The sequence below is a fragment of the Bubalus bubalis genome, chromosome 8 (assembly GCF_019923935.1).
Source record: "Bubalus bubalis isolate 160015118507 breed Murrah chromosome 8, NDDB_SH_1, whole genome shotgun sequence".
Taxonomy (NCBI): domain Eukaryota; kingdom Metazoa; phylum Chordata; class Mammalia; order Artiodactyla; family Bovidae; genus Bubalus; species Bubalus bubalis.
In genome coordinates, this window is record NC_059164.1 from 51,486,551 (window position 1) to 51,558,639 (window position 72,089).

General features: G+C 40.3%; 2 protein-coding genes and 1 pseudogene across 6 annotated transcripts; 1 reads left to right on the forward strand and 2 right to left on the reverse strand.

Annotated features, from left to right (window-relative positions):
- Positions 1-6,435: 6,435 nt before the first annotated feature.
- CAV1 (caveolin 1) lies at positions 6,436-43,254 on the reverse strand. 4 transcript variants are annotated; one of them, XM_006069684.4, is made up of 3 exons: positions 43,101-43,254; positions 41,492-41,656; positions 6,436-8,630 (listed from the first exon to the last, which is right to left on the reverse strand). In XM_006069684.4, the coding sequence occupies exons 1-3, from the start codon at positions 43,128-43,130 to the stop codon at positions 8,289-8,291; spliced, it is 537 nt and encodes a 178-aa protein (XP_006069746.1). In that variant the 5' UTR covers positions 43,131-43,254; the 3' UTR covers positions 6,436-8,288. The 4 variants fall into 4 exon arrangements, with proteins under 4 accessions (XP_006069746.1, XP_006069749.1, XP_006069747.1 ...); XM_006069687.4 differs by lacking the exon at positions 43,101-43,254 and adding an exon at positions 42,397-42,552; XM_006069685.4 differs by lacking the exon at positions 43,101-43,254 and adding an exon at positions 42,375-42,527.
- A 120-nt stretch (positions 43,255-43,374) lies between these two features.
- Positions 43,375-57,143, forward strand: LOC102394837 (annotated as a pseudogene).
- A 5,995-nt stretch (positions 57,144-63,138) lies between these two features.
- On the reverse strand, positions 63,139-70,631 carry CAV2 (caveolin 2). Of its 2 annotated transcripts, XM_006069683.4 has the most exons (3): positions 70,308-70,589; positions 69,809-69,996; positions 63,139-65,377 (listed from the first exon to the last, which is right to left on the reverse strand). In XM_006069683.4, exons 1-3 carry the CDS (start codon positions 70,452-70,454, stop codon positions 65,227-65,229), a joined length of 486 nt encoding a protein of 161 aa, XP_006069745.1. In that variant the 5' UTR covers positions 70,455-70,589; the 3' UTR covers positions 63,139-65,226. The 2 variants fall into 2 exon arrangements, with proteins under 2 accessions (XP_006069745.1, XP_025146936.1); XM_025291151.3 differs by lacking the exon at positions 69,809-69,996 and having other exon boundaries at positions 70,308-70,631.
- Positions 70,632-72,089: the final 1,458 nt, after the last annotated feature.

Below are 72,089 nucleotides of genomic sequence, written 5' to 3' on the forward strand. Positions count from 1 at the left end.
ATCAACCTAGAAGGTTGGGATGGGGTGGAAGATGGGAGGGAGGTTCAAAAGGGAAGGGATATATGTATACCTATGGCTGATTCACGTTGAGGTTTGACAGAAAACAACAAAATTCTGTAAAGCAATTATCCTTCAATAAAAACATAAATTCAAAAGAAAAAAAAGTCCCAACTGAGCCAGGCTAATGTTTAGATAATTAAATGCTCCCAGTACTCTGGTAGGCTGCAGTCCATGGGGTCGCTAAGAGCTGGGGATGACTGAGCGACTTCACTTTCACTTCTCACTTTCATGCATTGGAGAAGGAAATGGCAACCCACTCCAGTGTTCTTGCCTGGAGAATCCCAGGGAGGGGGGGAAGTCTGGTGGGCTGCCGTCTATGGGGTTGTACGGAGTCGGACACGACTGAAGCGACTTAGCAGCAGCAGCACTCTGTAGCTGCCAGCTGTTTGGAGGGATGTGGTCTTAGGAAGGATAGGTATGTCATTCATTCATTCAGGAACATTTGAATAGTAACTACCATGTGCAATGCATCGTACTAGGCTCCAGTGCTGCTCCGTCCAACGTAATAGCTGTGAATCACAAGTGGCGACTTAAATTTAAATTAATTAATTACAATTTAAAAATTCAGTTTCTAGTCACACTAGCCACATTTCAAATGCTCAAGAGTCACATGTGGCTAGTGGTTACTATTGAACAGTGCAAATAAAGCTTTTTAGAGGAAAAACTTTCCTTTTGTTGCTCTCCATTTTTTATATTGGAAATAAAGCATTTCTCTACTCGAATAAAGTTCATTGGATAGCACTGCTCCAAAGTGACAGAGATGTAAAGGGATCAGACTGAGGCCTACCATTTAAAAAACTTATTATTATTGTTTGCCTATGGCTGAACAGAGTACATTGTGGTAAGTTCAATCACAGAGTGTCAGTTTAACAGATATTTATTATCAGTCCTTTTGCTGAGCTCTATGGCCATACTGATGGCTAAAAATTGGTCTCTGCCCCATAGTAGCTTACAGTTCAGTGGAGATACGAATAAAATGTCCCAAAGCCTTGAGGGCAGAGCAACTTTCTCTGCCTGGGAAAGTTACAAGAGGAAAACAATTATGTCCATTTTCTTTCGGCTTCTCTATCCATGTATATGCCCCATTTTCTGAGCAACACAGAAAGTACTTTAATAACTGTATTATGTAATAAGCAATTATTATAATTTTGCATTGGCATTCTCAAAGCACTGGCCTCCCTTTGCTTTATTTTACAAATAATCCTGGACTATAGGGTGGGAACCGTGACAACTCCCAAATTGGCCTGGCGACATTATTCATAAGGCACCCAATTAGACCTCAGGACAGTGACGCTTCTCTTTGTACTCTGCTGCTTAAAGCTGAGAGAACTTCCTCCCATCTTCTCTTCCCACTGCGAGTCAGGTGCAGAAGGCATTTATGTGTAACATGGTCCCAGTGTTCTAAGAGTGGCCAGCGGTGATTTTTTATTGAAATTTCTGAGAGCTGCTATTTTGTGTCTCTTCTCCTTTTTTCATGTGTTATTTAAATTTGCACAAATAATGAAATCATTATATCTTTTAGAGTAAGATAAATCCTCATTTAATTTGAGGGTAGTGGCCAAAAATTAACTTTTAACATTTTAATACTGCCAAATGAAGCTCCACTTTAGCATTTTCTCCCAAGATCATAGTGAGTTTCTCTATAAAGAAAAGCTTTGGAACTAATAGTTATGGGTGTTAAAGTGTTTGGGTAACCTTGAGCATTTAACTATTTAATCCATCTGAGCTTCTGTTTTCTATCTCTAAAACAGAGCAGTGGCAACCACTTGACCTAAAGAAGGTCCCATAAGCCATAGGGATGTTGTTAGGAATATTTATAAAATGCTTAGCATACTGCCTTGTGTGTGGCGGTGGTTTAGTCACTCAGTGGTGTCTGTCTCTTTGTGATCCCGTGAACTGCAGCCCACCAGGATCCTCTGTCCATCAAGTTTTCCAGACAAAATACTGGAGTGGGTTGCCATTTCTTTCTCCATCATGTGTGGTATATGCTCAATAAAGGAAAGGCAACGAGCAAAAGGACAAAATCACAGTGAAAATGCAAAGTCAGTCTCAAGCCAAATTATATCCATCAGTGTGAATATTGTGTTGTGCATTTCACAGAGTGCTTACTTGTGTTATGCAGTTGATAGAAATTTATTTTAGAGTTGACAGGTAATGAAATCTCACCTTTTCCAAGAGGTTGTGTAATGTGATAAAGAGTTTAAGAAATGTCCTCTCAAGAAGGACTTTGACTGATACCTGGGACAGTTACTATTTTGTTAATATTTGGCATGATAATAATACAAATGAAGTAGAGGAGTAGATTTCTTTGCTGCCCATTCATAGAGTGGCTCAGACTAGCAGCTGTTGCCTTTTTAAATGACCACCTTCTTCCTGCTGAAAGTACTCTCCCTACTTTTTATGCTAGTTTCCACATGTTTTCAGTTGTTCTATTAAAGTACTGGGTAGATTATAGTTTTTTCCTTTTGACATATAAATTACTTAATTTTCTTTTAAAGTTTATTTTTTAATTGAAGGATAATTGCTTTACAGAATTTTGCTGTTTTCTGCCAAATATCATCAATCAGTCATAGGTATACATATGTCCCCTAATTACTTAGTTTTCTATAGCATCAAGTCCTCATTTTTGTTGATTTTGTTCACTTTCCCCATGTCTAACTCTTCCCACTCCTCTCTGATCACAATAAGAAATCCTCTTTCTTGCACATAACTTTCTAGCTCTGTGGAAGTTTGAGTGACTCATCACATAGTGGAATTGATGAAGTCAACAGCTGCTGGCAAATTATCTTTTTTCTTAATAACTGTATCAACATGTGTTTTCCATTATTTAAGTAAGAAAAAGTGTATATCAAATATCCATGGTAGTCCTCATTAGAATTTTCACTTGGGAAACTCATGTTTTGATATATCAAAGTGTTCAAATGGGTACAATAGAGAAAGTTTCAATGGAGGAAAATCATGGAGGAAAAAAAATGAAGTTGGGGAATAAAAACAAATGGCAAGTGTGTTTTGATAATGCTGTACTTTACTTCAGAATGGATTAGAAGACCATCTTTAAGACACTATTAGTGGTAAAGCAGAAACATGGCACTTCATGCCTTCATAGTCTCCCTTTCTGTAGACCGCCCTTTCTACCCATCCATCCATCAATCCATTCATTTACCAAATACTAATTGAATGTCTATTATGATAAAATCTTTGCTTCATGGAGTTTATATTCTAAGGAAGACGAAGACAAAATATTGTAAACAGACAAAATAGTTTCCTAATATGGCACATGCAGTGAAGAAAGTAGGCAAGAGGCTAAGATAGTGACCAAGACAGGAGGACTTGCTTCAGACATGGAAGACCACTCTGAGCAGTAATATTGAGGCTGAGACTTAAAGGAGGAGCAGGTAGCAAAGTAGAGAGGAAGGTGTAAGAGCATTCCAGTCAGAGTGAACAGCTGTGCAAAGTCTTGTGACCAGATAGGACTTCCCATGCCCTTGGGAATGGAAGATCAGTGTATCTAGAGCACAGATAGTAAGAGGAGGTGGTAGTATGAGCTAAGATGTAAGATATAATTAGGGTCTAGGTCATGTAAGACTTTGTGGGTCTTAGATTTTATACTGAATACAGGAAGCTACTGGAGGTTTTTAAGCTGTTTGTATGTATGTGTGTATGACAGTTGTGTTTCTGTATCACAAAATGACCAAATGAGTTAGATTAAGGGGCAAGAGTAAAAACAGAAAAACTAGCTAGGATAGTTCAGGATTTAAATAATGGTTGCTTACACTGAGGTAGTGATAGTGAAAATGAAGCAGGAGTTCAAAAGCAAGATAATAGTGAAGATGGAACTGACAGAATCCAATGAATTAATGATAAAAGGGAAACCATTCTAAAGAAAAAATTGCTCATGATATATAAATGATATATGATATTTGTCTTTCTCTGTCTGACTTAGCTCACTTAGTATGATATTCTCTAGGTCCACCCATGTGGCCGCAAATGGGATTATTTCATTCTCTTTTTTTTTCAGACACAGCAGTGAATTAATTTATTTAAAGAAATTTTATTTTATATGGGAGTATAGTTGATTAACAATGTTTTGTTAGTTTCAAGTGTACAGCAAAGTGATTCAGTTATACACATGTGTGTGTGTGTTAGTCACTCAGTCGTGTACAACTCTTTGCGACCCCATGGACTGTAGCCAGCTAGGCTCTCCTGTCCATAGAAATCTCCAGGCATGAATACTGGAGTGGGTAGCCATTCCCTTCTCCAGGGGATCTTCCCAACCCAGGGGTCAAACTTAGGTCTTCTGCATGCCAGGCAGATTCTTTACTGTCTGAGCCACCAGGGAAACACAGTTATACATATGCCAGTATCTGTTCTTTTTCAAATCTTTTTCCCATTTAGATTTTTAAAGAATATTGAGCATAATTCCCTGTGATATACAGGGAATTGTTGGCTATCTGTTTTAAATATAACAAAGTGTACATATCAGTATGGCTTTCATTGTGTGTGTGTATATGTCTTCTTTTTTCCTTTATCCATTTTTTTCTGTTGATGGACATTTAGGTAGCTTTCACATCTCGGCAATTGTAAATAATGTTGCTATGAACATTGGGATGTGTGTATATTTCCAAGTTAGTGTTTTTGTTTTTCTTGGATGTTTACGCAATAGTGGAATTGCTAGATCATATGGTAGTTCTCTTTTTAATTTTTTGTGAAACCTTCATATTATTTTCCACAGTGGTTGTACCAATTTCCCACCAACAGTGAAGGCGGGTTCCCTTTTCTTCATATCTTCTCTGACATTTGTTATTTGTGTACATTTTGATAATAGCCATTCTGACAGATAGGAGGTAATATCTCATTATGGCTTTGATTTGCATTTCCCTAATGATTAGTGATGTCGAGCATCTTCATATGTCTGTTGGCCATCTGCATTTCCTCTTCAGAAAAATATTTATTCAAATCTTCTATGTATTTTTCAATTGAGTTATTTTTTTGATGTTGTTGTATATTTTGAATATTAACTTATCAGTCATATCATTTGCAAATATTTTCTTCCCTTCAGTTGGCTTTTTATTTAGTCGATGGTTCCTTTGTTGTGCAAAAGCTTTTCTTTAAAGTCACTTCATTGATTTTGCTTGAATTGGTGAATAACTTTGGCCAAGTAATGACATCCTGCCATGGTCAAAAGCAGGTGTTCACACTGCGTACTAGAAATGGATTTGCTGGATAAACACAAATACCAGGCTGCATTACTAAATAATGAGCTTCAGTGCATGCTTGAGAGCCAAGCAAGAGGGACTCTGTAAACCACATGAAAGGAGTTTCAGGGCAAAGAAGTTAGAAGATTCCTTTACAAAATTTTATTTGGAAGTTGTAATGGTTAATTTTATGTGTCAAATTGACTGGAGCATCCAGATATTTGGTCAAACTTTATTCTGGGTGTTTTCATGAGGATAATTCTTGGATGGAATTAACATTTAAATTGGTAGCCTGAGTAAAGCAGATTGCCCTCTCTAACATGGGTGGGCCTCAGCCAATCAGTTGAAGGACCAAACAGAACCAAAGAGCTGATCTTCTTCTGAGTAGGACAGAATTGCTCCTGCCTGACTTCCTTTGAACTGGAACACTGGATTTGTCCTGCCTTTGAACTCAAACTGAAACATAGGCTTTTCGTGGGTTTCAACCTGCCAGCTTTTGGACTGGAACTATCCCATCAGTTTTCCTGTAGCTTGTTGACTCACCTGCAGACCTTGAGACTTTTTAGCCTTAACTTGTGTGAACCAATTTCTTACTCCTCTTTCTCCCTGTACTTTCCTTATATATTCACATGGGTATATTTCATATATATATATGTATGTGTGTGTGTGTGTGTGTGTGTGTGTGTATCCTATTGGCTTCTCTGGAGAACCCTGACTAATACAGAATATCTTAATGTAAACTTAGCCAAGGCCAAAATAAATTACTTCTGAAATGTACATCTTAAAAAATTCCAGTTAAGAAATGGCAATGAGTCAAAGCATAACTGCCTCCCTGAATGTGTCAAATACCCAATAGAGAAAGTTACCAATCACATAAAGTTGTTAGTGGCTCAAATTAGGTGACAAGTAACAAAATATTGATTAAACTGCTAAACAAATATTTATTAATTATAACTTTTATCTGAAGTAACTCATGAATGGTGATGACCTTAGAAGAAAGATCTCAACTAAATGACTTTTTAATAGTTGAAAAGTGGAAGACCACCACCCCCTAAAACATACTACAATAATGTACAGACTCTATGTACATGCACTTTATACACACACACACACACACACACCACACTACAGAAATCAACACGTGCAGGCCTGTTTTGGGGAAAAACAATAAATCTGACTATTTAACTGTTAAACATTTTTTATTGTGTAGACTTATTACAGGACATGCAATATAAAAAAAAGTGTAAAATATCAGTAAGCATATAAAAATTTCAGCAGTCTTTTGGACCAGCACTTGATTTGCACAAGAGACTAAGCATCTATATAGAACAGACATGTCTTGGGATACGCAGTTTACAGATTGAATCACAAAACGATTTCCCAAGTGATTTTCCTCATATAAAGATAAAAAAATCTTTTCACTTAAAAATTATTCAGTATAGTACATTTTCAGTTATGTACACAGTTTAAAAGTAAAACTATGTCCATGCCAGTGTCTGTTTTAATGCAGAAAACCTAAATAGGTAACAGGTTGACGATTAAAGTGCCAGGAAAACTGGAAGAGGCAAAAAAAGAAACCAAGCCGAATTCCAACAGGTGTGTGGAAATAAAAGCATAACTGAAGGTTAAAAATAAAGTCCCCCAGGGAAGAATCTTACTATGAGCAGGAGGAATAAAAAGCTTTTGGATGTACCAGGCAGCTTTCTGTATGACTCAGGTTTACAGGTAAAATTCCTCAGTTTGAATTCAGAAGAATTTGAATTTATTCCAGCAAAATTACCTCCATCTTTTATTACTGCCTCCTCCCCCATCTTCTCTCTGAGCAAAGGGATGCTTGGCTTAAGTCCAAAGCTCGTGGCAGGGGGAGGGGCCATGTGTCACAGCATAACAGACAGTTGCAAGTGCTTTAATTTGAAGGGGTCACATTTGCAACAACTCTGACAGTCTCACACAATGGCCTCCATTTTATGAGCCCTTCCCCGGAGGCCCACTGATCAGCTGAAAAGGGAACACAATGTTCAGCCACTAAACCACCCCGGTGATGGATTAGTTTGGAGTCAGGAAAGCGTGATTATTCTTGAAAATAAACGAAGCTGAATAGACATGCTGACCTCATTCAGCTAGTGAGAGGCAGGGAAAGTTGGCTTCCACTTCTGCCAGCCCAGAGGGCTTGGCCCCATTTATTCACCTTAATTCATTTAATGGGGCTGATGTGGACCATACTCAATATGGATAAAGATGTTGTGTGATCAAGTACAGACATGAACTTCATCTGATCCCATATCTTGGAGTCAGAAATAAGTGTGAAGAACTAGGTAATGGATTTTTCTAATTTTGGTCTTCAGGAAGGCTGCTGACCTAATGAAAGTTGATGAGGTGGACCCTATTTTAAAAGGAAAACCTGGAGAACAGGAAGGCACTTAGGTGTCATCATCTATGTAACAAATATCCAGGCATACAAGTATCTATCACAGGTTAAAACTTCAAGAAAGTAAGGCAATAGATCATGTGCAGATTATGTTTTCTAACTTGATGAAGATCACTAGATCCCATTGAATCATTACAGTGAATGGCAGCAATTCACTAAACACTTGGGAGGGAAGAGTTTGCTTAAAACTGCCCACATATCTGTACACTCAGTGACAATAGCCTGGAATACTTCCCTTACCATGAAATGATCGACATTTTAGAACAGGCAGTTGAGGTTGTTAGTTCTTTTTTTCCTCCTCAGTTCTTCGTATTTCTCTCAAGTTATCTTTTAACAATAGGTTCATATCTCAGCCAATAGAACAATGATCCAAATGAAAGAAAAATATTTTAAATGGGTTTTAAAAGTTCAGACAACCCCCAACACAGACAACCCAATAGCTCAGAGGAGAAAAATAATAGTTCTGAAGACTGAGAGAGTGATTTCTTTGTTCTGAACCAGGAAATTCATTCATACGTTGTTGCTATACTAGCAACTTGAAATTGGCACTGAGAAAATTAAAAGGAAAGAAAGAATCATATATACTTCTATCCTTGAAATGTCATTTATATTTCTTTCTGCATGTTGATGCGCATATTGCTGAATATTTTGCCAATAGCCTCAAACAGCGGGTCACAGAAGGTGTGGACGTAGATGGAATAGACACGGCTGATGCACTGAATCTCAATCAGGAAACTCTTAATGCATGGTACAACTGCCCAGATGTGCAGGAAAGAGAGAATGGCAAAGTAAATGCCCCAGATGAGTGCCATTGGGATGCCAAAGAGGGCAGACAGCAAACGGTAAAACCAGTACTTTGTCACAGTGAAGGTGGTGAAGCTGGCCTTCCAGATGCCGTCGAAACTGTGTGTTCCTTCTGGTTCTGCAATCACATCTTCAAAATCAATCTGAAAAGAAGAAGTGACAGAACATGAGCTTGAAAAAGAAGAAACAAGAAAAAACCCATTTCTGAGTATGCATAAATATATATTTGCTTTTATGTACAGGTTTGTGTTAAATGCTTAAAGGCACCCAGCAGCATCAGCCTCACTCGGAATTTGTGGGAAATGCAGATTTGGGCTCCATCCAGACCTCTAAGGGTAGTGTCAAGGTGGATTTCTAACATGTTCTCTGGGTGTTTCTTTGCTATGTGAAAGGTTGAGAGCTGCTGCTCCAGGGAAAACTAAAGGGATATGATAAAAGTCTTGCCTTCAAGTAAAGCCCAGCTATATGGATAAGTATACTAGGCATTCAGTAAAATGTAAATAACATGACCTAAGTTAACTGCTGGAAAATCCCATGGATGGAGGAGCCATAGGCTGCAGTCCATGGGGTCAGTAAGGGTCGGACACGACTGAGCAACTTCACTTGCACTTTTCACTTTCATGCATTAGAGAAGGGAATGGCAACCCACTCCAGTGTTCTTGCCTGGAGAATCCCAGGGACGGGGGAGCCTGGTGGGCTGCCGTCTATGGGGTCGCACAGAGTCGGACACGACTGAAGCAACTTAGCAAGTTAACTGCATTCCAAGACAACTACACACACAATGTTAAGAGGTAGTTAGTTCATATGTGCTAAATCACTTCAGTCGTATCTGAGTCTTTGCGACCCTATGGGCTGTAGCCCACGAGGCTCCTCTGTCCATGGGTTTCTCCAGGCAAGAAAATGAGTGGGTTGCCATGACCTTCTCCAGGGGATCTTCTTGACCCAGGGATCGAACCTACATCTTACATCTTCTGCATTGGCAGATGGGGTCTTTACCACTAGCCCCACCCAGGAAGCAGTTCATGACTGATTATCAACTCTCCAACACTCAGCTGGTAGAATATCTTCAGGAAATTAGATCATTGTGGGCTCTGAGGATTCAAGAAATCTTCATTGTGTGACAGGATTTGAGCAGGGATTGGAAAATGGAGTATGACTTGGAAAGGAAGGAAGAAGGGATCTGGAAAACGCTGTGATCAAGGCCCCAGGATAAGGAAGGATGATGCAGTGAGCGTCACAGGCAGATAGACCTGTGTGGCCATGGCCAAAAAGAAAGGTTGAGGCCAGACTCAGTTTTACTTTATATAAAGTGGTGATGGGGGCAGTGGGGGCTGAGGGGGCGGTGTCTGTTGAAGATGTTGGAGCAGAGGAATGCAGCCACAATCCAATTCAGTCATTTACCAACATGAATTTGATAGCAGTGTCTAGGCTGGGGGAAAAGGAAAAGAGACTCAAGGAAGAAAGATTCTTGCAGTATCCCAAGTTTGAGATGGCAGGGCCAAAACTGTAATAGTGACCATGAAAAAAGAAAAGAATGAATTTCAGGGATGTTAAAGGAAGAGTCCCCAGGACTTGGTTACTTCAAGGATAAGGAGAGAGAAAAGCCTAAGATGAACTTTGAGCTTCAGGTTTGCCTGCTAGAGAGAGTTGGGCATGCATGCCAAGTTGCTTCAGTTGAGTCCGTCTCTTTGCACCCCTATGGATCATAGCCCGCCAGGCTCTTCTGTCCATGGGATTCTCCAGGCAAGAGTACTGGAGCTTGTCTGGACTGCTGCTTAATCTTGAGCTTTAAGGATTAAAGCCATGCCCTCTTTCAGGGGATCTTCCTGACCCAGGGATCAAATCTGCGTCTCATATCTCCTGCATTGATAGGCAGATTCTTTACCACTAGCACCACCTGCAAGGCCCATTACAGGTTGAATTTGTCTTTATTCAAAACTTTTACTGTTTCTTCAATTTAAAAACTAAGTTCTCTCTTAACATTTTCTTAACTGCCTTCCTAATTTTCTCCTTGCTGTTAATGTCACTTCTGCTCTCTCTAGGGGCTTCCCAGGTGGTGCTAGTGATAAAGAACCATTTGCCAGTGTAGAAGACATAAGAGATGTGGGTTCAGTCCCTGGGTCAGGAAGATCCACTGAAGGAACTCATGGCAACCCACTCCAGTACTCTTGCCTGGAGAATCTCATAGACAGAGGAGCCTGGCAGGCAATGGTCCATAGGGTTGCAAGGAGTTGGACACCACTGAAGCAACTTAGCAGCAGAAGCAACACCTGTACTAGTCCCTTTTGGTGGCCACTAGAAAATAATCAAATTAGTTTGTAGTCATGTAGCAGTTAACTGTTACTAAATGTTTCTACATGTATTGTCTCCATGTGATCTAGGGTTTCAAACCAATCTGGGAAGGTAAGTTGTCATTTTACAAAAGAAGATACATAGATTCGAAGACATAATGGTGGCTTGCTAAAGTCAAACACAGCAGAGGTGGGGACAGGATGCAAGCCTGGCCCCTTTCGCAATAGCATTCTTTCCCACAGAATTAATTTGCAGGAGCTTTTATGCATCTGGAAGGATTATATAGACTAAAGCATGGGGTAACAAAATTACCACCAGAAGTGTAGGACAGAGCCAGTTTAACTGCGGAGTGGTGGCAGCTATATGAAGGATATATTTATATATCCTTATATATAAATATATAAATCATATATATTATGTGGTTTGAAATATAAACACGTTAATGACTGCCAGCAGCAATCCAATGGCACCCCACTCCAGTACTCTTGCCTGGAAAATCCCATGGACGGAGGAGCCTGGAAGGCTGCAGTCCATGGGGTTGCTGAGGGTTGGACACGACCAAGCGACTTCACTCTCACTTTTCACTTTCATGCATTGGAGAAGGAAATGGCAACCCACTTCAGTGTTCTTGCCTGGAGAATCCCAGGGATGGGGGAGCCTGGTGGGCTGCCATCTATGGGTTGCACAGAGTTGGACACAACTGACACAATTTAGCAGCAGCAGCAGCAATCCAGGCAAACTCAGGATTAAGGAATGAGGACTTATGTGACTCCATGGAGCCTCTCAGTGCCAAGGAGCCACTTTTGGTTAAACACAATCGACTTCTTTTGGAAAAAATACATGATGCTTACCAATAGTTAATGTTTATTTTCTAAAACATTCTGTTTCTTGATCTGTTGTCCAATGTCCTAAGAATATGTAATATATAAAAAAGGTATGTCCATAATTATCTAAAGGAAGTTAAATAAATTTGTTGTTGTTCTAATGTTTTCTTTCCCTGTTTAGATCTAGACTCAGAAGTAAACATTTGTGTGTTTTAAAAGATTGTTGTAAATGTGTGGCAAGTCAGATCAATCTTTCAATGAAGTTTCTGTGCAGATACTTGTTTACTATAGGGTTTTGCTCTGGTACTGGATTTTCCCAAAGCTGTTAAAAATAAAGGTCTGTGCTTTTCCTTTGAAAGGTCCCCAAAGAATTTTATTTTTAAAAGATGACTTTATTTTGTAAGAGGCTTTGGTGAAGTCAAAATGAATGCACTAGAGCAAGGTATTTTTAATCTGAATCAAAGGTTGGGCAATGTGGTCCATGAATGCCCTGAAGGGATAGTCTATTGCCAAAGGAGGCTGGTAAGGACTTTACAGGAACCAAGGATTCCTGTCTCTTTATAGAACAGAATTTAAGCATGTTTGCCTACAGATTCTTTTCCAAGGGAATGGATAGTTACTAACATTTGTTGACTGGCTATCATGATCAAACGCTGTTCTCATTTAACTCACAGCAACTCTGTAATTTATTATTGCCATTTAATAGAAAAATGTAAAGCTTAATAAATTGTCCAGGTAAATAAGAGGTAGATTTGAATTTCCAATCTAGTTTGAAAGATATTGATTGTTTCTTTTAATACCACATTGCTTAAAAACTATTTTTCAAATTTTCTCTAAGGCAATTCGTATTTCATAATTAAAAGGCACATTGACCAAACAAAAAAAAAAAGAGAGAAAGAGAGAGATTATTGAGTTTAACCCTCTGGTAACTGTACGAATTCCCATAGCCTAGTCTCTGAGAACAGTGTTAGGATGAGGTCATACACTTATATACATGATTGGTCCTTAGTGAAGATCTATAAACATGTGCCATCTATGTAAGATTTCTTACTGATAATTTAATTTTTCTAAACATAAATATAAATGCTTTTTTCAGTGAACATTTTGGAAATTCTTAAGTTTTAAGTTGCTTAAAAAATTTGAGTGGCTACTTTTTTAATGCTTTCCAAAACTGCAGTGAGTATGATTTATCTTCAAATATCCAAGTGAATTTAGAGCAAGTCTCCAGGGGTGGAAAGCAACATGACAAAAATAACATGTTATATAAATATATTCCTTAGTTAGTTGCTGCTTTAGTCTTAAGAATGTAACGTGGCTTAAAATAAAAGTCAATTAGATGCAGTTCAAGAGAGAAAAGGCAGGTTAAAGAAACACAGTGAAGCCAGAAATAATCTTTAGTTTCTCTCTACCTCCATTTCTGCAACAGTAATAGTAATATTGATAGGTGTTTGTGAGGAGGACATGAGAAAATTTATGCAAAGTGCTTGGCATGGGGATAGATCATTGCAATATAGTAAATGCTCAATAAACAGCATTAAAATTTACTTGTTGTGGGTGACTACATTTTTAAATAGGCAATTGAAATAAGAGAAACTATCAGTTGCAAAGTACATGGTGGCTGTAAATTCAAACCTCATCAGTGCTTCAAAAGAGCTAACTTCCATCTGTAATCATCTTTACCACAACCTCTGAGGTATGTATCATTATTCTCATTTTACATAATGAGGCTACTGTTGGAGGTTAAGAAATTACCCAAGGTCATATGGATGATAAGGGGCAAAACTTGAACTTGTCCTTCTTTAAGTCTAACTTCCTTTTGCTTTTGTATCCCTGGGACTATAAGCTCTTCTAATTAGACCTGTTTGCTTAATTTTCACCCAGAATGATATGCTTCCTAAAACATGCACATTTTGATTATTAAAGAAATTACTCTTGTTAATGTTTCTATTTTAAGTTAGGACATCTAGTGACTAGGATGTTTTGCCTTTTTGGTACTGACTGAATTTCCATGGCCCTGCACATCATGTTCTCACAATCCTGGGCACCTAGCCAAGAACTCTCTCTCTAATTGGCAGATAAGGAAACTGAGGCACAATTTAAATGGACCAGATTTCTCAAGGTCCTAAGTGAATCAGTGAAATTAGAACTCTAATTTCCTGATTCCCAGGCCTAGGTCCACCCCTACCCTCCACACTATTTCCCTATGAATGTACATCTTTCTCCTTATGTCCCTTCTCTGCCTACCCCATTCCTAACTCTAGGTCTCCTGTAAGTCTCTCATTGTCTTCTAAGACATAGACTTGAAATACATCACTGTGTGAGGTTAGGAGAAATGTCCTTTTCTCAGCATGAATATAGACATTTCTGTATACCTATTTAGGGTGAATAGGTGAAAACCAGAAGGAATATTTTGAAAAATATCCTCATTATACATTTTGAAACATTCATAATCGATTGAACCCAACAAAATTCTGTTAGTAATCAGTCATTCCATTTAAAGGCAGTTCACAATTCCATCCAAGCATAGTTGCCTTAGCAGATTCATAGATATATAAAGCTGAAGGGATTCTTAAAGAAAAGGAGATCCACTTGAGACAGAGAAATTGATGGACAAAGCTATCAGATGGATGACCAGATCAAGAATGCTGCTGCTGCTGCTAATTCGCTTCAGTCGTGTCCGACTCTGTGCGACCCCATAGACGGCAGCCCACCAGCCTCCCCCATCCCTGGGATTCTCCAGGCAAGAACACTGGAGTGGGTTGCCATTTCCTTCTCCAATGCATGAGAGTGAAAATTGAAAGTGAAGTCGCTCAGTCGTGTGTGACTTCCAGCGACCCCATGGACTGCAGCCCACCAGGCTCCTCCGCCCATGGGATTCTCCAGAATACTTTCCCACTTAATGGCAGGCACAGGCTTGGAATTCAGGCTTAGAAACTTTCCTGGGCTTTTCCACTACTGTCTGCTTATCACCGCACACCCTCCATCATCTGGATGCTACATTCCATAGCCAATGGAAAAGGCAACTAGGCTTGAATGTGAATTTGAACATCATTGAATGAAAAGTGGTGCCTTTTTCTGATTATCTCTAGTGTGCTCATTGTTCATATCATCAATGCATCATCAGTTTGATTTATCCCTCATCAAAGCTGTCACTCTGGAGTCCCATTCCTCAGGGACATGACCCTCTTACCCCTCTAGAGGAAGTCTCAGAGCAGGTGTTACTCAGAGCGAACTGTATTTGCTCACATAAATTTGGAGCAGAGCAAGAATTAGAGGTTTCCTTTTGGACAAACACAAAAGCCAAGACATGCAGGTGCCATTTAGTTTCTTAGAATGGGGATGCTTCAGATGAGGTTGAGCTGCTCCTCCAATGAGCTGATTTTCTGTTCTGTAAACTATGGAACAAGTTGCCCTTCTGGCAAGAATCAGACTTCAAAATCAAAGGCATAAATAAACTTCAGTATTTGTATGTCTTAATAGATGCTTTATAAAGAGTCAAGAGTTTATGTTATTAGATTTTTATAAATGACATTAAATACTTTTGTACAACATTGATGTATGATGCTATAATTTTTGAAACATAAATTAGCAAAAATCTAGCAGCAGATGTCAAGAAAAGCAATCTGTCTCATTGTGTTTTAATAATAGTTGTTGGCTAGTTAAATGTATGTGATGGAAATATTAAAAAAGAATTTTCCATGTACTCAGGATTAAAAAACATGGGCTCATTTTTTTTGTCTCAAAATTTGGACATTTTATTTCTGGATAAAGAATTTCCAAGAAGGAAACTTTAAGTACCTTTGGGATTTAATAAGCAAAGATGCTTGCCTATTCTGTTTCCATGAGAAAATATCATTTTAGATTTTTGTGAAAATTGTGATAAAATTATGAAACTGTGATTATACTGGATATATGGAACACATAAATAATAACAAACAAGATGTTTATAGAAGATGTGTGTTGTCTGCCTGACACCCACAGTCCCACTTTTCTGCCAGTGAAGCTTCATTTGTTCAGGTCATGGAAATAATTCTTTTATCTTAGAGATAAATTATAGATGGTTTAGACTTGCCATGGTAATCTTAGTCTCCTTGTCAAGTGGTCAGTTTAGAGTAGACATGTGACCCTGTTCTAGCCAATGAGATTAAGTGGAAGTCTGCTGGGCTAGACTTCCGGAAAGCTTTATCTTTCTTATGAAAAGAAACAGAGGCATTTGGTATGGCCCTTTGCCCTTTTCTTCCTACTTATAAAATGATGTATTGCCTTAATGTAGAGAAGTCATCTTTTGACCATGAGGTGACATATATAATTAAAAGACCAAGAGAATAGAAGAAGATGCTGCTTTTGTGCTACCAATCTACTGAAACAATTCAGTAGCTATCTGCCTCTAGACTTCTCCTTATGCTTTTATTTTTAAGCCACAGCTATTCAGATTTTCAGTTACCTATATCAGAAAGCATTCTGAAGTGATATAGTAACTAACTCTTTCCTTTTGGTTAGCATAGTAGGTGTACAACTCCTCATTTATAAACCTAAGTTCAATTAGTAACTTCAGAATCCTTTCAGCACTACTATACTCTACCCCCAGAATACACTCCCTAACCTGTATCAGAAAAGTTTGTTTTAGCAAACCATAAGTAGGATGATAAATTGACAATAAAAAAAGCAAATTCATGTGTTCTGTGATAGACAACATCTAAGATGGCGCCCAATGATCCCTCCTCCTCAACTTCTTGGTATTTACGCCTTTGTGTAACGTTCCCCCCACTTTCGAGTGGGCTGGATTTGTTGATTTGCTTCTAAATAATAAAATGTGGCAAAAATGATGGGGTAGTCACTTCCATGATCAGGTTACAAAAGACCATGGTATCATCTTCCTTCCTTTCTTGTTCTCTTGCTTGCTTGCTCTGCGGGAAGCCAGGTGCTGAGTTGTGAGCTGCCTTTTGGAGAGGTGTGTGAGGAAGTTAAATGAGGCAGAACTATAGCCAATAGCCACTGAGGAACTAAGTCCTCAAACCAGAAGCTTGGGAGGAACTAAATCCTACCAGTGGCCATGTGAGTGAGCTTGGAAGTGGGTCTTTCCCCAGTTGGGCCTTGAGACGAACTCGAGCCCTGCCACGTGCATTAAAGCCTGTGAGAGGCCCTGTACAGAACCATTCAGTTAAGTCACATTTGGATTTCAGATACACTGTTAGATTATTTAAATAGTTGCTATACAAAGCCACTGACTTTTGAGACCATTGGTTATGCAGCTATAGATGACTAATATAATTCTAAAACAAACCACCTTTGATGATCATATTTTATTTTTCATTATATTATTCTTTTTCTGTTATATAATTCCATTTTCATGCTTATAGAAAAACGCAGTCAGTCAGTTCAGTTCAGTTGCTCAGTCGTGTCCGACTCTTTGTGACCCCATGAATTGCAGCACACCAGGCCTCCCTGTCCATCACCAACTCCCGGAGTTCACCCAAACTCATATCCATCCAGTCGGTGATGCCATCCAGCCATCTCATCCTCTGTCGTCCCCTTTTCCTCCTGCTCCCAATCCCTCCCAGCATCAGGGTCTTTTCCAATGAGTCAACTCTTCGCATGAGGTGGCCAAAAGTATTGGAGTTTCAGCTTTAGCATCAGTCCTTCCAAAGAACACCCAGGACTGATCTCCTTTAGAATGGACTGGTTGGATCTCCTTGCAGTTCAAGGGACTCTCAAGAGTCTTCTCCAAGTGATGTGATGCTTCAACCACAGTTCAAAAGCATCGATTCTTCAGCGCTCAGCTTTCTTCACAGTCCAACTCTCACATCCATACATGACCACTGGAAAAACCATAGCCTTGACTAGAAGCACCTTTGTTGGCAAAGTAATGTCTCTGCTTTTGAATATGCTATCTAGGTTGGTCATAACTTTCCTTCCAAGGAGTAAGTATCTTTTAATTTCATGGCTGCAATCACCATCTGCAGTGATTTTGGAGCCCAAAAAATAGTCAGCCACTGTTTCCACTGTTTCCCCATCTATTTGCCATGAAGTGATGGGACCGGATGCCATGATCTTAGTTTTCTGAATATTGAGCTTTAAACCAACTTTTTAACTCTCCTCTTTCAACAAGAGGCTTTTTAGTTCCTCTTCACTTTCTGCCATAAGGGTGGTGTCATCTGCATATCTGAGGTTATTGATATTTCTCCCGGAAATCTTGATTCCAGCTTGTGCTTCTTCCAGCCCAGTGTTTCTCATGATGTACTCTGCATAGAAGTTAAATAAGCAGGGTGACAACATACAGCCTTGACGTACTCCTTTTCCTATTTGGAACCAGTCTGTTGTTCCATGTCCAGTTCTAACTGTTGCTTCCTGACCTGCATATAGGTTTCTCAAGAGGCAGATCAGGTGGTCTGGTATTCCCATCTCTTTCAGAATTGAGTGAATATAAATATCCTGCAATTCGGTCCTGGAGTAAAGTCCAGGAATATGAGAAGGAAATACAGCATTTTAAACTTTCAACAATTCATATTAAACTGAATATTGGAAAAACTGTACACAGTTGATAGTGCGATCAGCTCATATTGCTAATGTGCTTGGATTTCTACCCAGATATGCACCAAAGACTAAGAGTCAGCTCCACCTGAAGACATGCCACTGAATCTGGACTTTTGATTATGTCTTGAATGCACCAGCACAGGGGTAGTGCGGCAAAGTTAATGGGAGGGAGGGAGAGTACCTGTTAAAATGCAGATTCTTAGGCTCCTTTCAGTCTAGGATCACACTCTCTGGGGTGGGCCTGGTGAATCTTATACAAAAAAGTGAATTAGTGAATGACAACCTCTGTATGGATTTAATGACAGCTTCTTTCTGTTGTCAATACTCTCTTCCCTGTGCCTGGAAGCCCTAGTCTGCTTCATGCTTCTTTCCTGAAACTCCTCCTGTGCTGGCTGGCATATGGAAGTTGGTGGATAAAGAATGAATGGAAATTCTTTTGAAAAGCTTTGCCTAATTTAAACCTATAAATATTTATTGGACAAGGATGAATGACTGTTATTTATTATGGAAAACAAAAACTGGCAATAGAAATCCTGATTTATTTTTTATGATTTTAAAGCCAGTATAAACAAATGAATGTTTTAAAAATCAAATACGTACTTCTAAAATCCTACCTACTATATGAACCAAGCCCACACATAGAGAAAGAGGGTTGAAACTAATTTCAAACTCCCCTCAGTGTTCTCACACATATTTCCAACATGTTGAATGGCCTTTGAAGTCAGTGGAATAAATGTGGTCCATGAGTATGTGGGTGTAGAGAGGGTTGAGAACTAGCACAATTAAATGTTACCAGAACACAGGAACTCTGCCCTAATGCCTATGTGTTTTCTCAGGGGCAAGGGCAAATATCCATTTGTTTATTGAACTGAACTGGCATCATTGAGGGGAAAAAGCGGCAGTGAAAGCTGCAGTGTTCTTGCAGCCTCGACTGAAAAGAGGAGGCCTCTATTGTATCCTTAATGCTTGTGATTATTTGGACTTCCAGAGAATCTACACAGAGAACTAGGAAGAATTTAAACCAAGGGTGGGAACACTGAAGTGTTTTTGGATTGCCTTGGGGTAACAGGTGCTAGGCAACTTCACCCTGTGGGAGAGCACTGGGCTGCCTTTGGACCTAAAGGGAGAGGGCTGCATTAGTAATCAGAGTTTCAAACTGGAGAACAGAAAGGTGGGTATTTGCATACTTCTGTGAGTGACAGGAGAGGGCTGGGTGTACAGGGAAGGGTGCAAAGGGGACCTGTAGCCCTTGACTCGGGCTTCTAGCTGGAACCCTTGAGTCTCTCCCTCTGGATTGCTTCTCAGACATTACAGAGACCTCAGAATAGATATTATACACATTTAGTGTCCTACTTCACTCATCTGCTTCTCTTCACAAAGTTGTAAAGTTCTAGGTTATTTTCATAATAAGAATAGAAAATAGTCTATTAATTCCCTGACAATAAAATGTCACTTAACTAATGAATGAATGGAGCAAACCAGGATCTAGGGCAAGTTGGTGTCCACTGCACCCATTTTGGTATCCTCCACAATTCCTAATAGTATTATGCATACATTAATTAGCAAATATTCCATTAATATATATATTTTAAAGGTGCTATAAATAGCCATTGAAAGGATGTAGGCATACATTAACCATCATATTATCTACTATGAATTCTAATCCTGATTTCACAAGTTCATTTTTATTTATCAATTTTTTTGGTATCCTATTTTATTCAAAATTATATTCTTTTTTTACCATAGCTCTGTAATACCATGATTTGATCAAAATGAAGTGGAGGGCAAGTTACTTGAAAGGCATGGAAAGCCTACAGAGGAAAGCCTCCTTCTACAGAGGAGGAGGCAATTTGGACTCAGAAGTTTTCAGATTTAAGGAAGAATGATTTAGAAAATACTGATTATGTTGTTGCTTGGTTGAGTTTTGCTGCAATGATCTGAATAACTATAATTGTACCGATCTGGTGCAAAAGCAAGGGGTGTGCACTGGAGTATGCTGAGGAGGGGAAGCAGAGGTAGAAGCAGAAATAGCAGCCCAGCTCTTCATAGAATTAGTAGAGCACACCAGTGTGGATGAGATAGGGTGAGAAGAGTGAATTTGTCCTTTGGTGTCTTTGCTGCCGCTGCTGCTGCTGCTAAGTCGCTTCAGTCATGTCCAACTCTGTGCGACCCCAGAGATGGCAGCCCACCAGGCTCCCCCGTCCCTGGGATTCTCCAGGCAAGAACACTGGAGTGGGTTGCCATTTCCTTCTCCAATGCATGAAAGTGAAAAGTGAAAGGGAAGTCGCTCAGTCGTGTCCGACTCTTAGCGACCCCATGGACTGCAGCCCACCAGACTTCTCCATCCATGGGATTTTCCAGGCAAGAGTACTGGAGTGGGGTGCCACTGCCTTCTCCGTTGGTGTCTTTAGCCTCCACTTTTCCTCGTGTGTGTGTGTGTGTGTGTGTGTGTGTGTGTGTGTTTCTCCAGTGCAGGAGGCCTACAATGCAATTTGTACTTTAGAATGAATTTTGGTGACTATTGTGTCTTTCCTGGCAGAGGCACAGGGACACACAGAGTAAGGCAGAGCATCATTTCCAGTTGCCCTTTGTTGTGTTACTAATGGTCTTAGGGCATAAGTGTGGCATATATATTCTGAGTCAAGAGACTTTTAGAGGCCTTGGAATAGCAATTAATAGAGTACTATGTCTCAGTGAGTTCACATCCTGTATTTGAGGACCTTCAAAGCAGGTGTTATTTCCCCCATTTTACAGATCAAGAGCCTGAGCTTCAGGGAGGCTATAATCAGTGACTGAATCAAACACAGGACTTAAGTCTCTTGGATCCTCCATCATGTGTGAGTGTGTGAAGTCGCTCAGTCATGTCCGACTCTTTTTGACCCCGTGGACTGTAGCCTACCAGGCTTCTCCGTCCATGGGATTCTCCAGGCAAGAATACTGGAGTGGGTTACCATTTCCTTCTCAGGGGATCTTTCCAACCCAGGGATCCTCCACCATACCACTTGCTTTAATCTCACACCAGTACTCATTCTGTTCATGAAACCCTGCTCATTCAAATAGAGTCAGAGTAAGAATTTCTGAATCTATGTGCTCTGGTTGCTCTCCCTTGCCTGCAACCATGTTTTTCATCCAAATGAACAGAAAATGCTGTCCTGACTCAGCAAATAACCATTTCTAACAGAACAGGGCATGCGTATCCAAGTTGGAGGCTATGGCTGGCCTATTTCTGCTATCAAACCTCCACGTTCAGCATTACCTTCACTCTCCAGCAACCAAGTTCTTCTCTGCTCAGGACCCCGAGTCATTTGACCATTGATTACGGGGTCCCCATTGCCTTGACACCTCTCTGTGGCTTTTTCTAGTTAACCTTAACATTAGACTTTTCCCTATTCTGTTCCTGTAGGGCCAGGGGTTCTCAAACATTAATCCACTCATTTGTTTGTCAAAATGCAAATTTCTGGCCACTGAGATTCTGAATCAGTTGTGTCTGAGGGTAGAGTCCAGGTGTGTGTACCTTTTCCCTCATTTTGATACAAGTGGTACAGGGAAGACACTTTGAAAAACAAACAAAAAAAAGTTTGCTGTCTTAGTTCTCTACTGAGAGGATTAAATATCCTAACACTCGGATCCAAGTGTGCATGATAGTAAGTTAGTTACTGTGTTTCTCCCTACTGTTGAAAGGCAATATGGTAACATGGTTGGTAGCTTGGGGGCCACTTTGTATCTCAGCTTTGCTGAGATTATTCAATCTCCCTGTGCCTTACTTCTTACCTGTAAACTGTAGATATAATAGTCTCTACTTCATAGGATTTTTCTGTGTATTAAATAACTTAGGCAAAATATTTGGAACAGTATCAAGGGCAGTGGTCAATACTACATTGGGAGCTTCTGGCCCAGGCACCCAAACCAGGAGAAGTGGGGGAGTGTCAGGGATTTCAGTAACAGTGTTGGGAGGATGGAGGAGCTCTTTTGGAATGATAGACCCTCTTGGCATTCCTGAAATCGTTTTGTGCAGGAGGGTGCTTATTCTGCATTCTGCCATTGAGCAAATAAGAAGAATTAGTTCATCTCTTGCATGTGCATTAGCCTTCTGGAGTTTATTATAAACTTGAAGCATACATGTCCTGGGGGAGAAGACACTCCAGCTGACTGAGTGCATGGATGTGTCTGAAAGTGGCAGCAATACCAGGAAGACACGACTCTTTGCTTTATATTAATTCCTTTTTGCCTTATTCTTCCTTTTTTTTCACCTTTAGCCTGAAGGGAGCCACCAGGTGTCTCCATCTTTTGCTCTTTGTATGAGGGAGTTTATAAATGATCCTTGGGTTTGTATTAAAGTTAAATTTCCCTGTTTTGATAACAAAAATATACATTCATAGTTTACATCCTGTTGTGCCTTGAAGTGTGTTCCCTGTCAAAAAATATACTGAAGTCTGAATCCCCAGTACCTTGGAATGTGACCTTATTTGGAGACAGGATCTTGTAGATGTAATTAGGATGAGGTCACACTGGTGTAGAGTGGGCTCCCCGTCTGAGATGGCAGGCATCCTTCTAAGAAGATGGTGTAATGTGAAGACACAAGAAGGCCTTGTTATTGATTGAAGTTATGCAGCTGCACGCCAAGGAATGCCAAAGATGGCCAGAAAACCAGGAGAAGTTAGGGAGGGACAAGGATGGATTCCCCTGCAGATTTCAAAGGGCACATGGTCTTGCTGACATGTTGATTTTGGACATCTAGCCTCCAGAACCATGAGACAGTAAATTTCTATTGCTTTAAGCCCCTAGTTTGTGATACTTTTTAAGGCATTCCTTTGAAATGAATATACATCCTTCTGAAATTGTTAAAAACTGTCCTCGATGATGAGATGATTTGGGGGTTCCATAGCATTTTTGTACCTCCTTGAGTAAGCTCAGTACTCTTTCTTCTTGGGATCCCAGGCAGGAACCTAAAACCACATTTGGTGCACCTGAGACCAGTTGACCATGAGCCTTTTGCAGGAATCTGGAACCATCTCTCCCATCCACATGGCCTCACATTTTCATTATTACAAAAAGTACCTAGCTTCAGATGGCTTGGTACAAAGCAGGCTGCATATGTTTTGATTCCTTTTTTTAAATTTTCAGGCTTCTGGTATTGATTTATTTGGTGGCACTTGTTGATGTCAAGTATTACCAAATAAATGACATGGAACAGCGAACAGTGTAAAAATAAGCCAAGCAAGGGCTGGTGATAGGAGCACTGAGACTAGAGCGCTGAACTTGAACGGGGAAGGAGTCATACCTTGGGGGAGTTTATGTTTGTTATCCTTAAGAAGTAGCTAGAGCCCTTCAAAGTGGTGGAAGCTTACTTCCCAAATAGAAAGTCTTGTACTGTTTAATGCATGGAAATCTTGTTTTATCCAAGCATACAATGATAAGGATTCATCCAGAGGTCTCACTCGCTCACAAAATTCTGTGTTTACCCTCGGCAGTTTGTTATTCTTTAAGCTTTAGGGTATGCCATAGGATAAATATGAATGATTACCACGCTAAAGAAAAAAAAGCTCTTTCCATTCTATCAAAGACATAAGAAACGGAAATGTCTTCACTGTTTTCAAGCTACCCATTGGTTCACATAGACATTTGTTTGAACCAGAGCTTTTTAAACACTCTTAACTTTTTTTTTCAGTTTCTACAACTCACTTCCTGATGGCAGATGTTGTTTTCTACTATTCACTTAAGTCAAACTAGGGTTACTAAGAGCTTTCATCTTACTTCACTGCTGGAGTATTTTTCCCTCCAGTGCTTCCAGTCTGTTTATTAAACAAATAGAAAATGAATGAAATAAATCTCTGCAGGTTTGAACACTGCTTGGCTAGTGAGGAAAAGGATTTACACTAGGGTCCTTGTAAGGCCTAAGCAAGGATAATCACAGCCCATTATGTGGCTCCCAAGACACAACTTCCAATCTCTCTTACAGGGTTTCTTCATCTGGGCACTGTCGGCATTTTGGGTCAGCTAGTTCTTTGTTGTTAGGGTGAGGGTTCGGGGGCTGTCCCGGGCACTGTGGTGTGACTCTCAACATTCCTGTCTTCTAACCACCAGATGCCAGTAGCACCTCCTAAATTGTTACAACTAAAAATGTCTCCAGACACTGCCAAATGTTCCTGTGAGGGGAGCAAACAATTATCCCTGGTTGTAATCTGCTGCTCTAGAAAATCAGAATACGATTTGATGAGGCTGTAACCTAAACTTTAGAAACATTTATGGCCTAGAATGCTTGCATATTTATTTCGGGCACTTTTGGTTTACAGTTCTGTGGCCTTGTGAGTTTATTCTGTAGTTATGAAGTACCTACTTTTTGAGGATGGAATAAATGAAATGAAGAAACAGAACCAGGATAGGATCTATGATTTGGGTACAAGTGTCTTTGAAAAGGGGACAGTGCAAATGAAATAGGGATGGCTTCTGGTTGCTCAAGCTTACTCAACAATCATTATCAAGAAGGAGTGATGTCTTTCTGGGGTACACTTCCTTACTTTTAAGGTAATAGAAGAATCACTTTTTTTGCCCCTCCCCAAATCACTAACCTCCTGAATTTAGACCAGACCATTTTCTTAATCCAACATACTCTACACTTATTTAATGGTTTGATTGTGTGTGTGAGGTTATTTATGCTGCTAGGCTATAAGCTCCCTGGAATGTGGTAGATACTAAATTAATGTTTGTTGAATAAATGGATACATTAATGAACGCTTCCATTTGCCAAGTTATATTTCTCTCTTTCTCCTATTTATAAGAGCACAAACTTGATAAAATCTCCTTTGGGAAATAAAGTTTGGAATGTGTTATCTGGCCAGGGGCTAGTGATTGCGTTTGTTGACTGCACTCTGTTGTCCTAACGCAGTCATAGTAATTTTGGAAAAAGAATGATCAAAGACAGGGAAGACGTCTATTCAGGTTTTGTTCATCATGAAATTTAGGTTGAAACCTACAGAGTTAGATTTAGATTTAAACCTATAGCTTTAGCTTAGGGAGCTGATGAGTTCCCAGAGAATGTTCAGGGCATCTGGAATTCGAACAAATTCATGTTTTCCTTCATATTCATACAGCCAGGGTGCTAAGTGATGGGATTAAAATCACATAAGGTCTTAAATGCTGAACTTTATATGGGTCAGAGAGAAACAGACTCTATAGCTGGGTAATGGGAAAATCTGATGCAAAGTCATAGTGCTTCTGCCCTGTAGTTCTTAGTCATCTGATCCTATTGCTCACAGATGGGCTGTTAAAAAGAACTGCAGAAATGTGGCCATATGAACTAGGTGAATTTGACAACTGTCAGCACTCAGAAAGTCTGAGCGTTTTCTATTTAGCTAGACCTTATTAACACCATTGCTTTAACTAAAGTTGCAAGTGATGATGCACTCTTCTGTTATGTGAACCAAGAGGAATTGGCTGGTTAAAAAAAATAAAAAGTACGGAAAGTTTGTAACCAACTTTGGAACTGATCTATCTTGGAACACAAACAGCCAATTTGGAGGCATGGGCAATAAAAAGAAAGACCACAGAGTTCTGAACCCAAATGAGAAGGGGAAATGAACTCCAGTTCTTGATCTTCTTCAGGACCAAATGTTTGTGTGTGGTATATTTGTATTCAGCACACCATCTGTTGATAGCTCAGTATTTCAAAAATGACTAATTAAGTCCCACAGCCTTGATATTAAAAGTGAAAATGACAACTGGTAAAATCTAGGAAGAAGGTAATAAAAATAGTATTGATGAGGGGTCCTCCACCCTTCTCTCTGCATGGACTTTTATGTGCTTTTACAGTGTTCCACACTTTTATAAATACTGGTTAACTGGAATCACAGAATTTTAGAAATAAAAAGTGACTTAGAAATCTTCCAGTTCAACTTCTTGATTGCTATAGATGATGAAACTGCTGTCCAAAGGATCCAAGTGACTTTTCCAAGGCCCAAGGTAATACTTGAGGTCAGTGTCCAAGAGAGGGCTGCAGTTCAGGTTTCCTCTGAGACTCAGTTTCCCCATCTGTTCTGAGGAATGATTGGCATCAGTAAAGTACTTCTCAATGACTTGGGGTCTCTTCTGTGTGCCAGGTCTGGAGAAATGTAGGACACTGCCATCCCTAGGTCCAGTGAAGCTTCCTGTGGCCTCTACACCATTAAGAGAGAAACCAGTGCATGTTGCCAGCTCCATTCCTAGTATATGCCTGAGTCATGAACCCAAGTTAAAAAAGGGATGACAAGGCTGATGTTCTGATACTCTTAACCAGCTGACCTTCTTCTTGGGAAGAATAGAAAGAATGAGCAAAGGAAAGGGAAAAACATAAGGACTGAATTACGTAAGTAACATGAGATTTATCCTACGTACAAAGTCTATCTTATATAGCTGCTAGAGCAGAGAGAGTTCCAGAAAGCATTTTTTTAATAGGAATTTGAGTGACAAACATCATATTCCAATAAAAATTCTAAGGACTCTGCCGGATGAGGACCTAGAGAAGTAATAATTTTCCCACTGTAGCGCTTACAGTTTTGTCATGATGCATGGTTTTATTATACAGAAATTCTGAGTTGAAACCAGACTCAATTCCAGCTGTACATTAGCATCACCTGGGGAGCTTTCCAAAAAATAAAATTAATAATACATAGGCCTAGGCCCCATCCTAGACCAATTCAATCAGAATTTCTAGGGATGGGGCATGCACAACAGTATTTTAAAATAGTCCCCAGATGATTTGCAACTAGTATAAAGAACCACTGGTCTAAAGTCACAAAACAGCCACCCTCTGCAGAAGCCACACTGTCTCATGAGTTTAAATCACAATAGGGGTTTATACAAGCTGCAAAATTGTGTGAATATGCAATGTGTAGGAGGGAGTGGATGGGCAGGCTTGCCATAAAGATAATGTTTCATACTGACCTTTTGGAACACACAATGCATGCATTTTTCAGTGTTCTACTTTCAGATGTTTACCACTTGCATTCTCAACCACTGTTAACACAATGCCACATCAACTCCTCTTTGCCCCCAAACAAACCAGGTATCCTGCAGGAATAGAGGAAAGTGTTCATACATATGCCTATGCTTAGTTATGAGACTCTGTGTCAGTATTCTTACACACCAAAACGTAATTGTAGAGATAGAAGGTTTTGAGAAGCTACATAGACAAATTAGGAATTTAACACACAACTGTTACAAAACAACCTCTTGTGACACATTCCTGGGATTAACCACTCATTACTTGGAATTTCTTCTCCCACGTAATCTTTTTTTTTTAACTAACTCTTTCCTCCTTTTTCCTTGTCCTGAGTGGTGATTGCATCTGAGCAATAATTCCCTTGTAAGTCTCATAAGATCCTAGCAATAACTAAAAGCAGCTGACATTTTATGTCCCTTTCAACTCTTCTAACAAATTGCCAGACAAGACAGTCCCTCCCCAGCCCTACCTGGGTGTTTCTCTTCATCCCTGTCTCTTTCCTTTTGCTCTTCTGTAGGATCTTTCCAGCATCTCCACCTCCTTCTTAAGCTCAAAACAGAACCCATATTTAGTAAGTCTAATTCGTAGCAAATAAAGTAGAGAATCTTGTCTATGACTTTTTTTTTTGGATTGCATTCTCCTTTTGAGTCTATTTATTATATTTCCTTTAAAATGTCATTAAATTATTGAGATGTTTTTCAGGAATAATTGATAAGACTTAGTTTGGGTCCCCTATTGCCCAAGGGGTATGGGACTTGATGGATTCATTCAAGGGTATGTTTACAATAGTGATTTTCACCCAGGAGACCTTGGTCCCTTAGCGGCTAGGGAATTATTACAAAGGGTTTCTATATCCATTGTGTTCACCAAGCATCTTGATTTTCCACATCACAAGCTTCTACAGAAATACCAGGAGAAACCCTCTCCTGGTATTTTCTTATTCTTCATATTTTTGCCTATTTGTTTCCCAGTTAATAGCTATATGTTGTATTCCCAATCTTTTAACATTATCTCACTTTGTACTGGTTTTGAATCTTATTTGTACAGAATATTTGTAACTTGCCAAAAATCTCTTTGATATTATTTTTATCATAGATGTTAACAAGGTTGTTATAATTAGTATCATTTGTAAGTTGAGAGTCCTCTTAACTTGCTCATGCCACTCATTGATAAAATGGTAAATGTGCTAAAACCGTGTTACTGGTTGTGTATTAGATACAAGTCACATCTAAAATCCACATTACACATCAGCATCCTTTTTTAATGGCAGCTTTCTAGTTCTTCCTATGCTTAACTGAATAATGATTTATATTATTTAATTTATATTATATTATTAATGATTATATTAAATTATTATTAATTTATATTAAATTATCCCGATTTCCTATACTTTCTTGATAAGGAAACTATTTGGAATCAAATTGACATGTCTTAGGGCTTCCCTGATGGCTTGGATGGCAAAGAATCTGCCTACAATGTGGGCAACCAGGTTTGTTTCCTGGGTTGGGATGATCCCCTGGAGAAGGGAATGGCTACCCACTCCAGTGTTCTTGCCTGGAGAATTCCATGGACAGAGGAGCCTGGTGGGCTACAATCTATGGGGTCGCAAAGAGTTGGACACAACTGAGCGACTACCACTGACGTGTCTTACTCTTATCCTTATTATAGTAAATCCACCTCTTATCACAGGAGATGAGAGAAAGAAGTGTGTCTGGAAAAGGAGCTAACATTCACTTGGCCCAGATAGCAATAATGAAACAAATGATGTCTGACTCCCAGAAATATTGAAGTGTTTTGCTTATTTTGTTTTGTTTTGTTCTGTTTTGCTCCTGAGAAGAGATCTGAAATCTCTGAGAGACCACCTATGAGGTACAAAGAAACTTCTATGCTGTTGAAATGGTAGATTAACAGTCACCACCTCCCAGCTAGTAAAATCTCAGAGCTCTGTATAATTAATATATAGAAGTAATAAAATGAAAGAGCAGGAAGATGAGGCTTTGGATTTTCAAAGCTGTTGTCTTCTTTAGGCTTTGTTTTTTTTCCTCAGGTTTTGGATTTTTCTTCAGGGCTCTCTCCTGACCTAGTCATTCCTCTGATGTTGACCCCTGCAATTGTCCAGAAGTATATGGAGAGTCTGACAGGAAGCCCTCCTACCCCTCTCTTGGCAGGGGAGTTCTCACGTGGCCTAAGACCCAACTCTCAGCCTTCATACTTCTGGCCGTAGGAGACAGTGCCAAGCTGCAGCAGTGGTATCTCTTGGCATTCTGGGAATCTGCTTGCCCTGCCTGCCATCTACTTAGGAGATTTGCCTTATCCTGCAGGCCCTGGGAGATTGTCCAGGTGTCTTAGCTGCTTATAGGAAGGCTCAGGAGAGGCATATTTGTGTCCTCTTCAAACTGAGGATTAAAAAGAATTTTTAATAATAAATATATATACATGTTAGAATGAGTTTTCTCTTTACCTGAGATAGAGTGAATGTTTTTAGATTTATTTCTTAATTATTTGGAAATGTTTTTCCTTGTAAGGCTTTAAATGTGGCCACCACAGAGAAAAGGAACAAAGGAAGACAGTGACATAACCCTACTGTCTTTTTACTCACTTAAAACAGTCAGTTAAAAAAGAAATTTCAGATTCTTTTCAGCAGATTCAGTTCGGCATCCGTTTTCTGATAGCAGACTCAGTGGGGACCCTGGGTAAGCACCGGGCAGCCACAGTCCTGAGACCACAGGGAGCCACTATTCTGTTCTGAAGGACTCACACATGATGTAGGAAGAGAAGCGGGGAGAGAGCCATGAGGATAGGGAAGCAGAATGCTTAGAGGGCTATGATACATGCTAAAATAGACACAAAACCACAGTGTGCTGGGAGCCAAGGGAAGAGACGATCAGTTCTGATGAGGGCCGTCAGCGAGGGCTGACAGAGGACCAGACATCTGAGGTGAGGCTTAGCAGGTGGCTGTGGTTCTGTTAGGCAGGTTCTGGTGTACCAGGATGCATGGCAGGCTCCATGCATGCTGCAGAGTAAGTGCTTCCTAAACATTTGCTGAATGGGCTTTCTGGGGAGCACTTTATCTGAGAATGACTCTCATTCCTACCTTTATAGCTAGAATAAGAGAAAGGTTTACCCAAAATGTTTTGGTGAACTGGCGGTTGTTAACTGTTTTAGACAATTTCTCCCTACATATTAGCAATAAGCCTGACACTAAGAACAAGTGAGAAATAGGGATCTGTTGACCATCCAAAATAACTGGCAATGAAATCCAGTGAATGCAGTTCCATTTCCTGAACACATCTTGGTATACCCATTTCCAGCTATATATTATTGCTAATAATATAGAAAAGGCAAACAGTAAGCTATGATTGACAGAACATTTTAATTGTTTTTCTGAGAGATTAATGGTGCCTTGTAAAATGCACTATTAAGTCTGTTCCTTACTTCTGGTATTTGTTTTTGAGAACAATTACGTAATTATAGGGAGGAAGTCTCAGAGAAACTTCTTTTAGGATTAAATAGGCATTTCTCCCACCAGCATAAAACTAGGGGTTTTCTCAACTGTTTCCTATTTTTACAATGTATTCCTGTAATGGCATGAATATCTGAGCAGACAAACTGAGAACCTTAAATGAAGCTGTTAAATGCAAAGTGCATGTCAGGACCTGCTTCATTTACTCACACCTACCCCTCCCTGCACATCCAGGCAGGATCAGCTACAGCCCAGGAGCTATGGCCAACCTGGGCAGTCAGGGTGCTTTAAAGGTTCAGGTAATTCAACTCAAGCTAGCGTTGCAGCTTGTCTCATCCCAAACGTGTATTCCATTTCTAATCACTGGGACACATCCCTATTTTGTACCCCTCATCTGTCTTTGGGATTTGACCTTTGCTGCCTTGTTGGGAGCTTGCTCACCCACCGTGAGGTTTTATCTTGGTCTTTACATTAGTCCTTTCTCCTCTTCCCCCAACTCACCTACCAGGATCTAAAGTTCGGCCTTAGAACTGTAGACCTGTCACTTCACAAATAGACCATGTCTGGAATCCCCCCTGCCAAATGCTGCTCAGCCGCTATGAGAACACGGTCATGTCTTTCCTCGCTATGGAGACACCATTGTCTGCTTAGATCGCGATCTATTACAGAGAGGCACTGGAGCATGTGATTGAGGACCTTGGTCCTGAGGTCTGGGTTCAAATTCTTAGTGTACCATTTCCTACCTGTGAAATCCTGAGCAAATGGTTAGACCTGAATTTGCTTATCTACCAGGTGAATATAACTGAAAATAATACTACCTCCTCAAAGGGCCATTGGAAGAGTAAGTAAAATAATCTTTGCCAGCAAGCTAGCTTATACAAAGTACTGGAGAAAGCTCTCCATGCCTATTTCACTACCACCTGTACATCTGGCACCCCTCAGTGCAACTGGGCAAACCCTTTCTATTAACAGAGCCCTTTCTATTAACAGAGGTCTTATCTCATCAGGTCACTTCCTGGCCTAAAAACACCTGTGTGGGTTGCTGTAGACTGCAAAGAGACAAATGCTCTGGCTGGGCACAGAAGGCCTTGCTGATCTGGCTCCAGCTTGGATCCCTTGCTCTGGCTACCCTGACCTGCCACTGGTGCCCAAAACATGCTAGGTGCCCTCAGGCCTCCATACCTTTGCTCCTGCTGCTCCCTCTGGTGGCATCCATTTCCTGCCATGTGTGCCTGGTGTTCAGTTTTAGAGACTGTTGCGAACTCTCTGCTTTGTGCCCAGCTATAGGCCATCCCCAGGTGACGGTGACCACACTATTTGTTTGCACGTGTACTTTGCTGAAAACCTCTAAACCCCTTGGGGGCAGGGGCTGAGAATTAATAGTCAGTGCCTAGACCTGATCATATCATTAGATAAGCCAGCACTCTGCAAAGCAATGGATGTGGCGGGTCCTGGAGTTGGCATATGTAAAACCTAGTCCAGCAGAGAGTGAGTGGCAGGGCAGGGAGAAGGGGCCTTGTTGTCCTTTCTTTATCTTTATTTCTTTCCCTCCCAATTTCCTAGTTTCTCACTACTTGGGTTCAGAAGTCAGCATCTTTTTTAGTTCTTCACTATAAATGAGAAATTGTGTTTGATGCCTACATCAGTGAGATGACCTAGTGCAGTATCTGGATGTAGTTTATCTTTTTACATAGAATATATCAATGTCTATTTGTATTGTAATGCCCTTGCTGGGCTCAAGAAAGGTTTATATACTGAATGCACTTTTAAAAATTTCACTTTTAAATTGCTATAATATATTAAGCACATATATACACTATCAGCACTTAAGTCTTATAAAAATTAAAAATGACTTGCTCTTCATTACCTAAATAGCTAACAATGACTAAGGGGAAGCTCGGTTGTTTAGGAACATGTACTTCCCCTGCTATGAAATAACGACTGACAAGAGACGTCTTCTCAAGGCTCAATAAAGAAAACAAAATGTATTTTATATCTAAAACATCAACATAGGAGAGGCAGGAAATATGTATTATGTGCAGGTGTAAATCTGTTCTACCAATTAAATTCCCTTGGTAGTTGCACAGTACATGGATCATGCAGATTTCCTTTAGGACAAAATTAAAAGCACTTCCCTCACGCTAAACAATGGCTCATATGAAAGCACGCCATTTTATGTTTCCTGGACTGAATAAAAAAAATCAAAACTATTTTAAACATTTTAATCTTTGATTGATGCTGCTGCTGCTACTCTTTGATTGAGTACCTGACAAAATATGTATTGGAAGGATGTTGGTTTCATTAACCCTGTGTTGCAGGGAAAGAAACTTAAGGTCTGAGGGTAGAGTACATCGGTACTTAAGAGCATGTCCTCCAAGTTAGAGTGCAGCTTGATGGCCCAGTGAAGGATAAGAGAAAGTGACACTGGAGACTGGAGAGGAACAAAAAGCATGACATTCCTAGAACGTGGAAATTTTGCCCATTTGCTAAAAAAAATAATGTAAGCAAGGACTTCTGGTGAATTCCAGGTACAGGAATCAGTTATAGGTCATTGCCAATTCATTCAAGAGGATATACTTTTTCTTCCAAAGTGGGACACTTCTGAGCATGAAAAGGGCACTGTTAATAGTTACTCAGGGGCGTGGGACAACCTAGAACATATGGCTACCCCAACCCTAGGTCATCTTGAGGCTCTAAGCTTGCAGCTGGTTGTAAGCCCAAGTGGCCTCAAGGGATGAAGGACCATTGAGCAGGGCTGATTTGGGAACTGTCTGTGGTGTTTCAAAACTCCCTGGTTTAAACTGGCCTAACCTTCATGTGGGGCTTCCAGGTGGCACTAGAGGTAAAGAACCCACCTGCCAGTGCAGGAGACATGAGACCAGGGGCTGAGAAACAATCCCCCGGAGGAAGGCATGGCAACCCACTCCAGTATTCTTGCCTGGAGAATCCAATGGACAGAGGAGCCTCGCAGGGGTCGCAAAGAGTCAGGCACAACTGAGCTACTTAGCACGCATGCACGCAACCTTCAGGTATTCTGGCAGGGAGAACATCTAGACTACACAGTGTGACTGTTCTCTTAGGATAGTAACATCCAGGTGTATATCTTTAAGCTGACCTTGGGTACAATCATTTCTAAACTTGACTTCACAATCTAGGGATCCAAGAGCCCCTAGTTTAGGCGCCTCATTCCTATATACGCTTAATTTAGTAGCTCTGTAGTGGGTCCAGGTATCTGTATTTTTAAAAACTCCTATGATGACTCTGATGCCCAGTGAATATGAAAGCCCTCTTGGGTTTGCAAAGAGGCAATGAGGTTTTTAAAAGGTTGGAAATTTTAAATTTTCAATAGAAAGATTAAAGGTTCAGCACTAATATGGGAAGAGAGAATATTAGAGAACTGAAATATTTTCTATAATAAGTTTGTTACTATTTTTATAGGACCAAAACAAGGGCAAATTGTTTTAAAAAATATATGCTCCTTATTTCCACTAGTCTTATTTACTGGCTCAGGAATAATTTGAAGCATTATTGATGAGGCATTTTAAAAAGACAGTCCTGAAGGTTTTAAGATCTTAACAGACAGTTCAGTTCAGTTCAGTTGCTCAATCGTGTCCGACTCTTTGCGACTCCATGAATCGCAGCACACCAGGCCTCCCTGTCCATCACGAACTCCTGGAGTTCACCCAAACTCATGTCCATCGAGTCAGTGATGCCATCCAGCCATCTCATCCTATGTCGTCCCCTTCTCCTCCTGCCCCCAATCCCTCCCAGCATCAAAGTCTTTTCCAATGAGTCAACTCTTCGCATGAGGTGGCCAAAGTATTGGAGTTTCAGCTTTAGCATCAGTCCTTCCAATGAACACCCAGGGCTGATCTCCTTTAGAATGGACTGGTTGGATCTCCTTGCCGTCCAAGGGACTCTCAAGAGTCTTCTCCAATACCACAGTTCAAAAGCATCAATTCTTTGGCACTCAGCTTTCTTCACAGTCCAACTCTCACATCCATACATGACCACAGGAAAAACCATAGCCTTGACTAGACGCACCTTTGTTGGCAAAGTAATGTCTCTGCTTTTGAATATGCTATCTGGGTTGGTCATAACTTTCCTTCCAAGGAGTAAGCGTCTTTTAATTTCATGGCTGCAGTCACCATCTGCAGTGATTTTGGAGCCCCCCAAAATAAAGTCTGACACTGTTTCCACTGTTTCCCCATCTATTTCCCATGAACTGATGGGACCAGATGCCATGATCTTAGTTTTCTGAATGTTGAGCTTTAAGCCAACTTTTTCACTCTCCTCTTTCACTTTCATCAAGAGGCTTTTTAGTTCCTCTTCACTTTCTGCCATAAGGGTGGTGTCATCTGCATATCTAACAGACAGTAGAATTTGATAAAGGAATTTCAGCAAAAGTTTTCAAAGGAAACTGTGTGAAGAGAGGCAAAGGAAATAGTCAAAAGCTCTGTGGGCTGTGCTCCTGTCTACTTTTGTTCCAACAGTCATGTGCAGTGGAAAATGGTAGGTATATAATAGTCATTTATTGAAAGAGAAATGGGTTTGAGGGAGGAATGCTGTTATATGAGAATGACTCTCATTCTTTTCTTTATGGTTAGAGAAACTGAAGCATAGATACATAAAATAGCTTTGCTGAAGTATTTTTAGAGCTGGGGTTTACTAGCTTTCAAACAAGTTTGCTCTTTGTTTCTAAGTTCCACTCTTGGGGACTGGGGAGGCTGAGAAACCCGTTGTCCTGATATAACTTTCCCTCTTCCTTGGTGTTCAGTCCCACACTAATGGGATTAGACACTTTCCAGTTAATAGAGACCCCAAAAGCATTTGGTCCTTAGGTTAAAACCAAAACTGACCTGATTATTGCGTGCATGCCTTTTCTTGATTTTTAAAGAAACAGAATTTTTGTGTCTAATATATTTAAGAATCATTACTTTCAAGTTTAAAAAAATAAAGTTATCAAAGTCTCAAAAATGTATTTTCCTGACACAGTACTCTTTCTACTGTCAAGGTGTCACTGAGCACCTATGGTTAAGCATGTTTCTAGAGGCTGATGGTTAAGCTTTTGGTAAAGGCTTTTTTAAAAAAATTAAAACTTCTTTTAATAGAAGTATAGTATGCAAATCTTTTTCTCTAGGGCCCCATATATATATGGGGTCCAAAAAGTGGAAGAAGAGAGTGTATTTCTTGGTCAAAATCATCTTCGTTATGAAAAGAGCAGCCCTACCCTTTTCCCACTGCAAATTTGGCCAGGAGAATCATGAAAGAGCCCACGACCCCATAGTTCAGGGCACACAGCCCTCTTCATCTTGGGACCAGCTCACTCTAAACATTTCATCATAGAGAATGATAACTTATGCTTAAAAGTAGGGCAAACTAAAAAGCAGTTTCATGTAGAATATGAAAGTGCTATTTTATGAACCTGAGTGGGCAGGATGCATAAGCAGGTGGTTTTATAAATTACTGAACTTTCCAGATGCTGCTTACTCTTGCAGCTGTTCTTACTTCAAGCCACTTTAAAATGTAGCCAACACTGCTATTAATTGGAAGAAACTCCCACATCATGAATTTTTTAATAACTCAAGAATATTTGGTGTATTTTGTCTTAAATTTTAATAAATAATATGAAAGTTTATTCAGTTTGAACCAAAGTTGAGCTAATGCTTCAATAATTTTTGACTGAAATTATGAGGTAGAGAAAGAAAAAAAATAACACTTTCTTTTTAATAAGCATTTAAAATGTATATCATTGTTGACTAACCTTGAAAATATTTCAGATGGTTAAGAATGAATAATGTCTCCCATTTTAATATCATTATTTGCTCAGTGATGTGAGAATAATTTCCCACCAAACACGACCACAGTGTTCTTTTACAAACTGGGGATTCTGAACATCATGCATGATCTTACATGTGGCAGAATATTAATAACCATCTTGTGCGCCTATCTCCTGAACAAACAAATAAACAAAACCAATACCAGTTATAACAGAAGAGACTATTAACATGGTGCTGAGTTCTTTGGGTCAATCTGATCTTTTAAATCTTGTGCTCTGATTATAAGTATAGTAAGCAAACATAAAATTTAAAATTGGTTATGTTGATATTAATCACTAATGGCTCTAGAATGCTTTATAGTTGAAAGGGATCATGGTGGCTTTAGGCTGTTATTTTGAAACCAAAACTGATCTGATTACCATTTGTATGTTTTTTCCTTGATTGCTAAAGAAAACTTTGTATCTGTGTATATTTAATAATATTACATTAAAATTTTAGAAAAGAAAGTTATAAATGCGTTATTTTTATTTTCAAAAATATCTCCTCTAAGATGTCTTGATTTGTCTCAGAGCTAGGCTCAGAATTCTCATTTAAGGACAATAATCACATAATCTTATCTATTCATCCCTTATGATATGTGAAAATATCTGTTTTTGTACAGTAACCATGTGAACATGTGTATAAAAATTTAACCTTTCTTAACCCTTAAATTTCTCTTAATGTTAAAAAAAAAAAAAAGGAATTGGAGGTTAACTTGATGACCATTACATTCTCTTCTATTTCTAAAATTCTGTCCTTTTGTGCTTATGTGGTTTTATTCCAATGCCACCACATCCTGTTCTTCTCATTTCATGTCTGGACCCTGATGCAGTTACATCATAACTGCTCCTCATCCAGACTGGCTACCTTTTTATTACATCTTGTACCTTCACCAGTCATCTTCCAACAAGCCCCACCTTCATCATGTCATCCTAAGCTTGAAGTTTTCTTGGCTTCCCACTGCTGACATAATATAGTTCAAACTTATCAGGAATGCTGGACTTAGGGCTCTATCATCTGGCCACACTCAGTGTTTTCCTCTTTATGACCTGTGACTATGCCACATGAACTCTAATGTCAGTCAAAATGGGCTACTAAACCTCCTAGACTTATGTCCTGTGTGGGACATTCCCATCTCCATGCCTTTTCATTAAGAATGTTCTCCTGTAATTTTCTCACCTATTTGAACTCCATCTGTCCATTATGACCCAACTCAGATTGTATCTCCTTCATGCCATTCTCCATTAAACTTTCTATAATATATCCTTCTTCTCTCACCTTATTGCCCTACCCAAGTAGGGTCTCCCTAACAATATCAGTTCCATTCACTTTTTAAGAAACTTTTTAAAAAAACTTTAAAATAAAATAAAATAAACTTTACTGAGGAATAATGGACAAATATAATATTTAAAGGGTACATGATGACTTGATATACATCCATATTGCAGAATTATTACTAAGATCAAGATAATTGATATGATTCAGTTTTGAATAAACTTTTCATTATGCAATGCTCAATACTACTTTCTTTTAATTTATTATAGTATCTGAGTGCATGCTAAGTTGTGTCCGATTCTTAGCGACCCCGTGGACTATAGCCTGCCAGGCTCCTCTGTCCAGGGGATTCTCCCGGGCAAGCAGATTGGAGTGGGTTGCCATGCCCTCCTCCAGGGGATCTTCCCGACCCAGGAATTGAACCCAAGTCTCTATGTCTCCTGCATTGGCAGGCAGGTTCTTTACCACTGAACCATCTGGGAAGCTCTTATTATAGTATATATTTGGTTTGTTTCAAAAATGATGATGAGAAGCATTACAATAGAGGGCACATAAAACAACATGCCAGTTGAAAAAGTGAAAATTCAAAACCATATGTGAGAGAATAAGTAACATGGATTAATGAAACTTAAAATCTAGTTATATGTTTCCTGGCAGTCAAAGTAAAAAAAAAAAAGGACTAATTAGTTAATATTTGGCAGTGACTTACTGTTGTGATAGTGTATGTGTGTGTGTGTGTATTTTTAATCTATATGCATCTCATCGTCATCAATTCTAATCTTTGTGATTGCTAGGGCTTATTTTAGGAATCACCCTTGTAGAACATAGCTCAGTGTCTATTCTAGCATATGTTAGGAATTTAATAAATTGATCAATGGCTATTGTGATACCAGAGTAATAAATCTGAAGCCATTTTCTTTATTAGAAAATCAAAATAGTACACAGTAAACATAAGAATGAAGAAGGCAGAACTCTCAGATGGAGAATGGAGGGTCTGGAGGTATGACCATTTTAATTAGAGGAAGTTTTTAAAATAATCTATCACTGACTTTTTTTTGGATAAATACCTATACAGACATCTTACAACAAACCTTTAGTGAAAGAAGAAACCAGTTTTATTGGAACTAAATTGTAGTCTAACTTATGTTATTATCACCAGTGGAATAGGTAATAATACTCCACCTTCTTGAATATAAATTCATGGCACCTCTAGCTTTTGAGTTTTCTTCTCCACCCTAAATAGCTGTTTTATGAGATAAAGGATACTGTGGAGACACAAGGGTCTGCTCCTTACACTTACATCTATGTTTCATTTATTCTCCACCTACAAGTTTCTAACTTCGGTATGGGGACATTTTTAGAGAAGTAATTGAAATTACTGTCCAATAGTAATTTCCATGAAGGTGGAAATATTCTATATCTGTGCTATCCAATATGGTAGCTACTAACCTTAAGTGTTGAGAACCCAAGATGTAGCTAGTGTGACTGAAGAACTGTATTTTAAATTGCATTTAATGTCAATTACTTGTAACTTAAATCGAAATAGCCACAAGTGGCTAGTGACTACAGTATTGGACAGAACTGACAGCTTTTACAGAGCTGCTTGCTTTTAGAATAGACTTTTTCTTACCTGACTGGGTAGCTCTAACAGTACATTCATTTGACCACCATTTCTTTATGAAATTTTAAGTTACCAGGCATTAAGAGTGAAGCTTTGAGTGCCTTTATTATTTTAAGAAATATATATTGTCAAAAGTAAAATTTGCAGAGATTTATTATTTAATGTCATGGTAACACAGAGAGGATGGTCACTGTTTCTATCCTTACATTTATGATTGGACTCAAAGAAAAAAAATATAAGATAGGCATCTCCACTGGGCACAGGCCCCCTTTCCCAGCCCTACTGGCAGATGGTACTCTTTGGGTCTTTCTTTGCAGGGCATTCTCGAAAGGCCTCTTTAAGCAAGACCTCTAAGTAAGTGGTCCTACGAAATTCTTCTCAAAGTCGATTTTTCTGTCTGATTGTCTTGTCTTGCTCATAGTTCTATAAGAAAGTGGGTAGGATTTGCTTTCTCTAGGCCATCAGAAGCTTGCTCTATCTCCTCCTTTTAATTTCTTTAATATGAAGATCCCCACACTTGCTCTTTGAAATGCTGTTTTGTAAACTGCTATTTCCACTAAGCCTGTTATGCCTTTTTTCCATCTGTGTTGAAGTCTCTTTTCCCAGTGGGGCCTTTCTTTCTCAACTTAGTCATGCTATGTGTAGAGACCCACATCCACACTACTGGCCTCTCTGACTCATCCTGGGAGGTTCTCTTGCTCCAGGAATCCCTCTCCACTGCAGGGGAACAACAGGGAGGCTGAGATGAAGCTAGGCCTTTCTGAAATCTGCCCCTTTTCCTGACACTTTTCCTTCTTGTTCAAAGCTACATGAGAAGGGAAACAGGCAAAAATGCCTTTTGCTCCTTTAAGGTAATGTTTTTAATAAATAGTTTTTAGCAATTCTAATTTCCAGTTTATAAGCTACTTTTGTTGTTGCTGCTGCTTTTAAGTATTCCATAATCTGGCTAGTAGAAAAGTCTGCTAAAGCTCCAATTTTCCTTTTTCCTCCACCAGCAAGCCAAGAGACTCAATTCTGACTGTTCCATTTTCCTTCCAGTTACAGATTAAATTATTTCCCTTTTTGAAATATATTATTCATAAATGTGAACAGTCTCTGAACTATGGCTCCTCCCATCCTGGATAGGATGCTGAGTAGGTGGAAACTGCTCATCCACCCCATTGGCTGCCCCAGGGGTCTTCACACTTTAATCTGGTCAAGGGCCAGGAATTCCCTTGACCTTCCCTTTTCTTAAAAGAAAACCCTCTGCCAAGGATGGCTCAGGACTATGATTTCCCAATCAAGATGGGTTCAAGCAACAAATTCCTCTGATAAGATTTACTAAAAGGGTCAAAGTTGAATAACACAATGGTAATTAAAAACTGACCACCCAGTCAGATCTAAGTTTAGCCAATACCCATTCAATTAATCTGTTTTTAATCTCACCAAGCACATCCTGGAAATATGAAAAGGAACTCCAACCTGAATGTCCCATAAGCTCAAGAAGCAACTCTCCACAACTAACTAGAGGTCTATAGGAGAAATCAAAAGGCACATATTATTTTTGGTTGTGTAAATATGCTTAGCTGTGTACAACAAACACCGTGTTTTTTCCAATACCCTTCTTATAAATATTAAATATTCGATTCTATTCTGCATATATATATGCACACACATATTTCATCTTTAGTCAGGAGCATTTCCATCCATATTTTTAAGAAAATTATTTCAGGTTATCTTAATTTTAACTGGGGGAACCTGCCCCCTTAGTACTCCGGTTGCTACCTTTGGCATAATACCTTACAAAACCTTCTCACTGCTTATTAATTCTATATGCAGTGGAGCACCACGCTTCACTTAGACCTTCAACCTAAAGTCGGAGAGAGGATGACCTGCAGAGCAAACACCTCCCGCTCTCAAAGGGTGCGGGGCTGTCTGTTACTGAGACCTGGAAGTTCATATGCCAGGAGAAGGGTGCAGTTATATGAACTCCCACAAAACTCAGGTTAGCCAAATTCCAGCTGAACTAACTGGCAGGAGCGGGTAGGGGAGATGTGACATTTCTGACGACCGCGGTTCCCGCACATCAAGCCCCAGAAAATGGTGAGTGTGTGGCAAAGACAGGGAAAGAAACACAGGCTACTAGCCAGACAGAGCTGTCCTGGCCCTGTCAGCGTCTCCTCGGGGCACATCCCTTCCTTGCTGGCCGCCTCACCTTACCTTGACCACGTCGTCGTTGAGATGCTTGGGGTCGCGGTTGACCAGATCTATCTCCTTGGTGTGCGCGTCGTACACTTGCTTCTCGTTCATCTCCTCTGCCATGGCCTTGTTGTTGGGCTTGTAGATGTTGCCCTGTTCCCGAATGGGAACAGTGTAGAGATGTCCCTGCAGAGGGCGGACGGCCCGGAGGGAGACGGTGGCACCGGCGGTGGGAAGGAAATTTCAAAAAAGAAAAACCCGCAATCAGAAAAGTTAGCCTTGGCAGCGAGGCAAACCTCAAGGCTCAAAATCGAACTAACCGATTTCGAAGCGGTGGCTCGGCGCACAGTAAACTCCTTGGCGCCGCAAGCTTTTTAAGAGGATCGGGGAGAGGACACCACACCCCTCGGTACCAGGCTGGGAGCTCCTGCCTCCCTCGCCCGCCACCGCCAGGGGTCAGGGCAAACCCCGCAGCGCGGTCCGCCCGGCCCCAGCCCAACTCACTCCCAACAGGCTGAATCCCGCAGAGACCCCCACAGGAGAGGGGATCCGACTTCCGTCTTTTATCCAGCCCCTCTCTCCGCCAGGCCACCCTCTCCCCAGCTCTTCACCTGCTCCAGTCCCTGGTCCCTATTTCCCTTCTCTCCATAATTCCTTCTAACTTAATCCTTAAGATCCACGATGAACCACCCCCCACCCTGGACCCACGCAGTGTTCCCATTTTCGTTCCTTTCTGGCCAAGTATCCTTTGCACCTGCCCGCGTCCTCCACCCTCCCTCTGCCGTTTCTGTCCCTGCACAGCTCCCCGTACACCCCCCTCCCCCGGTGCAGACTAGCCAGCATCCCCTATCTTTGGATCGAGCCAAGTGTCAGACCCCCTATACTGTCTGGAACGATATTCCACCTGCACAACTCCTCAGACCCACCCTTAGGTCACTCCCAGACCCCTGGCCGGTTGCTGAACGGCGGCGGCTGCGTTTGGGAAAACTAGGTTTCCACACCCAGGCGGAGCCCGAGCGCCGGGAGGTGGTAGGAAGGTGGGGGGTGGGGGGAGTGGTAGTTAGGAGGAGGGTGCTTTATCCAAGCACCCCTGCCAGGCGCCGAGATGCAGGAAGAGTTCTAGAGGTGGCCCAAGAGCTTTGGAAAGTGCAAACATGACGCGCGCCGCCTCCCCGGCCAGCTGGTTGAGGCGCCTGGTGGGGAGTCGTGGGGACTGTCCCCAAGACTGCAAGTGAATGAGTTCCCACCCTGCACTCGAGCTCTCCACTCTCCAGCAGACAGGGGCCGGACCTTGGGGGTCTCTCAATAAGGCAGTACCCCTAAGCCATTCAGAAACGCGCCCTCAGTCCGACCAAACCAACTTCAGGACCCAAACGACCCCCTCTTTCCGCGACCTAGGCCCCTAGGCTCCCTTGGCCCCCTTCCTAATAGGAAAACATGAAACAAACATTCCTGCCTCCTCTTCACCTCCCCGCCCAAGCCCATTCCTCAGCAATGCGAGAGCCAGAGGAGTGCTCCAACGTCGAGAGAGGGCTGGGGCAAGCAAAGCAGTCAGAATATTTAGAGTGGAGATAGCAGACGGCAGCACTCCTTGTGCGCCGCGTTCCGGAGCGCACCCACCCAGGCGTACCTCTGAGTCTACGTATTTGCCCCCCGACATTCTGGCTCGTGGCTGGTTGAAGGCTCTGAGTAGATTTCCCTGGGCTGTGATTTAAGGGAACTGAGGAAGGAAGATCTTGTATTGTATGGGAGAAAAAAAAAAAAAAAAAAGGCGCTGAGGGTGAGGCGGCCGGGTGGGGGGGCGGTGGCTGGGAGGGAGCCTCTTGGCTCTCCGCCAAGGGTTTGTTCTGCTCGCGGTTGGCCGGGATGTGCGCTGAGCCGGGTCTAGGCACATCCCCAAGGTTATGGCAGCAGAGGGCGGGGAGAGCCCGCAGGGAGTGAAGAGCAACGAGAAAGCGTTTCACTCGCGCTGGGCTCCTTGGGCAGATATTTTAAACCTGGGGCAACATTTTCTCAGCTATAAGCCACTGAGAGGCGTACTGGGGAGAGCTAATGTTTTCGCAGTGCATCATCCCAGCAGGGGTGGGGACGGGAGGAGGGAGACGAAGACCGTGTACGGAGATGCCCAGTATGGGCAACCGAGCTTCAGAAAGAATTCTGCCTTGTTTTAAGCCGTTTCTTCCTGTCGCCCAAGTTCCATCGCTGCCTAAGATACAACTATCTCCCAGTTTTACAGTGGAAGGGATGAAAAGTGACCCAGAATCTTTAGGTGTAATTCATACCTAAACACAAGGAAGGAATCTGTGTGGGTGCTTGTGTGGTGTGCTTTTGGTGACACTGGTTTACATCTAGTCTGTGTGAATGGAAACTTGGAAAAACAGGCCTGCAGAATTTAACGTTTACCAACTGCTTCTGAAACGTCTCCCAAATGCTTTGAAATAAGAAATAAAAATGTTTAACTTTTCTATAATTGTATTACTTTTATTTTCTGGAACAAAGGAAATCTGTGGCAACAGGTTATGCCATGTTTACAAAATACACAAAATATTTACAGTTGTACAAATATTTAATTGGAGTTTAAAGTTTTCCAGACATTTTTTAAAGTACTTGACTGTGAGTTAAAGGAGGCTTGTTTTTATTAAGTAATTGATTAGAATTTTTAAAAAAGTTTTTAGAAGTTAAAATATCTTATCAAGAAACTTCCTAAATTGGGAGCTTCTCTCTTTACCTTATTATAAATCAGCACAAGATGAATTGAGCAATAATCAGTCATTTTACTTTAGGACAAGTTCACTTATTATTGTTAGGAAATCGACTCTCCAAAAATGGAAAGGACATTTTACATTATGTTCCACATGCTATCAAAAGTCAGATTATGACTTGAAAAAGTTAGGACTATACCAGAAATGGCACAGGATACATGGCAGTCTAGAAAAGGGAATATGGGTACAAAAGGAGGAGCAGGAGAAATAGAGGATGGAACTCCTAGAGCTGATTATGGAGGTGGAAAGAAAACATAAACACATAAAGGGAATGACAAAGCACAGGCTTTTGTTATTGTTGATGGCAGAAAGGCAATAAAATTTTTTAAGAAAAGATAAATTTCAACTATAAGGGAGGAGAAGTGTCACAAATGTTGGCATGACTAATTATGCTGACTAGTCATCATTAGAATACTAAAGATTTTTCCCAAAGTTGGGTTTTTGATTTTACTTCTAAATGCTTTAAACAGATTACATGTTAACAAACAAGATATTCTAGCAGAGGTGGGGTGTGTCAGGATCAGTGTGTTGTGTAGTGCCTGTGTGTGTGTTTAGTCGCTCAGTTGTGTCCGACTCTTTGCAACCCCATAGGCTATAGCCTACCAGGCTCCTCTGTCCATGGGATCCTCCAGGCAAGAATATTGGAGTGGGTTGCTATGCCCTCCTCCAGGGGATCTTCCCAACCCAGGGATGGAAACTAGGTCTCTCACATCCATCTGAGCCACCAGGGAAGCTCAAGAATACTGGAGTAGGTGGCCTATCCCTTCTCCAAGGGAACTTCCTGACCCAGGAATCTAACAGAGGTCACCTGCATTGCAGGCGGATTCTTTACCAGCTGAGCTACCCAGGAAACCCAGTGTAGTGCCTAGTCTACCTCTAATAATTCTTGAAAGATTACCGTTCCTCTAACTCTTCCTGTTACCAAGTCTAAGTTCATTCTGCTCCCTGCACGGTAGGCCAATAAATCCAAGAAACTAGGGGTTAAGACAAGGAAGGGACTTTATTTAGGGAGCCGACTAACAGAGAAGATGGCAGGCTAGTGCCTCAAAATAACCATCTTGCTGGGGTCTGGATGCCAGGTTCTTTTATAGAGTCAAAGAGAAAGAAGTAAAGAGGAACTAAAATCAAAAGGCAGAAAAGAGAGGGAGAGGCAGTGGGGAAGTCAAGTTCACGGGTCTTCAGTCTTGCAAAACAACTCCAGGGAATGGCCAGCCTTTGGAAGGGGTGTGTTAATCTCTTCTATTCACAGGTGGGCAGGGTCAGATTATCTATGAATTTAACAAGGCACTTTAGTTTCAGGCAGAGGGGCAGGGTCCTTTGAAGGAAGCCTTTGTGTATGATTATAATAACAAAAGCAATGAAAAGCAAGTCAAACAGTTTCCAAAATGGAGTCAGAATTGGCTGCTTCTCTGCAGCAGGGTTAGAACTGGCTTCTTCTCTGAAACACTCCTTCGTAAATGTTGGCTGCAAAGCAGTTGAGTTTTGTTCTGTGGAAAAATGTGGACGCTGTTTCCCATCTATTGTTATCCAGTCTTCAGCTGGGATGAGTAATCTTGATTGTGAAAAAAAGTCAACAGGAACAGGGAGAGAGCATGTCCTGCATTCCAGCAAGGAATGGCCTTTGTGGGGAGGCCTGAGTAATGCTTACCTAGCACTTAAAGAAGGGAAAGCAGCCTCCCTGGGGATTCCACCCCAAAGTCAGCAGAGCACATAGAATCATAATGATCAGTGAAAAGTTGTCAAGGCCAAAATGAATTCCTAATGAGAGGAAAAACCACAAATTCTTCAATAACCTGCCCCAACAAGAAGCTGGCACCAAAGAGAAACAGATCATATTCTGGTTATAATAGCTGATTTAGATACTTGGCTGCATCCAACTTTATGAGATATAAAGAAAAGATGAAGTATGACATTGTTAGCAGAGTATAAGATTGAAATGAATAATCATGTTAAAAATATATTTTTTTTTTTCTTTGCTACCCACACAGATAACTTTAGGCTTAGAGGCAGGTTAATAACTTCTCTAAATCATTGACTAGGAAAAAAAAAAGGGTAAATAGACTCATTTGCCCCCTTTTTTTTTTTTAATAAGAAGCTGTCTTAAAGGTCAGCTCATGCATTCAATGTTACTGTATAGAGAGCTAAAGGATGTAGATCATCAAACCAGCCATCTTCAAAATGGAAAAACTGAAGTTTAAAGACAAGAAAATGATCTTATGGAGTTTTGTGGGGCAATGAAACATTTTAAAGTTGGTAAATAACTATGGTACTGTTAACAGTTTATGGGGTGTGGGATTCTTAAGTAGTGCAGTGAGGGCCTGCTAATGGCAAGACTGTGATGTTCATTGCCTTTTATGTTCTTTCACCTCCTTCTCTTGGCCTCCTAAACCCCTTAGCTCAGCTTCCTCTTCCCATCCTTACCTCCCTGGGTCCTCTTCATACTCTCAGCTGGCTTCATCTGATTCCTACTCCTAAGGTTTGACCACTTATAGTGATATGAAGGTTTGAAAATGCAGTCATCTTTCAAAGATTTCTTAACACACAGAAAGCTGAGACTGCCCAAATGTGCCTTTGTTGATGAGTTCAAAAAGAATATCTTGGATTATAGTAAGGATTATCACTAGGTGTGATATAAAAACAATTTAATAACCAGTATGCAGAGCCACCAAGGAGTCATTCCAGGGCTGGTCCCAGCTCTGGTGCTGTGCCTTAGCATCCTGCTGGCTAGCTGCTGGCTCACTAGGAGTTGGGGCCCTTGGGAGAAGGACAAGACGGGAGGGAGTACATTTTAGAGCAGTGACTATATATATACAAGTACATAAATGCCAGTGTTTTTACAGCCTGTATTTCCGCTGAGTATTCACCCCGTTTTCACCACCACCACCTCTCATACCGTTCCCTATTCACCCTTATACACCAGAGCCCACTGAGGCCTTCTTCCCTTACCTGCTATAACTTCTTCTACACCTTTCATTTTATACATGGAAAAAAATCGCTTTCTAGAGAAGTCTTTGCCTCATTACCCAATCCCTTCCTGTTCCTGTGCTGGTTTGAAGGCCTCACTGGAATCTTCCTGTTTGAGTCTTTTCATTTTGACTCTCTTAAATGATTTTTTTCTATTTATTTTCTTAAAAAAAAAAAAAAAAAAGACAACTATTTCTACATCTTAAAAATCTGATCAAGATGGCTAAGAAAATATTCTTTTTATACTGTTTCTTTAAATTAGCTTTCCTTTCTTTATTTGTAAAATGAAAAATATAATTGGCATCTACCCAAGAGGGGTGTCGTGAACATTCAATGAGGTGATGCACTTAAAAGCACTGGGGATACTACCTAAATCATAGCAGATGCCAGGGTTCAGGAGGCAAATTTCAGTACATAGATTCAGGATTGGAATAAATATATTTTCTTTTGCAAAATTTGTTTTGTAAAATAGTTCAACCATCTTAGATATACCAAATAGTATAATGAATACCTACCATCAGCTTGATGAAATAATTTTGTTTTGTCTGGTGTGATTCAGATTTTTAAAAGTAGAAAACATAGATTATTGAAGTCCTTTGTGAGATAAAACTTTTTCTTTTTTAAATAACTGAACTTAATTTCTTTTACAAATCCCCATTCCTTCAGGTGGTAGAAACTTCATCTCAATCAGTTCCTAGTTCCTTCCAGTTTGTTAAGATTGTATTGCATATAAATTCCAGGGGCTTATTGCCAAGGACTGTCAGGGAGGGTCTGTGGAGGAGAGTCTCTTGCTTAGTTTTACATCTTGGATCTGCTGATGGTACATCGTTTTGTCTGTCCTCAGTCACTGGTTTGTTGGGGATGCTGCTATAATGTCCTTCATGCTCGTTCAATATGACCCTTAGGGCTAAAGACACTTTTTGATACTTCTTTCCTTTTCTTGGGGCTCTGTGCAAGTCTGAGAAATCTGAGTGGGCAGGCCTGATGCAGCATCATGGAGCCTCATATGGTGAATGTGGTGTGGAGAACAGAATAAATGCCCTGCCACTGTGCAGGGGAGCCACTTGGAAGGAACTACTCAGAGGGTCCGACTCAAGCAGGTGGCACAAGTACCTCTGCTTCTAAACCCTCCCTCATCTGGGTCAATGCTAGAGATGCACATGTGTCAAAAATTACTTTGCTTGTTTTCCTAACTTATTCTCCCTTGACCAGGAAGTCTTGCTCATATATCACTCAACAGTTCTTTTTCATGCCCTAAATTCCCCCAAGACCAAGGCTTTTGGAATCAAGAGAAACCTTCTCTCTTCATCTCCGCTTTTCTGTTGTATTAATCTTTCCCTAGGTATGGTGGGAAGTGGAGTAGGGGAAGGCTCCGTGGGCATCCAGAAAAGAACAAATATATCAAAAGTGTCATCATTCACTAGCTTTCCTCCTTCCCTTGGGATTTAGATGTGGGTAGTCAGGAGGTATAAATCCCTAGTTATAAGATAAGAGTAATAGAGATCTGATGTACAATGTGATAAATATAATTTACATTGCTATATGTTATATATGAAAATTGTTGAAAGAGTAAATCCTAAGAGCTCTCATCAGAAAGAAAAAATTTTCACCCCCCCATTTCTTTAATTTTGTATCTATATTAAATGATCAATGTTTACTCAACTTTGGGATGGGCTTCCCTTGTGGCTCAGCTGGTAAAGACTATACCTGAAATTCGGGAGACCTGGGCTCATTCCCTGGGTTGGGAAGATCCCCTGGAGAAGAGAAAGGCTACCCACTCCAGTATTCTGGCGTGGATAATTCCATAGACTGTATAGTCCATGGGGTCGCAAAGAGTCCAGCACAACTGAGTGACTTTTACTTTCAAACTTTGGGATAATCATTTCACTATCTATATAAGTCAAATCATTATGCTGCTGCTGCTAAGTCGCTTCAGTCGTGTCTGACTCTGTGCGACCCCATAGACGGCAGCCAGGCTCCCCTATCCCTGGGATTCTCCAGGCAAGAACACTGGAGTGGGTTGCCGTTTCCTTTTCCAATGCATGAAAGTGAAAAGGGAAAGTGAAGTCGCTCAGTCGTGTCCGACTCCTAGCGACCCCATGGACTGCAGCCTACCAGGCTCCTCGGTCCATGGGATTTGCCAGGCAAGAGTACTGGAGTGGGGTGCTGTATATCAATTATATCTTAATAAAACTGGAAGAAAAAATAATCCTGGTGAGATATTGTTAGTAGCATCTAAGATCTATTTAGATCTGTCTAATCAAAGCTATGGTTTTTCCAGTAATCATGTATGGATGTAAGAGTTGGACTATAAAGAAAGCTGAGCACTGAAGAGTTGATGCTTTTGAACTGTGGTGTTAGAGAAGACTCTTGAGAGTCCCTTGGACTGCAAGGAGATCCAACCAGTCCATCCTAAAGGAGATCAGTCCTGAATATTCATTGGAAGGACTGATGCTGAAGTTGAAACTCCAATAGTTTGGCCACCTGATGGGAAGAACTAACTGACTCATTTGAAAAGACCCTGATGCTGGGAAAGATTGAAGGCAGGAGGAGAAGGGGATGACAGAGGATGAGATAGTTGGATGGCATCACCGACTCGATAGACATGAGAATGAGCAAGCTCCGAGAGTTGGGTGATGAACAGGGAAGCCTGGCGTGCTGCAGTCCATGGGGTTGCAAAGATTTGGACACGACTGAGTGACTGAATTGAACTGAGAATCTATCTGGTCTTTTTGAATTATAGCAAACCCTTAAATTCCAAATATATAATTTATATAAAAGCTCAGTGGAAGAAAAACCATTTATTTTCACAAATCTATGGATTGGTTTGGCTGGGTCCCAGCTGGTCTCGGTTGGGGTGGCTGCAGCATCTCTGCTTCCCACTGCAAGTCTGTTCTGGCTCGGCTCTGTATGCCTCTCAGCCTCCTGGGACCAGCAAGTTAGTCAGGGCAGCTTCTTCTCAGGCTCTGAGAAGTAACAGAGGCACAAGAGTCAGATAAAATATGCCAGACTTCGAGAAGTCTACACTTGGAGATGACATGCTGACACTTCTGTTCTGTTGGCCATGGCAAGTCACCCAAAGTCAAGGGACTGGCAAATAAATCCCAAGATGAGGCCAAGGCAAGGGTGTGAATGCAGCAAGCTGTGAGGAGGCCAAATCTACATCAACTGTGTGTGGTCATTAGAGACTGGATTTTGGCTTTCAGTTTTTCAAGTCTTAATCGAATTTCTGAGATATACCCTCTCAATTCAATTCAGTTCAGTCACTCTGTCGTGTCTGACTCCTTGTGACCCCATGAGCTGCAGCACACCCGGCTTCCCTGTCCATCACCAACTCCTGGAGCTTGCTCAAACTCATGTCCATTGAGTCTGTGATGCCATCCAACCATCTCATCCTCTGTCGTTCCCTTCTTGTCCTGCCTTCAATCTTTCCCAGCATCAGGGTCGTTTTCAATGAGTCAGTTCTTCACATCAGGTGGCCAAAGTATTGGAGTTTCAGCTTCAACATCAGTCCTTCCAATGAATATTCAAGACTGATTTCCTTTAGGATGGTCTGGTTGGATCTCCTTGCAGTCCAGGGGACTCTTAAGAGTCTCCTCTAACACCATAGTTCAAAAGCATCAATTCTATATACCCTTTGCTTCTTTTATTTCATTCTCAGAAAGCTTTATGTATTATTTTAAAATTCTATTAAACCATTTGTAACAACAATAACAAAATCTCTTCATCTTAAATGAAGATTTTCTATGTGAAGATTCTTAAATATTGTTGACTGAAAAATATAGTCACAACCTGGAAGTAGAGTTATATTATTTGGTGGGAATGTTTAGAACTCCAAGCCCAGGAGACAGCATTTCAGTAGCTCTGAGAAAACTGCTCCAAGGAGGCAGGAGGCGCAGTCAGGTTATATACAAGTTTGCAGCAGAGGGAGCAGGCGGTCTGAACATCAAAAAGATCGGGTATCAAGTTAAGGAATTTAGCTTATGTATATGGGTAGATGAAAGGCTCTGGGCTCATTGAATTCATTCCTTTCATATACACCTCAGCTATCTGGGGCCAATCCTTGTTCACCTTGCTTCTTGCATTCCCTCAGCATCTCAGCAGTCACCATGGGGGGTTACAGCATCCCTGGATTGAAGTTTTGGGAGCCCTCACTCACATTTGGAAGCCAGAAATTACTGATGGCTCTGACATTTCTTGTTTATTAATATGGCCGGAGATATTTTCATTTCACAATATGATGCTTGACAGAGGGCCTCAGATTGAGGGGCCCAGCAGGTCACAAGGCACATTCTCTTGCCTTAAAGCAGAATATGATTTTCAAGGCAGCTAAGAGTCTACCTTACCTTCAAAAAATTAGACCATCTTATTGTCATCGTCATCATTATTCCTCCGGCCTTAGAACTCAATATGATGATACATGATTTTTCTTTGAAAAAGCAGCAAAATTTTGTTTCTAAGAGTAGGTATTCAAAATTTAAAGATTTGTTTTTCTTTTATCAGTCAATTTTTCCTTGAATTTTTTCCCATAAATTACATTAAAAGCAAAATCATAATACAATCTGATTTGTCAGCATATAGGTAAATTTAAATATTGAGAAAATACTGTCTGGAGAGTATGTAATTTCCTTGGTTCTATCTTGCTGCAACAAAGATTTGAAACAGTAGACCAGTGTTACAGCTCGGTTACGGCTCAGAGTTTTATTCAGCAAACAAGTTCAGTTCAGTTCAGTTGCTCAGTCATGTCCCACTCTTTGCGACCCCATGGACTGCAGCACGCCAGGCCTCCCTGTCCATCACCAATTCCTGGAATTTACTCAAACTCATGTCCATTGAGTTGGTGATGCCATCCAACTATCTCATCCTCTGTCATCCCCTTCTCCTCCTGCCTTCAATCTTTCCCAGCATCAGGGTTTTTTCAAATGAGTCAGTTAGTTCTTCCCATCAGGTGGCCAAACTATTGGAGTTTCAACTTCAGCATCAGTCCTTCCAATGAATATTCAGGACTGATCTCCTTTAGGATGGACTGGTTGGATCTCCTTGCAGTCCAAGGGACTCTCAAGAGTCTTCTCTAACACCACAGTTCAAAAGCATCAATTCTTCAGCACTCAGCTTTCTTTATAGTCCAACTCTTACATCCATACATGACTACTGGAAAAACCATAGCCTTGGATAGTACAACCAGGAGGTGTGAGGGCCAGCCGACCCCAAAGGAGAGGCCTCAATCTGTCTTGGCTTCTTCTTTTTATACGTTTTGTTTCCTCTCTGCTGAGCCTGCCCTATGCAAATTGGGCCAGCCAGGAAGGGCGCGTGTTTGTTTCACCTAAGGTTCTCACTCTAGTCCTCAGATTTTCTTTTGTTCCATTTTCCCAGGCTTTTACCTTTCTTTGTCGTTTAGCCACCACCATTTTGGACTCCTTTTCCCAATTCTAACTACCTAGCAATGCTAAATGTAAGCAAACACAAATCACATTGAGTTCTCTTTTTTTTAATGCTTCAAGTCCATTTAAAATGCCAGGTTCAGCTCATCATTTCATCGTGATGCCATATAAGAAATCAAACTAACTGCTGTGAAATTGAGGGATCTACCTACCTTGACTAATAATTGGATTATAATAGCCCTACTAAAATCATCCTTCTAGCTTTCATTAAAGAGAGGAAAATCTTAGTACAGACACTCACATAATTAAGGAGTAATATAGTTAGAAAGTGTGAGAAGAAATGTAAAAAATACTTGGCTCATTTTTTTTCATCTAGGTAGATTTATATCAATATAAAATTAATGATAATTGCAATCCTAGCTAATCCAAGATTGGGATTGTTTAATAACAGGCTTAAGCATAGCAATTTTTCAGAAAAATTTGGGTCAAGGTGTGAGCCAGATAACTATATTATATATAGTTGAGAAAAGTGGAATATTTAGATATGTGGACAATGACTACATTTCCTCCTATTCAAGTGAAACAAAATTCTGATCACTCTTTAGGAAGATGGAAACTCATAAATCTTATTCAATGTGTGACCAATTTTCAGAAAACCTAATAAGCCAACAAAATGTGTTATAGTATGATTTAATATAATGTCATATGTACCTGAGATATTTGGCATTTCATAGTATACTAGTATACTTATACTACATATATATTTATGCTAATATCAGTTCAGTTCAGTCGCTCAGTTGTGTCCGACTCTGCAACCCCATGAATTGCAGCACACCAGGCCTCCCTTTCCATCACCAACTCCCGGAGTTCACTCAGACTCACGTCCATCGAGTCAGTGATGCCATCCAGCCATCTCATCCTCTGTTGTCCCCTTCTCCTCCTGCCCCCAATCCCTCCCAGCATCAGAGTCTTTTCCAATGAGTCAACTCTTCGCATGAGGTGGAGTTTCAGCTTCAGCATCATTCCTTCCAAAGAACACTTATACTATATGCTGCTACTGCTAAGTCACTTCAGTCATGTCCGACTCTGTGTGACCCCATAGACGGTAGCCCATCAGGCTTCCCCGTCCCTAGGATTCTCCAGGCAAGAACACTGGAGTGGGTTGCCATTTCCTTCTCCAATTCATGAAAGTGAAAAGTGAAAGTGAAGTCACTCAGTCGTGTCCGACTCCTAGCAACCCCATGGACTGCAGCCCACCAGGCCCCTCCATCCATGGGATTTTCCAGGCAAGAGTACTGGAGTGGGGTGCCATCGCCTTCTCCGTGTTATACTATATATGGTATACTTAAACAGCATATGAGAATATTTTATTTTAACAAATAATTTTTTATTTAGATTATAATGAAATGATAAAGAATAAAAATGATAGTAGTGCCTAAATATTACCATGAATTTATAAGGAGATATACACAGTAGAACTTCTGTTTTTTTCTTAAGTTAATGTAAATATTTGGGAGGAGTCCTTTACAAAAGCCCTTTGTTTTGTAACCAATCCATCTGGCTTAGTCAGAGCTCCATTATTTAACAAAGGAAACTGTCTTTCCTTTTGGCCCTTTCCCTAGTAAATAAACTATTTACCAGGAGTTGCTTTTACCTGGGGGAAATTTATGTCTACAGCCACTCCCTGTGAGGCAATGATGCTTAATCATAAAATATTTCACTCTTAAAAAGTACATATCAGTTCATATTGACCATTTTTTAAGTGGTCTGGTCTTCATAGAGAACTTCCTTTTACTTACATATTGAGGTTTTTTTCTTTTTCTTTTTCTTTTTTTTTAAACCAATTCCAGAGAAAATCTGGGACTGTAACATCAGCTTTTGTACATACTGGAGGATAGGTTTAATTCTGCACTGCTGACTTTTCTGTCAATTAATTTACCTTACTTCAGAAGGAATGTGAATGTGTTTTAAAGCTGGTATTGTTACCAAGTGCGAGCTCACTCTGCTTGCCACAGGACAGGCCAATGAATCCGAGAGATGAGGTGTTGAGGCAAGGAAGAGACTAACTGGGGAGCTGGCAGACCAAGAAGATGGCAGGCTAGCTCCTCAAAATAACCATCTTGTAGGAGTCTGGATGCCAGCTTCTTTTGTAGAGTTAGAGGAAAATCAACGAGGAACTAAAGTCAAAAGGTAGACTAGAGGGGGAGAGGCAGTGGGGAAGTAAAGTGCAAGGGTCTTCAGTCTTGCAAAACATCTCCAAAGGAATGGTCAGCCTTTGGAAAGGGTGTGTTAACCTCTTCTATTTGCAGGTGGGTAGGGACAAATTATTAGTGCCAGAAGGCACTGACGACCCACTCCAGTACTCTTGCCTGGAAAATCCCATGGATGGAGGAGCCTGGTAGGCTGCAGTCCGGGGAGTCGCTAAGAGTCAGACACGACTGAGCGACTTCACTTTCACTTTTCACTTTCATGCATTGGAGAAGGAAATGGCAACCCACTCCAGTGTTCTTGCCTGGAGAATCCCAGGGACAGGTAGTCTGGTGGGCTGCCGTCTATGGGGTCGCACAGAGTTGGACACGACTGATGCGACTTAGCAGCAGCCGGGACAAATTATTTATCTGAGCTGAACAAAGGCAGTTTAGCTTACAGTCAAGCAGAAGGGCAGGGTCTTCTGAGGCAAGCTATTAAGTATGATTATAATCACGTCCCTTGTGACTCAGCAGGTAAAGAATCCCCTGCAATGTGGGAGATCTGGGTTTGGTCCCTGGGTTGGGAAGATCCCCTGAAGAAGGGAAAGGCTACCCACTCCAGTATTCTGGCCTGGAGAATATTTTTTCCAGGGCTTCCCTGATAGCTCAGTTGGTAAAGAATCCCCCTGCAATGCAGAAGACACCAGTTCGATTCCTGGGTTGGGAAGATCCGCTAGAGAAGGGATAGGTTACCCACTGCAATATTCTTGGGCTTTCCTTGTGGCTCAGCTGGTAAAGAATCTGCCTGCAATGCGGGAGACCTGGGTTCAATCCCTGGGTTGGGAAGATCCTCTGGAGAAGGGAAGGGCTACCCACTCCAGTATTCTGGCCTGGAGAATTCCAAAGGGGTCACAAAGAGTCGGACATGACTGAGCGACTTTCGTAATAACAAAAGCAATGAAAAACAAATCAAACATTTTCCAACATGGAGTCAGAATTGGCTTCCTCCCTGAAATAATATGGGGGGTTATAGGTATGGGACAGACTGTAGAATCTTTTCAGAGGGCCAAGTAATCTCTCTTTCAATTTATTCTTTCCTCTGACTGAGAGCCACTTTATTTTCACCTCTGTCCATGTCTCACTCAAGTTAGTGACTAGGATCTTGCTACTCAAAAGGACCTGCAGCATCCAGGTACAAATCTGAATCTCAGGTCCAATTTCCAGATTTACTGAGACAGAATCTGCTTTTTAACAAGATATCCAGGTTATTCATGTGCACATTAAACTTTGAAAAGCAGTGATCTAGGGGAAACTTGAAAATGCTTATTTTCTCCGTGTGTTTTAAAAGGCAGAATTTGGGCAGTGAGACGCACGTTGGTGAGTACGTGGGTGTGTATGAGATTAGGCCAGTGAAGCTGGTGGCCTTGGCATGTGATATCAGGCTGGCTCTGTTGCTTGGTGGCTCTGTCTGTCAGCGAGTGCCATATTGTTGGACTTGGCCAGTCACGTGCTACTCTGTTCCGATTTCTGTTCCAGCTGCTTACGTGTGTGAAGGTGCTCAAGCAGGTGGGATATGAGCCTCTAACTCCAGCAATGGGACAAATATTTTGGGGCAGCAAGTGTGTCAGCTTCCTGGTCTGTTTTGTTATGCTCAGCACATTGTGAACATCTATGGGAAGCATAGGTTGTTCACAGGCTTAACTCCAAGACGGTTCAGAAATCCTTGGAACTGTGGTCCATGATAAAGTTTTACAGAATTACCAGAAGTGTAACAGGGTTGAGGAGTCTGGAAACTTAGAGAAAGAAGTTTCATCTTCCTTTGACAGAGTTATCAAGGAGACCGCTTCAAGGAGTGCATTGTGCTATTGCTCTCATCACACATCCCTTTCACATGATCACTCTGAGTTCTATGGTACAATTCATTGGGAGAGAATCCAAGTACTATGGATTTTGTGACTCCATAGTAATTGTCTACCAGGAAGAGGGCATCCTAGGATTTTTTGCAGATCTTATTCCTCACCTCCTAGGTGACATCGTTTCTTTGTGGCTCTGTAACTCACTGGTCTACCTCATCAGTGTCCATGTGTTGGCCCGTGGAGTTTCCACTATGAATGAAATGAAGAGTTGGTTCCTAGTTGTCACATGATTTTTTGCCAGTATATTTACATATTCCTTTATGCTTGTCTCTAGTCTTATGACTGTCAACAGCTGTGGACTTGCTCATGGATGCCCTCCTTATCCCCTAATATATACTTCTTATTTATATGGCTGGTACATGCTACAAAAAAGGGGATAAAGTAGCCAAGAAATAACGTGTCTTTTCCAGAAGTTCCCCTTTGGGAAGACTTATTGTTGTGATCCAAGAATGTTAATTTGAAGATGTAGGGCAAGGACAGTGACATTTCTATAGTCCCAGATGCACAGAAATACGGGAGAGAGTGTTGATTTCTATAAAGTGTGGCATATTCTTTTAATAATCAATCTTGAGAAAATGAATAAAAATGGCAGACATTATGTCAACAAATAAACAAAAAAGCCAAAATAAAAAGTCCTCTCCTGAGTAAGAACCACAAATGAAGAAAAACCTTCAAAAATATGTACATAGAAGAGCCTATACATCATAATGGAAAGAGCAATAGAAAGGCATCCTGGATGACTTAACAGGGAATCCCAACTCTGAAAAGGAAGTGACATACTGTTAGAGAAATATTTGTAAGCAAATTGAAGGAAACATCATTTAAGGGGAACCCGACAGGCTACATTTGCCAAGTTGCTTGCAGGGAACTGGCAGTTCTTTCCATTTCTATAAACTGAAGGCTTCTTGGAATGTGAAATCAAGAATTATAAACTGGGCAGCAGCCAAGATGAGGTTTTTTGTTGTTGTTGGTTTTTTTTTTCCCCCTGCTTGTTTGTTTATGGTTTTTGCTACAAAAAGAGTTGAACTGTTTTAAGTTCTCCCATTTTGTGCTAAGTCGCTTAGTCGTGTCTGACTCTTTGCGACCCTATGGACTGTAGCCCACCAGGCTCCCCTGTCCACGGGATTTTCCAGGCAGAATATTGGAGTGGGTTGCCATGCCCTCCTCCTGGGGGTCTTCCCAATCCAGGGATCAAACCCGTGTCTCTTATCAAACCTTGCATTGGCAGATGGGTTCTTTACCGCTAGCATCACCTGGGAAGCCAAAGTTCTCCCATTAGCCAGACCCAAAACATATTGATTGTGACAAGAGGTGAGGCAGACCAATCTTTAACTGTACAAGAAGACAGAGCAGTTTCTTAGGGAAGGCTTCAAGGTAGCCCAAACCCATCCTGCTCTAGAAGTGTGTCATGCTGGGCCAGCTTCACAGAAGATTTTAAATCTGGGAGGACTTTCCCTTTCCAATTCTGAATATTTCTTCAACTCTAAGAATCATGAAATTATGGAAATCTTTATGTGAATCCCTAGTTCATCATGCATAATAGAGACTGCCTGCATCTGACCTGTCTCATCATTCCCAAAGTTCTTTAAGGAAAAAATATTTTAAGATCTTCTTTTTGCCATTTCCCCTTGTTGAATATATTTAGGATCACAAATCTTTTTGTGTGTGTCTACTCCAATGAAATTATCACTTAGGATGACTTCATTTAGACTTTCTCTCAGAAAAAAGATAGTTTAATAAAGGAATTTTTGTACAATATTTTTCATCTTTTAGGTGGTTCTTTAATTACCTTTCGACTTAATAATGCCAACAACTCTGTCTCTTTTTCAGGGGTCTGTTTTCAAATTTATGATTATCATAGGATCTTCCTCTTGCCTAAATAAAATATATATATAAATAATTCAGTTAATTGCTCACTTGTTTTTTCTACATGATGAAAAAAGTTTTTTGGTGTTTTATTTCCAATGTTTTGATCATGGCCCTCCCTCACCCCTTCTGCCCTCTTCATGGCCCCTTCGTGCAGAGGATCCCATGAAATTGATTGACTGTGCTAGATTCTCTGAGGTGATTTTAGTTTAGTTTATATTACCAAACCCTACATAATGTGTGCTATTCCTGTGACTGCTTCAACAAGGTCATACCTAAACTGGAGAGGAAGGCTTGCTTGCATCTTATGCTTCTTTTTCTTATATATTCCACTGACTCTTATATATTCCATGATGTTTCATTTTCCATATTGCTGCCTATTTTGATATTGACTTTGTGAGGAAATATGTGTGTAATCTTAATCAGTGATTAAGTGACTGAACTCCAGTGTCAGATTCTCTTGGTTTAAATTTTGACTTCCATGTGATCTAGGGAAATTTGTTCAACTTAAGGGCATCAGTTTTCTCATCTGAAAAATGATAATAGAACTTATAGAGTTATTGTGCAAATTAAATAAATGCCCATGAATGCATGCTCAGTCACTTCCATGAAATTCTCCAAGCAAGAATACTGGAGGAGGTTGCCATGCTCTCCCCCAGGGGATTTTCCTGACCCAGGGATTGAACCCACATCTCTTCCATCTCCTGCATTGGCAGGGGGATTCATTACCATTGAGCCATCTGAGAAAGTGTAAGTAGCTCAGTTGTGTCCAACTCTGTGATCCCATGGACTGTAGTCTGCAAGCCAACTGGGAAGCCCCAAATAACTTCCAGCAGGTAATAAATGCTCAACAAATGGAACTATTATTTGTACCAGAAATCAGAATTCTCCCACTGTTGTAATGTATGAAGGATTCCAACCAGTTTCCGTCTCAGTAAAAGAAACATGTTGTCCTTGCCACCTGCCTCCCTGGGAAATGGTGTTTATCCCTGCAGCTTTCCAAATGTCTCCTTGTTTCACTGTCCCAGTTAGCTGAGCCAGCCCTTGGCTGGAACTTATATGCGATTCAGCTAGAGGCAGGTCCTGCCTCCTGCCCTTTTCTCCCCTTTTGTTACTGGCAGGTGCTTGATGACAAGTTACTCAGAGGCAGGGAGAGAAAAGAATGCTCCAAAGATGACCTGTAGCTCCTATCTCTTCCTGCTCCGTTTATGTCTGGGAGAAATATTTGCCCTTGGTTACGTGCTCTTTCCCGCTATGAGTCATGTCTCTTCCTTTCTCTCTTCATTCTCCACCCTTACCTTTTCCTATAATGGCAAAACGACTTCTCCAGCTGTGCAGCCAAGCCAAATGACAAACACGTCCAAGTGCAGGCGGATAGGTGTCTGTCCTATTTTTGGATAAATGTTGAAGTGGTGTCCTCTGATTTCTCTGACTGCTGCCTGGTCTTTGCCACAGATACACGGCAACAGTCAAAAGCACAGAGAGGTGAGGTGGGAGAGAGACAGATGGTCACAAGTTGTAGTACAGTTTTCATTTTAACTTTTGCCATTGTCTTTAGGGCACAGGGTTCTAGGAGAGCCCTCATGCCCCCTACCAGGGCCCTTTTCATTTAAGAAGACATAAGTAACTTTCCTTTATGGTCTTAACTGACTTCAACTCCTTCCACTCAGTTCAGTTTCCTTTGACCCAATTCCACTGACTAGGGGTTTGAACAGAGGTTCCCAGAAACAAATCTGTGAAGGGTGAAGATTGTGTCATTGGAACCTCCTGTTTCCCCTTTTCTGTCTTGATTTTCTCTTTGGTGGAGTGTCTTTTAATCAGTGTTGGATGCTCTCAAGTATCACCCCACTCAAGGCCCTCCTGCTCAGGTCCCTTACATAGTTTTCAGCATTCTTTTTTTCAGATCATCCATTCACATTGAAGTAATGGATGTCTACTAATAGATTGAAATGTTACCTCACCCACAGCTACCTTTCATTTAAAAAAGCATCACAGTGTAAAGTTTCAGAGCTGGCAGTTCAGATATAGTTTGAAGAAAGAAGCTGAAGAGTAGGTACAAAAATGATTTAAAAATACAACAGGGTGCATTCTTTTGCTCATTTGGCTATTTGGGGGTTAACAGGGAAGAGAAATTGGGAAGATTAGATATGGAAGCCCAAACTATTTTTACTCCTAAGAAGTATAACCTGAATATTTAGTATATCCTTATCCTTTACTCCATCCTGCTTCAAATCCTTCTCTTGTCTTCTCTGTATACATATATACAGAAGGAAGGAATATACCAAATTCTGATCTATGATAAGTTGCAGTAGTAGTCTTAATTTTTCATCACAGCACTACCTATTTTTTATCTTAAAGTAATATGTAACCATGTAAAAATTCTTTAAACTCATTATCGTAAGTAAACATTCAAAAATGATAAGATTGCAAGCTACAGAAACCAAGCTATTATTTATGTGATTTCTCCACTATGCTATTTATTTTGTCCTGGATTCAAATGAGACAGTGTATGAGACTGTGTTTTCTAAAATGTAAAATTCTATAAAAATAATATTTTAGTATTATAAATTTCAAAATGGGAAATAGGGTAGTAAAAGAAATAGCAACTTTCTAAAATGCCTGAGAGAATGGTTCCTAACCAGCTTCTATGTATTAATACTAGCATTTCCTACCCTGAAAGATGTGAAAATAAGTTTCAGAAAAGAGAATTGAGAGTAGACAGGCATTACCCTGAAGGATGAAATATACTTGATGCACTTTACATATATTTTAATTTTCTAACTTAATAACTTATGAGTGAGAAAAATGGTGAGAAGGAACATCTTATTAGGATCAGTACTTTTCAAACTCTTCACTCAAATGAAGAAAATTGTAATGTCAAAATGTGATTTTCACTCCAGCTCAGCAGTCATCCCAAATTTTCTTCAATTATATTTTCATGTAGCCATTCATTCAGAAAATATTGATTGAGCTTGTTAAGTGCTTGGCACCATTTTAGAATCCCAGAAAACAATAATGAAGTCACATTTTCGTTCTCAAAGAACCTAACCTGCAGTCTAATGGGGTTAGTTAGCAGGCATAGTTTTACCATGTGGCAAGTGATAATAGGGGTTCTTGCAAGATTTTATATGAAAACATAGAAGAGGCATTAATGTGAAGGAGTTTTGGAAACAGGAGGGGTTAGCACAGGCTGAGGGAGAGTGAGGCTGCCATGGAGACAGGGGAGGGCTGGGCACTTCAGTGAGTGTTCAGAAGAGAGTTGCTGAAGACCATGTGTGGATAGTGAAGGCCTTGTGAACACTGCTGAAGAGTTTGGATTTTATTATAAGGGCAATGACATTAATTGGTAATTTACACAGGGGAGGGGCATGGAGTCTTGATGAGATCACTTCTTTTTTGAAGGGGAACATGGATTGGAAAAGATCATATTGAAACTGGGAGTGAGACCAGTTAGGAGGCTATAGCAACTAGACAGGCAAAAAAAGATAGCAATGATCATGGTGGTATGACAGTAATGTTAGAAAAAAAAAATCTACAAATAAAATAAATTGTAATTAATTTAAAACATAGGGTAACATATTATTAGGGGGGAAACTTCACAATGATGGAGACAGAATTGTCATAAATCTAGGAATCCCTGTCATGAAAATCGAAGTCTCAGTCAACTTAACTGTGCATTAATTCCTGTATTTATAGCATGCCAGTCCTTTGTTAGAAAATTCATGAATTTAAAAATCGATTTAAAAAAATTCCTGGACTGAACAGCATGATTGCATATACATAGCCAATCTTCATTCTGTGGAAGTCACAGAAAACAAGAAGATGGGAAGCTCCTAAGAGATCCTTGAGTCCAATCCTCTCATTAAAAGTAGGAAACTGAGACCTTGAGATGAAACCATTTGCAGGAGCTGACATACCTCAGTAATGGCAGTGCTGAGATAGGCATCCAGATGCCTGACCTGGAGGGCAGGGCTCTTTTCACTTAAGTCCAACAATTTCCCAAGAAAATGATTTAAGTAAATTCATGGGATGTAGACAACTACTGAAAAGAGGGACTTCTAAATTCTCCACATCTTTAAAGAGCATTTTGCAAAGCCAAACACATACTTTATTATTGGAGGTAGGTCATTTTTCCAGATTAACTCACAACAAGAAAATCTATGCCAATATCAGCAGCTACTCTTCACATACTAACTTTCCAAAAATAATTTTGGACTCTGGTCTGGTACTAGTATCCAAATACATGTGATTTATATTGTTTTACTTTCTTATTTAAAAAATTGAAAACAGAAATATGAGTTTATTTAGGATTAGCAAGAGACTATTTCATGAAGAATATGAAGTATAGTTGGTTTAAGAACATGCTATTCTATCATATTCATCAAGTGATAGAAAAACTTATAGGGAACCTCTTAAGTGCTGGGAAAATTAAAAAAATTACCAATCATGTAATTTTTTACAAATATATTCCAGAATAAGCAATAACTCATGTATGTTTACCTATTACAAGTTTTTAATAAGGAAAAATTAGTTTGAAAAGGTTCTTTATTGATGAACTTGATATGTAATAAAAGCAATAAACACACTTTATAAGTTTTAAAAAGTTTATTATAGATACTGGGAAAGTCCCACCATCACCCACCTCTTCCCCACTCACAAATAAAAGAACCAACATATTTGTACATGAAACCTAGGTCCACTTGGTACAAAATTTCAGTCTCTGAAATAAAATAGTTAATGACAAATCTCAATGAAAAGTGATTTTGAAGATGATCAATGCTATTCAGAAATAAGAAAATCATATAGTCTACTTGTTACAAGTTGATAGGTTTTTTTAATATGACTATGTATGTATATTTTGGCTTTAAAACTTGCCAATTTGAAAAAACTTGCTATTTGAAAAGATAGAAGCCATGATTTATTTAAATAGATATTTTATTAATCAAATACTTTTGCTCAAATGACATATCCAAATATGTTTTAAAAAATCTTAAATATAAGGTATAACTATAAAGTCATGAGACTGATTGACCTTTTTGACTAACATAGTAATATCCATATTGTCAAATGAGAAATAATGCTGTAATGATCATGAGAGTGTTTTCTAATGATGCTACAATGACCTAAGACAGTTTTGAAAAAATCTCTTTGTAGCTACCTTCAAAAGGATATAAGCTTCATAATTTAATCATTTATTTGCTTGGTTCCCCAGTAGAATTCCAGTTCAATCATCCTTTATATATTCACCAGTCTTAGAAACTTGGGAAAATAAAATTAATTTTCACTGAATGAGGAGTTGTCATCTATGAAACTATTTAAAGGAATGTTAATCTGAGTTCTGATAGTAATTCTGAAATTTGAGCATTGACACACTTTTAGGATGTGTAAATTATAGTTAATCACCCACATTATAGACATCTTTTATGTAGGCCTATTATTTTAGAATAGAGATTTTTAAAACAACAGTGACTCATAACACTGAAATAGGACTCTACAGTTCAAAAATAATAAGAATAATTTTATACTGTGCAGTAAGACTTATATTAGATAATATCTTGAAAGTTTGTAGCTATTACTTTTTAATTTATATATACATAGCTCAGTAGCACGGACCCAATAAGTTAACAACTTTGCTGAAGTTAATACATGAATTACTGTAGCTGAAATTGTACTTAAGTATCAGAAATAGCCATTATTGTAAAATGTTATTTAATAGCACCAATATTACTTGAAGGTAAAGAGAAACATTAATAAGAATGCAGAATACAGGATTAAGTTTTAACTACAAGACAGAAATAATCTCTTAGATGAGATATCAGTTAGGTTTGTATTAAGATCACAGCCAGATAAACATTAGCCATGAAACATTTCAGGATTTCACTTGGAAAAGTAAGAAAGAAAAGCCTTGTATATCTCTCTTTTACATTCAATTACCAAAGAAGATGCCTATGCTTATGTAATCTAGACAGTGCAATCTCACCAATGAAGTTCCTTATGGAAGATACATTTACTCCTTCTATATATTAGTACAACAAGATAACAAATATGAAGAGTGCTTTTAAAACAATCTGATTAGGGCAACATTTACAATAACTACAAAATATACAGTAGATTGAAACCTCTTGTTAAATATACCTGTAAGTTAACAATACCCTATTTAAAGGAACATGTTTTCATGAATCTATTTTCACATTTATTTGAGAGCCCCTATCATTGCTTTTGTAGGATCTTTGTATTATCTTATCTCTAAGTATCCCCATGACTTCATCTGCAAAGGTTTTAAAAAGTATTATTTCCAGAGTAAAAAAATAGGAAATTCCATATTTTTATGAGCAGTTGTACACAAAACTATTGTAGTGTTTGAGAGAAATATCCCTTGATCATTACAGATTCATCATTATAAAATGCATACCTTTGTACTAAAGAAAAAACTGCCTGCCTTTAAAATTAATTGTTGCCTACTGAATAATTCTGATTATAAAGTTAGATATGAAATCCTTGGCTTTTAATTAGAAAAGCATTATTTGAAAAGATCTGCCAATAAACATTCTACATGTGGTTGCCCATCTTAATAGCTTTCTTAATTTGAACAGTTGGGGAATTAACAGAACAGTAGTGCTTTTATGTTATAAAACAAGTATTACAGTATCCAGATCTCTGGACCTGGGGCCCAAGTATTCAATCGTGGCTCAGTTGCAGGCTGACAGAAGAGAAGCTGCGTCCTACACTCGTACACAATGGGGCAATGACAACATCTGTCACACTCTTCCATATTGTCTGCACTGAAGGCAGGACCATTAGGCAGGTCTTTACAAAAGGCACTATAATCCTGGAATGGAGGAAGAGAGATACATAAGGATTACTGGCGTTTCCAAATAAGGCTGCTGACTCTTGCACATGCATGAAAAGATATAACAGTGGCCCAATTCACCTAAGCCAGGTTGAGCATTTGAAACAAATGAACAGTTACCTACATCGTGATAAGATACACAGAAAATATGTTTAAAAAATAAACAGGCATGTACGTGATCAACACCAATATTATTTCTATTGGTAGCAGGCAATTTAAAATAGTAAAGCAAAATTAACCAAAACAGTAAATTTATTTACTTGATCTCTGGCCCTAAATATTAACCTGCCTAAATCTTCTTATTTCTCTGAATTTCCACTTCCTGGTAGCTTTTCCTGTTGTCTTCCCTCCCCATTGGACCACGCTAGGTTGGATACTCCTTTTTTGTGTTTCTGAAGTACTGAAAAAAAATTTCTTAATTCTCAAATTTATCAAAAGATATCATAAATAGATGAGTATATCTCTCTTTCGTATTAGAATGTAAGCTTTTAAGCGAGGATATCCTTTACCCTTGGTAAACATTTTAACTGAAGTGAATTTAACATTCTTTTATGCTTTATATTATTAATTTTTCATAGTAATTACACACACTGAAAAGAGTTGTGTAGTGTAGCTAAAAGAGCCCTGCAATTATGTCAGAATTCTTAGACAAGAAGAACTCAAATATCCTGAATTTATTTTTTCTGTATGCCTTTTCTTAAAGTAACTTCATATTTTCATATTCCTCAGGTTGGTTAAGTTTTTCAGTAATCCTCTGCATAACGTTCTTTGTCATAGTAGTGCTTTTTGGGCACAAAAGTATTTGTGAACTCTCAGGCATTGCTGGAGGGCTTCAATAGAATTTTTATTATTACTTGGGTGGGCACAAAGAAGTAAGGTTGATTTTCTTGGTTTCTTATTAAACAGTGACTTAAATAAAGGTCTGTTGTATTTAGCCAAAAATGAAGAGGAGATCAGGCATTTGTCTGATTTTGAGATATTTTTAAACTATTGAATTATTCATATGGACTTTCTACAAAAATTATATTTATCTTGTGTTTTTTTCCCAAGTGCTAAAGATTTGAAGCATTTTTTTTTTTAAAAGAAAATTAATTACTAGGTGTTTTAGAGCTAAATGGTTGAATAGAAACCTGAATGATGGTAACTTTTGACTTCTTATCCCATTATGTTTCTCACTTGATGTGTGGCTTTGGGCAATTCCCTCCAAATTAATGTAAGAACAGGAAATCTTAGAAACCAGCTATCAGGCTTCCACTTACTATGCATCTCTGATATGTCCATATGATGCAGCCATTATGATGAATAATAAATAGAACTATTTTGAAGTCAGAATATATAATAAAAACAATTATGACAAAATAATCTCAAATTGACTTGTTTAGATTGGAAAGCTTCCTAACCAAATTCACTTCCCTCAGAATATAATGCATTTTCCATTCTTTCTTAGGCTGAGAAATTTTCTAACCTCTAGTGCCTTAGATCTCCATGTCCTAAGAGGGAATTAAGCACAGGACAAAAGTATAGTTGCCCACATTTGAGGACTCAGTTCATAGGATTTTAACTTCATTTTCTTCAAGTTGTTCTCTCACTTTGGATCAGAGGATCCAATGATTCTTTGACAGCAAACTTAAATTGTGTTCTAACATCCCAGCTGGTTCCCTTTCTGAAACTCCAGGCAATACGGAGTGACCCACAACTTCGTTCAGGCTCCGTGTCAGCCTTAACAGTGTCAGCCTCAGTGTCAGGCTCAGTCGTTTCTTAAACACATTTTATAATTAGCAAAATTATATATTCATCCATTGGACAATAAATCCATGAGAACTGGGACTTTTGTTTAGCTTTGTATTTATAGTGTCACACAGATTGCCTTGTCACAGCAGTTAGCTATATTAAAACCTTCTGGGAAATGAGACTGTTACTACTGCATTTCTATCAGTTAGATTATATATTTGAATTACATTCAAGCGAAAATAAAAGGCAGAGGGGTTCAAGTTACATTTCTTTGATATGATACACTTATGACTTGTGGTTGTCAAATGGCATACAGATTCAAACCAGTCTCTGATATGAACTCAAACCAATTCACCTGTTCCTAATGTCCCATACTTCTGGCCTAGGATCCAACATCATCAGACTGAGTTGTGAGTGCTTTGTTGTTGTTTGTTTAATCTAAAGTCAGATCCATTGTGACCATGGAGTGTGGTTCAAAGAGCTTATAACTGCATATTTTCATAGCCTTGACCACCAAAAAATAAGGTTTTAAAATAAGTTTGCTCTTCTATGAGACTTTTCCTTGATCTGGTCTTATCGTGTCATGGGAATGTAATCCATTAATAATAAACCTATTTTATCAAGGTATAAACTAACTTCTAAACATTTTTGTTTGAAGTCACTCCTCTACTTGCAATCACAGCTGCCTGATGACAGATGTATGACAGTTAAATATTAATGTGCCAACATGAAAGTAATTTGAAAAATAAGTTGAAGTTAAATAATACAATTTCTGTGGTTGGAAAAAAAGTGGTTTGATGATTCTCTGCTGGAAGCACCACACCAAAAATATCTCCCATTCTCAGGAGAGCCAGGTGGAGAGAAGCATCATTTGGTTAATTGTAGTTTTACTTACATCTCTCTACCATTTGGTAAATAAAAACCCTTTTGTTATCAATTATTCCACAAGTGCTTTAGGAAAGCCTAGCTTTTTTGACTGGCAGTCTGTATTTCCAAATAGTTCCATAGCCAGCATTTCATAATATACGATGTGGTCACTCAGTTTTTCACATTTTGGAAAGTGAGAAAATGGACATAGAGGTTACATAACTGGTTTTATTCAAAAGATGTGCTGATTTGTGCTAATATCTAAATATGACCTGATTGTAAATCTGGCCTTTGAGGATCTGTTCATGTAAAAAAGGCAAAGATTTTCATTCTTCTTGGTAGTTTTTTGACACTTTCAATATAGTTTGTTTACAGCTTTTAGTAATCAAATTACACTGATGTTTGTTATTTTTAATCTCATAAATTGTTAATTTTAATCTCATAATTTTTAATCTCATTAAGTTTAATCTCATAAATTTAGTGAACTTCAATTTATCCCTAAAAAGTCTTTTAAACTCTTTTCTTTCTACAAAGCCTTCCCTGTGTTTCCCTCCCCACAGATTTAGCTGTTTCCCTGAGCAGCCACCTCTGTACCTAGCCAGTTTCCCTGATATGCTGTGAGTAAGCTGAAGGCAGATCTTGCCTTAGTCATCTTGCCATATTCATCCTGGGCCCAGTACCCAGCGCAAACTCAGTACTCAATAAATTTTCTTAGTTGAACTAACCAGCTACCTGACTAAAGAAATTAATTCAGATGGTAAAGGCAAATGGAGAACAATTTCATAACTTCTAACAATGAACACAACATGTATTAGGGTGTGGTATTACCATATAAAATGATTAAGAAAAAGATATGGCAGCATCAAGGGTTATGTATTTCTCCAAGACTGCCCTAAAAGACAAGATTCACAATTGTTGCCATACCAGGGATAATCTGAATGCTCTTCCTCTCAGAATAAAGTGGACATCTTTTAAAACAACAATAACACAATTTATAGGTCAAATATGACATTTCCTTTAAAAATTTTTAATGCTTAAAAATGTTCTCTGAAGCTTTATGATACATTTTTTGTGTGAAGAAAGTTACTCAAAACATCCTAAAATGTCCAATAGGTTTCTATATTTATTTTCCCTTTAATGCCCTAGATGCCACTTCTATTGGGGCTTCAGAGGTGAAAAAGTAACTTGGAAGCCTTCTCATTGTCATTATCTGTAGTTTGAATTTTCACTCATTTGTGCTGGGAGCCTGTACACCTTAATTGCACACACCTTGCATCTTCTCTGGTCTTATCCTTGCCATTTGCCAGTGGCAGGCTTGGAGCAACCCCTCCATAGCACTGCTTAACCAGGTCTGACATCCCTCTGCAATGATATTGTCGTTAGCATTCTGTTCAGAGATCACTTTTGTTTTACCCCAAACACAGGTGGTGACTGAATGAAAGGTGATAAAAGAAGTAAGAGCCTTGCCCAGAACCAGAGGCACAAGTCAAAACAGGGCCCTAGGAGAGCGCAGCCTGTGGCAGGAAGCATGGCCTCCAGATCTCCACCTCCACAATCAGCTGGGCCTTAGCACTGGAGGGAAAATCACACCCGAGGACAGAGGGACATACCTTCTTCTGTTTTTAAGTCCTAACCCTACCTACAAATCTAGCGAAGCACACTGCCTTTCAAGGTCTCCTAGTTCCTGCTACTAGGTTGGGAAATGATGCACATTCTTCTGCCCAGCTGGAAGAAGGGGAGAGCAGGGGGCAGGTGGCAAAGAACATTCCAACGTCTCAGAAAGCTGGCCCATCCCAGTGTGCCCCTTCTCACCAGATATGCAGACAGCTGAGGGTGGCAAAGAGAATTCCCGCAGCGAAAGCCAAGGGAATAGCCAGGAACACCGTCAGGAACTTGTAGATCACATATTTGCTCATTTCAAAGAGAGCGTGGCTGCAGATCCACACTTTGTCAAAGGAGTGCGTAGACACTGGCTCTGCAATCACATCCTCGAATCCCACCTGCGGAGACAAGACTCGGGGATCCTGAACTGTCATCCAACCTGCCTCACCAGGAACCAGGAGTACTCAAGAAAGAATTGACTGGGATGCCCCACCTTCTCTTAGGGTCACGGTGCGAGCACAAGAATTTGGTTAAAAATTCCTGGCTACGCAGGCGGCCCCGCGGCGAGATTCTGGTCCTGCGAGGCTGACCCAGTGGCAAGTGTGGGAGTTGGGGTCGGAGCAGGGTAGAGGAGGCACCCTCATCCCAGGCCTTGGCGGGGGTTCTGGGACGCCCTCAAACCCAGGGGAGGGCCCGCCCTGGGCTTCACCTTGAGATGCGAGTTGAGCCTGTGGGGATCTCGGTCGCTGCCTGGGTCCACGAACTTGGGGTCTGCGTAATCGACGCTGCTGTGGCGGCTGTAGGAGTCGTCGTCCATGAAGAGCTGGACATCCGCCTTCTCGGTCTCCAGCCCCATCGCGGCGCTTGGTGAGCGGTGGATGCAGCCGGGCTGGTGCGGCGCGGCTCCGGGCCCGCGCGGCTTCCCCTTCCCGTCGTGCCAGGCCCCGCCCCGCCTCGCCTCGCCCAGCGCGGCCCGGGCGGCGGCTGCTTCCCGCTGCTGGCTCCTGTTACCCGGCCCGCGCGACCCTAGTCCCGCCCCGCGGCCGGGCGAAGGGGCGGGGGCCGAACGCAGCCGGCTAGGTGGCTCCGGTCCCGCACACCCCGCCGCCTCTTCCTGGCTGGGTCCCAGTCCGGCCGCAGGCCAGGAGAGGTATTTGGGGGATGTCCCAATCAGGCAGATCCCGGCCTGCTCAGGTGGGCGAAGCGTCTGTCGGGGATGAGGACCCGAATTCCACCCACAGAGGGGCTGGAAGGATTTGGGGGTCACGTTGCACGACACTCAGAACTGGATGCCTAAGAGCCAGCATGTTGACAAAATAGACACACTGGAGGGAGGCAGCTTGGTGGTTAAGAGCGTAGGGGTATCGAGTAGGAAGGTCTTTCTTAACTTGCACTCTGCCGTTTACCTGTGTGCTCTGGAGCAAGGTACCAAGCTTCTTGGACCTCAGCTGCCTCCTTGTAAAATGGGAGCGGGGTCAGGGCTGCCTGCTTCACAGCGTTGTTGCGTGAGAATGAAATGAGGCAACCCAAGTAAAACTCTTATGGGGTCCCTACACAGAGTCCACTTTCATTCAACATTGTTACTGCTGCACCATGAGATAAGAAGCCATAACACACCTGATTGCCAGGCGCTCCTGCAAGTGCCAGGGGACCTTGCAAGTGCTTCAGCTATTCAGTTATCCCAGGCCCCTAGAGTAGGTGAGTCTGCTGGAGGCCACATCTGAACATGGAATTGGGTACCTAAGCCTCCTGCCCCTACAGGTGTATACCTTCAGACCATGATGGGAGATCTGATTTCTCTCTCTCTCTCCCCCAATTATAACTTACTTTTCCTTTGGATCAGATCCTGTTGAAAGATTTCAGATTTCTCTAAGATGCACTCACATCTTCACTACCTTGTAGGAACCATGTAAACAAACCACTATCATAAAGCCACATTGCTATCATAAAGCCACATTGCAGTAGATGAACCAGCCTGTGAACTACTCACACAAATGCTTTTGGAAAGGAGGCACTTGCATGTTCATAAGGGATTTAAGATATGAGATGAGGAAAAGTACTTAATGAAAATTTGCCAAAAGCAAAATAATGGGTCCCAGACCTGAGGGGGTGCCTACAGCTTGCTCAGGGCGTAAGACTCAGTAGGCATCTGATAGGTATTGCTGAATACAGTGCATTTGGAACTCTCAGCACATATCAAATCCCCTTGTGTGAACTGAATTTGAAGAATTACTTCTGAAAGAAAAAGACTATTTTTTTAAACAAAATTTACAAAAAAACAGCAGAATCTATCTGCACTGGAAAAATACTCTGGAGCCAAAACTCAATAGTCTAATAGTTAAATAAAAAATTTACCTACAGGGCTTCCCTGGTGGCTCAGACAGTAAAGAATCTTCCCGTGATGCAGGAGACCCAGGTTTGATCCCTGGTCAGGAATATCTCCTTGTGAAGGGAATGGCTACCCACTGTAGTATTCTTGCCTGGAAAATCC

Bases quoted from the DNA above. Each gene is read 5' to 3' on its own strand.
- CAV2 (XM_006069683.4), bottom strand. From the start codon at position 70,454: ATGGGGCTGGAGACCGAGAAGGCGGATGTCCAGCTCTTCATGGACGAC. The intron at 69,997-70,307 runs GTGAAGCCCAGG...TTGTCTCCGCAG, and splicing joins GGCTCAACTCGCATCTCAAG to GTGGGATTCGAGGATGTGAT. The intron at 65,378-69,808 runs GTGAGAAGGGGC...CCTCCATTCCAG, and splicing joins CTCAGCTGTCTGCATATCTG to GATTATAGTGCCTTTTGTAA.
- CAV1 (XM_006069684.4), bottom strand. From the start codon at position 43,130: ATGTCGGGGGGCAAATACGTAGACTCAGAG. The intron at 41,657-43,100 runs GTACGCCTGGGT...CGCCCTCTGCAG, and splicing joins GCAAATACGTAGACTCAGAG to GGACATCTCTACACTGTTCC. The intron at 8,631-41,491 runs GTAAGGTGAGGC...TCTTCTTTTCAG, and splicing joins TCAACGACGACGTGGTCAAG to ATTGATTTTGAAGATGTGAT.